General features: G+C 47.5%; 1 protein-coding gene and 1 pseudogene across 1 annotated transcript; both read right to left on the reverse strand.

Moving 5' to 3' along the window:
* Positions 1-34,221: 34,221 nt before the first annotated feature.
* LOC125344951 lies at positions 34,222-34,728 on the reverse strand (annotated as a pseudogene).
* A 10,171-nt stretch (positions 34,729-44,899) lies between these two features.
* Positions 44,900-60,606, reverse strand: LOC125344953 (low molecular weight phosphotyrosine protein phosphatase-like). The gene is made up of 2 exons (XM_048337232.1): positions 60,346-60,606; positions 44,900-45,145 (listed from the first exon to the last, which is right to left on the reverse strand). The coding sequence occupies exons 1-2, from the start codon at positions 60,604-60,606 to the stop codon at positions 44,900-44,902; spliced, it is 507 nt and encodes a 168-aa protein (XP_048193189.1).
* Positions 60,607-68,015: the final 7,409 nt, after the last annotated feature.

The raw sequence follows: 68,015 nt of genomic DNA on the forward strand, positions 1-68,015 counted from the left end.
TAATGCCCCTGTTGCTGAGTGTTGGTGGGCCTTGGCCTCCTGAGGTGGTCACTTGCACACTGTACAGAAGCCCTTATGTTGATGGAGCAGGGGCCCTTCATTAATCCTCAGTTCTGTGGGGAAGGGTCCCTACCCTTCATCCTGACACCCAGCCTCTTTCCTCCATTTCCCCCCTTCTGGTTTTTCCCCAGGCCTCTCTGAGAAGGGTGTGGATACACATCCTGTTCTATGCTCCCCTTTTAAAGGCCCAACCACAGCTCTGTGGACACAGGTGAGATGCCATGACCAGGTCGAACAGCCTTTTCATACATCTTACTAAGTCACATTCCAAACCGAGTTTACAAGGGATGTCTTGGCTCTCCTTCCAAAGTGTAGATGACCAAGCGCTGGGTCCTGCTGACACAGCATCATCAGGGTAGAGGCTCGCCAGATTCTTAAAGTTATACCTCTTAATTGTCTTAATTTTCCCACTGCCCCTGAGATTGCGAGCTGAGTTCAGGGATGGCAGACAGACTGAAACGACCCCCTGGCATTAGCCATGGCCTATGAAGGGCCCTGCTTCCTACAAAACCATATTGGGTGACCTTGATGGAGGCACCCATGGTCTGGAAAGTGTGTAGACAGAACAGAACATTTTATGTGTTATTTCCCTAGGGTTGTGAGCTATGGAGATCTTCTTTCACAGCTCTGAAGTCCAACAGATGGAAAAAGGTCCAACAGTGAAAGCAAGGTGTATTATAGGCCACATTCCCTTGACAGGTACAAGAGCATGGTGTGTTCCAGGTCTTGTTCTGGTTTCTAAATCTGTGAGGGAATAGTGTAGTTTGTAGAGTAACTCCCCTGTGTGCATTTCTGTGACTGAGTTTCCATCTTTTTTTTCCCCAGTCTTATGCTTTCCACTCAGAGCCTGAGTACTGTCCCTGGCTTCTTTTTGCTCAAGACTAGCACTCTGCCAGTTGATCCACAGTGTCACTTCTGGCCGTTTTCTATATATGTGGTGGTGAGGAATTGAACTCAGGGCTTCATGTACATGAGGCAAGCACTCTTGCCACTAGGCCATACTCCCAGCCCCAGTTTCCACCTCCTAAGGGGCACAATAATAGTGGTTTAGAGTGGATGTGAGGGAACAGAAGACACTGTACACAAGAGAGCACAAAAAAGGTGACTTAGGGATGACCCTAACAACACTTGCCAAGAGCCCATTTCTGTATATGATCACATTCATAGGTACTGGAGAACTTCCTCATATAAATTTAGGGGACAAACCCATTACAATGCCACTGCTGGTGGTCCCTACCTCTCATTCCGTAGGCAGATCCCTGCTGACCCTGAGTCCTGGACTTTGGGTGATACAGTGATGTAATCCAGTGAGTGCTGGGGACATTAAGGTTTGTAGCAGGATCAGACAGAGCCTAGTCTGTCTCTGGGCACTGAGACATTGGGATATTTCCTTGGGGCTTCAAGTTCCCCTGTGACCTGGTCAGAAAGTAGTAGAAGCTACAGGCTCCCTAAGGCCAAAGCCTTTCCTAGCTGAGGTAGGCATTGCTCTTGTGATCTGCAGAGACCACAGAGTTTCCTGGTGAACCTCAGTGGCCAGATCCCGGTCAGTGGGAGCAAGGCATGCCCAGAATAGGTCTTTAGCATCCAGAGTGGGAGAGGTATGGGCAGAAGAGAGGAGTAGGCATCCCCTTTTGTAACCAAGAGTAAAACACCAGTGTGGATCCACTAACAGGGCCCAGCCTCTATTGAGGCTCCTGATGCTTCACATAGAATCTGTGCCACTTCAGGGCCAGACACATGTGTCACACACACACACCCCTCCCTCCCAGTTCTATAGTGCACCCACCCACCCCGTGTGGCCTGGGCTTATGTTCACAGGACTGTTAGATGCCCTGAGTAGTTCTTGGGGTTCTGACCCTGGGTGGGAATCTGAGTGTTAAGCACTTACAGGCTATGCAATTACAGGATCAGGGATCACTTCACCTGGACTTCATCTTCCCTTCTACACATGGGATTAAACACATATAGCAGGTTGTTGTTAGGTTCTTATTTTTTTGAGCAGGACACTTGCCCATGGTTGGTGCTGAGAGAACACTGATTTCCCTTTATCGAGAGATGACAACCATCAGAAACCATTCTGAAGTTGGTATCACTGTAGGTCAGGGACACTGAGCACTGTAATCACAGTTATCTGAGGAGGCATCATGGAGAAGGTGACAAGGACCTGGTATGAAAAGATGGTCACTGGGTTTATGTTAGGAGCTTAGTTAACAAGGTCTCTGTGACACAAAAAGCAGACTCCTGTTGGCCGTGCTCCAGGTAGCACTGGGCTGTGGAGGGACTTGTAAGCTATGCTGAGGAGGCACCATGGTGTCACCCGGAAAATGACTTACTAACTTCCAGGAGTTATCCTGTGTTAGCCAGTGCTCTGTTTCAGACACGACCCCCACGTAGGCAGCCACACACCTGTGACCTCCTTTGCTCCCATGATGCAGGATGCAGAAGGAGATGTGGCAACACGCATTTTAGCCACAAAGGATGTCACGTGGTCTGACTATTTACTCGTTTCTTGGAAAAAGGTTATGAATGATCCTACTCAGTTAAAATGTCTCTTTTGACCTTAGTCTTTTTTTTTTTTTTTTTTTTTTTTGCCAGTCCTGGGCCTTGGACTCAGGGCCTGAGCACTGTCCCTGGCTTCTTCCCGCTCAAGGCTAGCACTCTGCCACTTGAGCCACAGCGCCGCTTCTGGCCGTTTTCTATATATGTGGTGCTGGGGAATTGAACCCAGGGCCTCATGTATACGAGGCAAGCACTCTTGCCACTAGGCCATATCCCCAGTCCCTTGACCTTAGTCTTAAAAAGACCCCATCTCTTAGGTGAGAAACGGGGCTCTGTTTCTCCAACAGATTTTCCTTATTTTCTGGCTGAAGTATAAGCTCTCCATCACTGCATAACCAGCTCTTGTTGTAGTTATTGGTTCCATAATTTGTAGAGGGAGAAAGAATCTCATTTTTGTCAGATGTGAGTAACAATGGGTATCCTAAGAGTATTCTGGGAACTCAATCTTTTAAAAGATTGAAGTAAAGTTCACATGATACAGAAGGACTTGAACGGTTTAGTGATGCACACTGCGCATGTTGTGTGTCTATTTGTCTTAGATACGTTGCTTGTTTCCATCGAAGTGCTGTTGTGCATATGCTGCTAAACATTTATTTTTACACATTTCTGTGTGAATGTTTTCACTTGTGTCATGTAGGAATAGAATTGCTGGATCTTATGGAAATTCAAGTGTTAGCTTTTGTTTCACATGTGCCAAACTGTTTTCTGCAACTGCTGCACAATTTCACATTTCTATGAACAGTGTCCACCTCTTTATTTTTTCTCACCAATACTTGATAATTTTTATGTTTTTTTTTTGTTTCTGAAATGATGTCTTGTGGTTTTGATTTTTATTTCCGTCATGGGTAATGATGTTGAACAAGTTTTTCTTTTGTTTTTTTGGGTGGAGGGTTTTACTGTGTGGCCTTGATCTCAGGATCTTCAAGGCACACCAGATGGCTGTAACCCACCAACAGAGCATGGAGCAACTTGATTGTGGCATCCTGCTCACCTGTGGTGTTGCTAGTGTATATGAAGGCATGTGTGAAGCCACTGGTGTTGGAGGGTGACTGAGTCTGTGCAGAGAGGCTTGCCATGTACATCCCAGGAGACATGGAGTTGCAGGCTCACAGTATCTGGCTGTAAGGAGATGCCATCCATCTGGAGCACACCTGCACAAGGGCATCTATAAGTGTCTAGCCTCTACCAGTACCCACTGAGCACTGAAGCTTCAGAGGCTAACCAGAAGAGGTCAGGAAAGGTCACTTGATGTTTGGGCTGGACAAAGCTGAAGCCTGGAGATTAGTAGGTGCTATGGTGGGTGATAGAAAACCCACTAGCTGTCAAAGAAAAGTCCGATAATTTGAACTACTTCAAAGGAAATCAGCCGAAACCTCCTAAGATTTCCAAGAAAAGCTGCTAAATTCTCCAGAGACAAAGCACCCAAGATAGGCTGGCAAACTCTCCAGAGACAAAGCATCTGTTAATTCCTAGATATAGAGGTTCAATAAGTCTGTAATAAACCACTGAATAACCTCAGAGATACACAGTCTAAAGATGTGAACAAGGAAAGAAATGTAACTAATTGTTGAAGCTCCATAGTTTATTCTAGGTATTAGTAAGGAAAGTGCACAGTAGTTCTGAGTTCATCTACCATTTCTACATTGTAAACTACATTTTAGGGTTGCCTATTGAATCCTTGCCACTCACATGTGCTAGCCAAGTCTTCTTGAATGACTTATTTACATTTAGTTCCTTTCCACATTCTCTGTCTAAAATTTGGGAAGCCATTGTAGAGTTAAAACATATCTTATGCTGTGACCCATTCGTTCTACCTTTACATACTCAGTGACTCCATCAGTGTTTAAATGAGAGAATATCAGTAGGAACCTGTGGAAATTGTCCATACAGAGTCAGAGTGGGGCTCTCTGGCGCTGTCCCAAGTGCTAGGGCGCTTTCTGCTGTTTACTTGGGAAATAACAGTTGGATGGAAGCTTTTTCTGAAGATAGCGCTTGTTGTCTATGAATTCCTGGCCGTTGTTTTCCATGATGTTTGCTTGTTTCCCTGTTTTAAGTTTTTGAAAGAAATATTGGTTGATGAAGTCAGAAGATTGAATGTTTTAATTTAAATTTATCCTTCACCAACTAAATTGCTCTAAAGGTCTAACACAGACCCATGTGATAACAAAGCTATTTCTCCATTCTACCTGGAAAACGGAATAACCAAAAACATGAATTAAAAACCCAGCCTGGTTATTCTTGTTCTGTTTTGCTCTTTGGTCTGGCCTGTCCTCCTCCCTATTCTCACTCCCCTTGCCCCCTCATCTGCCAAGCCTGGTGTGTCAGTAATCCGGGATGCATGGAAGTGGCTATGTGATGTCCCTAGCCGCCATCCCTAACAAGTGTCCGCCGAAGCTCCAGGCCTGCTTGTGCCACTGTGTGGGACAGTTCTAGGGGCAGGAGAGATCTTGAAGGCTTGTGGACTGGCTTGTACCAGGCCCTGGGTTGGAGCAAAGGCCTTCTGATAGGCAGGGAGGGCAGCAGGTCAGCAAGTGGGATATCAGAGAGAGGCTGGGCAAAAGCCAGATGTGGCTTGTGTGTGGAGATGGCTGGACCCAGGTGCACAGAGCTCACCGAGAGTAAACTCTGGAAGACAAGCAGAGCTAAGCCTAGCCTCCTGGCAGGTGGGGCCCAGGGCATGGGTGTGGGGTGTTTGTGAAAGTGTTTGGAGAAGCACAGCCTGCCTCTCCTATTTGCTCGTTTTTGCCCTTCCTGAAGTGGCTTAGGGAAGGCTAGGCCTTAAACCAGGCCTTGGGAGCCTTTAGCTTGTGCTTTCAGTTTTGGCAGGCCCCCCAATGGTTGTGGCTGGCTGTGAAAGTGGGTGGGGGAGTGGGGCCTGAGGTGCAGGGGTGGGGCTTGTGGGTCATCACTGCTGGAGAGGGGAGGTGTGAGGGCAAGGAAGTGAGAGATGCCTGGGCGGCACTTGTGGGTCCTCAGTGTAAGAGAGGCGGGCAAAAGCCAGGAAGTTGGAGGTGCAGGGGCGGGGCTTATGGGGTATCAAAGTTGAGAGGGGAGGGCCAACGGGGAGGAAGTGAGAGGTCAAGGGTCGTGGCTTGGGCGCTGGACAGGTTTAGGTCAGTTTGTCCTGGAACAAACAGACCTGCCACAAGGCTAGGAAGAGCTCCTTTCTCTGAGGGTCCTCTAGTTGTGTTTGGGCCTACAGAGCTGGTCAGGCTCATTGTGGTTTGGTGGTGAGTTGGACTTCCGTACACCGTCCCATCAGGCAGCAGCCGCTTTTCTATGTGGGGAAGCCTGGAGAACCGCGCATGCTTGTGGAGAATGCCGGACCCAGGTGCACTGAGCTGACTTTGAGGCAACTCCGAGCTTCCTGGCAGGTGTAGCCCAGGTCATGGGTGTGGGGTGCTTGTGAATGTGTGTGGAGAAGCATGGCCTGCCTCTCGTGTTTGCTCCTTTGGGCCCTTCCTCAAGTGGCTTTGGTGAGGCTACGCCTCAAACCAGGCCTCCAGAGCCGGCTTCCAGTCAGTGCGGAGCATTTAGCGGGCTTTCAGTCTTGGCTGACCCAGGCCATGGTTGTGGGGTGTTTGTGAAAGTGTGTGCAGGAGCGCGGCCTGCCTCTCCTGTTTGCTTCAGTGATGCTAGGCCTCAAACCAGTCTTCTGGAGCTGGCTCCCAGTCAGTGCAGAACTTTAGTCAGTGCTTTCAGTCCTGGCAGGCCCATGGCATGGGTGTTGGTTTTTATCGCCTGTCTGCCTGCCTCTCTGTGTTGGTTTGTGTCCTTCCTGAAGTTGCTTTGGTGAGGCCAGTTCCCAAACCAGGCCTCCGGAGCTTGCTTTCAGCTGGCACTTTCAGTCTAGGCAGGCCCAGGGCATGGATACAGGTGAGGAACAGTGAGGAGAAACATGGCCTGCTTCTCCTGAAGTGGCTTGGGTGAGGTTAGTCCCCAAACCATGCCTCCGGAGCCTGCTCCAGTCATTCATTGTCAAGCTTTTAGCTGGCACTTTCAGTCTATGCAGGCCCAGAACATGGGTGTGGGGTGTTTGTGGTTGTGTGTGGAGAAGTGCGGCCTTTGTTCATTTGTGCCCTTCTTGTAGTGGCTTCAGGGTGGCTAAGCCCTGAAGTCAGGAGGTCAGGTCTTGCCGGTGCCATCTTGGCCACACACATGTTGAATTGTTGGGTCTGGCATCTCTTCTTCATGGTGGAGGGAGGGAATTCTGACCCCCAGGGGATGGTTGTGCCTGAATTCCTGGAGACAGGTGTGAGCACTTTCCTTATAAGTGACTGAACCTGTCTGTCTAGTGCTTGGGAATAGGAGCTTCCTATTACCCTGCCCTTTGACTTTACCTTATTTAGGCCCAGACAAGCACCTGTGCCATTACACCATGCTACACATCTCTGTGTTTGCATCCGTTATCCTGTCTCCTGGCTTATCTCTGGTCAACATGGTGTCCCAAATCAGCTCTTGGAGCTCAATTGGTTTGTTAGTATAGTTTTGTTTTTTCTTTCTTCTCTGGCCTGTATTTGGGGGCAGCGGGCCTTTGTAACAATTGCCTGCCTATAGACTATTAGCATTCTAATAAAGACTCCAAGATTGGATCCTTCAAAATGTGGTTTTTCTGATAATTTACATTATAACATGCCCAAACCAGGCTTCTGGATCCAGCTCCCAGTCACTGCAGAGACTTTAGATGGTGCTTTCTGTCTAGGCAGGCACAGGCATGGGTGTGGGGGTATTTGTGAAAGTGTGTGGAGAAGTTCGACCTGCCTCTCTCGTTTATCGCACATTTTACTTGACATATCAACGTATTTTTGTCTAGTTTTTGGAGCATGCTTTGCCAGCCAGGCAAGCACCTTTATACTGAGTCATGTCCCCTGGTGGTCTCAGTGGGCCATCACTTCCCCTAGGCCTGGCCTGAGATCTGTCTCATTAGGAGCTGGAGGGAGGTAGCAGAAGGCAGGAGCAGAAAGTGTGGTCTAAATGGCTTTTTCCTGTTTTTCCTCCCATCAGTCCCGGCTCTGATCCCCCTCAACAGAGGAGAGGCCTAAGTGCTGAGGATTGGAATGGTAGGTGTCCAGTCCAATGTAGGATGGGCTCCGTGGACCCCAACAAATCTTGGTTAGGAGAACATAGGCCCCAATCCAGGTCTTGCAGAGGGCGCGGAGTTTAGGGTGGAGGGGATGTGTGGAAAATGTTTTTTCCTTATGCCTGTAATCCTGTGTACTCAGGAGGCCAAAATCTGTTGATTGCAGTATGAATCCAGCCCTGGTAGCAAAGTCCATGAGGCTCTATATCACCAATCAACAACAAAAAAACCTCTAGTGGAAGCAGAGCTGTGTCTCAAGTTGTAGAGGGCTCATGCCTGAGTTCAAGCCCCAGGACCAGCACAAAAAGATATTTGGGGGTGGGAATGTGGCTTAGTGGTAGGGTGCTCGCCTAGCATTCATCAAACCCTCTGTTGGATTCCTCAGCAGCACAAACAGAAAAAGCAGCAAGTGTTGATGTGGCTCAAGTGGTAGAGTACTTCCTTTGAGCAAAAGAAGCTCAGGGACAGTGCCTAGAGCATGAGTTCAAGCTCTAGGATTGGCAAAAAAAATATTTTCATTTTTATCATATAGGTCTTTCTTACACACATTTATTTTAAAACTTTTATTTATTTAAATGTTTTTCTTTGCTGGATGTGAGGTGTGAACTGTGTGCCTGAGTTCTGTCCTCAAGGTCTTCGGCTGAAGACTAGTGCTCTATCACCTGAGTCACAGCGCCACTTCTGGTTTTCTGGTTGGTCATTGGAGATAACAGTCTTAGAACTTTCCTGCCTGAGCTGGCTTTGAACCTGGATCCTCTCGTCTCTGCCTCCTGAGTAGCTAGGATGACAGGAGTGAGCCACATTTTATTAGGCATACAAAAGTATTTCACTTTCTTTTTTGTGAGTTCCAGTGGTATTGTGTTCCATGACCTTCCACAAGCTAGGCAAGTACCTCAGCTCTTAGCCCTGGTTCTTTTTATGCCGCCTTTGATCTTCATGATTTCCAGCCTTTGTAGGCATTTTGAAGAGAAAATGCACAGAGTGTCAGAATAAAAACTGTAGAGCCTGGAAGCTTGGAATCATGAATAGAGGTTCTGGCTCGATAGCCCAAGGTAGAACAGTGTGGATGGCCCCCATTAGAACCTGCTCTGGAGAACTTATGCCTTGCCCAGGCCCCTGGCCTCTCTTCAAGTCTACATCAAGTTTTCATTTATACTTTCATATCCATCCTGGGGCCTGGAGAATGAGGTGAAGGCATGTGTGAGGAAGGGCAGCCTATTTTGTCCTGCTTTGTAACAACTTCAGTGACCCTAGGCCCCTGCCGAAGCCTCTGAGTCTTTGCTATGCATTCAGTTTTGCTTTTGGTCTTGTCCTGCTGTGATTGTGGGTTAGGGGCTGAGGAGCTGTGTGGGAAACATTTTATTTTTATTACATAGCTCTTAAACACAATTTGTTCCACATTGAAAGGCATTTAATTTTCTTTTTGATGAATTTAAAATTTATTGTGTTTCAAGGCCTCCTACAAGCTAGGCAAGCAACTCAACACTGAACCTCATCCCTTTACCCAATCAGTTCCCTTAAGACTGCTTTTACTAAAGTTTTCTAGTAAGGAGCTTCTGTGTGACTTTTTGTTTTGTTTTTCCTCTGTCGCCTATATAGCATCGCACTTTTCTGCGGAGTAGGTCCAGCATGCCCCTCCTTTGTTGCCTGTTGATTTCTTCTGACTGTAAGTACTTTGAGGGCAAAATTTTTTAGTATCAGAAGAAAACATGGCATACATACACTTGTAATTTTGAGTTTAGTATCTGTTAGTATGGCCCAATGTAGAAAAGTGGCTTGAATGACACCCCCTCCCCTGAAGGAGTGACACCCATTCAAAAACATTCTGAAGTTGTCATCACTGTAGGTCAAGGTTCTAAGACCCTCTAATCATTGAATCACAATCATATGAGGAGGCATCAGGGATAAGGTGACAAGGACCTGGTATGAAAAGATGGCCAGTGGGTTTAATTTAGGAGCTCAGCAATCACTGTGGCTGGTACTGAAGCACCCAGACCCTTGCTGGGTAGTACTGGGCAATTAAGGGAATTGAACACTATGCTGAAGTAGTGCCATGGTGTCACCAGGCAAATGGCCTCTCAGACCCTGGGAGCTATGCCTTATGCTCATTAGTGCTGTGTTTCAGATAGGAACTCCACCTAAGTAGCCACACAGATACTTGGGGCCTCAATTGGTGTTATGAGAAAGGATGCAGAATGAGACTTGGCAAAACACACATTTTCACCATAAAGGATGCCATGTGGACTGTCTGTTTACTCCTGGTACTTGAACTCCACCTGGGAGCTGTCCCTCAGCTTCTTTTTGCTTAATGTTAGCATTCTACCACTTATTTTTTGCTTTTTCTGATAAAGTGTCATTTTTGTAGTAACATTTTAAAGTTAAAATGTATGTACAGACATATTTCTAAGTGTACATCAACTTCATTTTGACTGAATGATCTCTTTTAAAAGTACAGAAATTTGGGGCTGGGGATATGGCCTAGTGGCAAGAGTGCTTGCCTCATATACATGAGGCCCTGGGTTCGATTCCCCAGCACCACATATACAGAAAATGGCCAGAAGTGGCGCTAGCACTCTGCCACTTGAGCCACAGCGCCACTTCTGGCCTTTTTTTTTTTTTTTTTTTTTATATATATATGTGGTGCTGAGGAATCCAACCCAGGGCTTCATGTATACGAGGCGAGCACTTTACCACTAGGCCACATTCCCAGCCCTTTTTCTATAATTTTCTATAGTCGAAGGCCATTGGTCTCTTTAATGCAATTGCCAAAAATTTGTGGATAACTTACAAGGCATTAGTTTTACAAGGAAAGCATGAAAGTTTTGGAAAAATAATTTTAAAAGTAAGCCATGACAGAGCTGGTTCCCTGAGGAGGGAGGGGCTTTTAATCCTAGCTACTCAGGAGACTGGGATCTTAGGATTGTGGTTTAAAGCCAGCCCCAGCAGGAAAGCCAGTGAGAATCTTAGCTCCAATTAATCACCTAAAAGGTGGGGAGGGAGCTGTGGCTCAAGTGGTAGAGTGCTAGCCTTGAGCAGAGAAGCTCAGAGACAGTGCCTAGGACCTGAGTATAAGCCTCAGGAGTGACATACAACACACACACACACAGTACAGGAACTTTCTGGGCAGTTTTGGTGCTCAACAAATTGACAATGAAACTAAAAAGTTTCTGCGTAGCAAAAGACATAGTTACCAAGCTAAAAAGGCAGCCTACAGCATGGGAGATCTTTACCTTTTCATAAGAGCCTAATAACCAGAATACACAAGGAGCTAGATCCTCTATAAATTACCCAAGAATAATGGGAAAAAGGGGTAGAGACTTATCAGAAGAAAAAGTAAGAATGGCTTCTTAACACATGAGAAAATGTTCAACATCCCTATTCAGTAATGCAAAACAATGCAATGCCTAAACAAAAAGACTTGTGTGTACTGTTAAAAAGAAATCAGTTAGTGTACTCTTTACCTGACTTATGCAAATGGAACCCCTCTACACATCACTTTTATAATAACTATAAAAATACAGTTTCCATTGGTGCACATACAGGAGCAGTTATTTGTAGCTTTTCATTGTAATACTAAGTATCCTCTCAGTGTAAGCATTCTTTTGTTCTGGTTTATTCAGATAGGTTTGTGTTTTGGTTTTGAAACCTTGTACTGCTCATCAAGTTGGAATATTTTTGACATTAGACATTTAAAACATAAAAAATATGAATAAATTGTTTCAGCAGGGTCTTGATAATTTAAAGGAAAGATCCTTCCCAGCTTTACCACTGTTGATCTGTGAATGAATTTCTAGTACTGTTTCTTGGAATTTTCCTGAAACAGAATCTCTCTGTGCAAGGGGATTGTCCTTGGGAATGTAGTTGTGTGCCTGGTTATATGTTATTTTATGTGGTAGCAGCTGTCTTGAAGGGTCTGGAGTTGGGTAAACAACTGTAAAACGAAACAAAACAAAAACAACTGTTTGAAGGCCAAGCCTTCCTATAGTTGGAAGAGCAATGCCTGACTGACACTTTGCTTTCTCAGCTGGCACTGATCATGGAAAGAGACTTGGCTCTCCATGGGGATTCTTATTTCTTTCTCTTTTACAAACCCATCTTCTTCACCTCAGGTATTAATATTTGTTTTCACCTGTTTTGCATAAAAGGTAGGATGAGGTACTGTGGGGTAATCAAGGCTCAGTTCACAGCTGTAAGGCCCTCCCCCGGAGGGCTACAGTACTGTTAGATGCCCCACCTGACTGTCTCCGCCCGGTTACCTAGGTGACCCGCACACCTGGGGGCGGTGGTCTCCCCGCCCCCCAGGTCACATCCGGGTCCCACCTCCCCATCCCCGCCCTACGGAAGGCCTCGCCCGGGGGCCGCTTGCTCTCAGTCCCGCCGCGTGCTCCGTGAGCGTGGCCGCTGGTCAGGGAACGAGCTCTCCTCTTCGGCCTGAGACCGCGTGGCATCCTCCTTTCCTGGCTCCCTGCTGTACACACCTATTAGGTAACGAATGCACCGTGATGGAAGGCGGAGGTTCTCATCCTCCTTAGAGGGTTCTTGAACTTTAGGGCGGTTAGTGTCGGGGCGCTGGAGTGAACTTGGAGCAGTTTCACCGAGGCTCTGAACTCCAGGTGAGAAGTCCACACGGAGCCGCCGCGGCTTCTCCCGCGGAGTCCACAGGTGTTTACCCGCAGCCTCTCCCGCCTGGTTTCTTCCTTGTGACCGACCCGCATTTGCACTGTGGGCGCCGCCGGGTGGGGCGCGGGAACCCGGGTCTGGAAGGGGCGACCCCCGCCCCCATCGACACCCTGACTCGGGGAGATCTGCTCTCCCCTCGCCGTGCTCCCAGCGACCCCGTGCCGCCGGCACGGACCTGTGGGTCGGCACGTGCCGCACCAAGTCCGGGTCCTCCCGGTTCTGGGGCGCAGGCTCTGGGGTGCTGGCCCTGTCCGCCCGAAACGCCCGCTCGGGGACCGGGGGGGGGGGGGGGCGCCGGGCCGAGGGCGCACCGACCCGGGACTGGAGGCCTCCCGGCGCCGGGCGCCGCCCCTTCCTGCCCAGGGCCCGGCAGGTGCGCGCGCCCCTTCCAGCCCGCCGGACGCTCCGGGAGCCGAGCCCAGGGCTGGCGCTGCCCCGAGCCGCGCTCCTCAGCCTCCAGTGCTCCTCCGCCTCCAGCGCTGGCTGCAGCTCTTCTTCCTTCTGTCCGCACAGCAGGCGGCCCTGGCCTGGCGCGGGGGTCCTGGCGCCACCCGGAAGGCAGCGCCGCTGAACCACGTGCGGGCCGGGGAGGAGCGGAGGCGCCCGAAGGACTCCCGGCCCTCGGTGTGCTCGGAAAACGGAGAATGAGACGGAAAGGGGGCGAACTGGACGTCTGCTTTTGGTGAGTCAACACGCTGCCCAAACCACATGCTGTTGAAAATGAACTTTGGCAAGATAGGCGATATTTGGGTTACGCTTCCGGCAGAGGGCTCAGTGTTAATGGTAGGATTAAAGTTTGACATGGTAACCATACATACCCTAAGCCACTCAGGAATCCTATGCCTTACTTGAAACTTTTCATTAACTAAACCCACTCAATAACTGTATGTTTTTTGTTCTTTCCTCCCTCTCTGGCCTGTTTCCCGACAGTGTGGAGGGTCTGTGTGGGCTGCAGGCCTTTGTAACAGCTGGCTGCCTGCAGACTGCTAATGCTCTGATAAACACTCCAAGATTCCGTCCTTCAGTATGTGGCTTCTCAGATAATTTACACTTATCTAACAGTATGACTGGGTTTAGGGGTCGGTTGTTGATGTCAATAAGGATTGGTGGTTGTAGGGCTACTCAGAGTGGGCGTTAGCATAAAGATTTAGTTATGGCTTGGAAATACATTAGGCAGGTGTTGGGTTTTCGATTAACTTTACAAAGCAGGTTAGTTTTAGGGACTAAGGGTTAGGCTCACTATTACAGAAAGGTAGAAATGATGGTTGAGAAATGGGTCAGGCTTAGGGAGTGGGTTAGGGAAGGGGATAGGAAATGTCATAGACAAAGGATGAGGTTAGGGAGCCTGTTAGGGAAGATTTTAGGATCAGGGTTGAAGTGTTGAGGGTTAGGGAGTGGGTGAGAATTAACTTTGTGGAATGAGTTTGAGTTATGAGATGTGTTATGGAGTGGTTTACAAAACAAGTTATGGAACAGGTAAGGATTAAGAATGTGTTAAGGAAGGGGCTAGGGTGAGAGTTAGGCAATGTGTTCAATATGAATGTGTTAGGTACACAATTGTATGGATTTTGGTTAGTGAATGGCCACAATTGTATGGATTTTGGTTTGTGAATGGCTTAGTGTGAGGCATAAGGTTGGTGAGTAGCTTAAGGTGTGGGTTTGGGTTGGAGCACATTAGGGTGTGAGTAGTGGCTAGAGTTAGTGTGCGCAGTGGGGATCCATGTTAGGGTAGGGGTAGGATTAAGGTTGGGTTGAAGCTGTATTACAATTAGGGTACATGTGAGTGTAGGGTTATGGTTACGGTTGGCACATGTGTTTTGGTATGGGGTAGGAGATAGGGTAGGGGTTAGAGTCTGAGTGGCCTCAACATCCTCCCCAGCGTCTTGGTTTAGTAGCCCTGCTCTTTCCCATGCCCTCCTTTCTGTTGTCCTAGTGTTTGTCTTCCCCATGTATTTGTCTTCACCTTTTGTCTCCCACTTACTATGCAAAAAAGTCCATTTCCTCTCACCTGAAGGCCTGCATTTGAGGACTTTTGTGTAAGCATACAATTTAAAGCTTAAGACAAGGGTCCTAGCTTTGGACAAAGCCCATCTGTACTCTCAGAAATACCTTGGAAGAACCTAGATAGGTGAGGATGAAACTGTGAGGATAGGTTGTGGTTTCCCCTGGACTGTGTCATCCTGTTGAAAGGCCCTGTACTCTTCCCTATGGTAATATGGCACCTGGGTGACCCAGGCCCTTGGGTGGTCTGGTTCTCTATGGTTCACCTCTCAGGAGCAGTACAGTGATGGAGGGTTCGGTCTGTGGAGAACATGTGGTGGAGTTGCTGGTACCCCAAGGTACCAGTTTCCTTTTTTGTGGTGTTATGCCCAGATTTCGGGTCCCCAAAGACCACCAAGGAGCCAATTCCGATGCAAATGCAAGTCAAAGCAAGTTGGAGCCTGGACTGTAAACCGCCACCGACACAGCGCATCTGCATTGAGACCCGCCGACCCTCAGATAAGCAGAGTTTTTATTGTGATTACTACAGGGGCAGGGTATTTCCAACATGGCAGATACTTTATTGGATAGCATTTAGCAAGCAAGTCTTGTCCTATTTCTATTGGCTATCTACCCTTTCAGTTATCTATTTTGGCTTTGATAATGGGAACTGGCCTTGATATCAGGAACTGACATCAGGTGGTCACATAGCAGTGATGCAGGGGGTTAAGCATGGGGTAGAGGAAGTCACAAATAGGTTATGCAAGCCGTTTACAGAAACAGAATTCTGTGGTCAGGCTGTCCTAGTACCAACTTTATTTTAACAATTGCTATCGTGTTTTCCCATTACCACTAAGCAAGCTTGAGTGGGCTAAAACAATCCAGTACTCAATCATAAGTAAACTAACCCAACAGTTACCATGGCATTTCTACTACTATTATGGTTATTTCTATAGTCTACTACTATGATCATTTTTTACTGTCTTTTACCATGGTTGCTACCTAGGTACAGAGGGGAACAAGAGCTCCCTATATTTTTAAATGTCAACTACAAAAAACTAGTCTCATGGGTGGGGGTCCAGCCCTCTAGCATGGAGTCATCACCAGAGTTTAGAAGCTGTTATAATTTTAACACTAAAACTTATATTTAGTCATTCAGGTTCTCATATTAGCCCTTACAGTGGCAGGACCTCATGTGCCTCCATAGAAGTATCCTGACTGTTTCCTGTCCCGTGTGTATACTGGGATAGGTATCCACTTTCTGTTGCTGCTTAGAAGGCCAAGGGCAGTTTTTCATCTGAGGTCTTCCATGTCTTTGGTACCTGTAAACGTTTGCACCCAGCTACAGACTACTGAGCTAGGGCTGGGGAGCAGAGAGGGACTTGAAGGGACTCCAGTTCCTTGACTGAGACCAGGCTGATATCTTGTGAGGGATATAGAGTCTTGTGGGTATTGGTGACACTTCAGCAGTGGATTTGGACATGGAAAGAGCTTCCTAGAGAAGAGCAGGCTGCTGTTGTCATAGTGGGTCCCAGAATGCTGCCTGAATCCTTACCTGCACCCTGTCATCTGCTTCAGGCCTGGGCAGGGGCTGATAGAGCCTCTCTACAGCCTGCCAGGAACTCCTGGCCAGGAACCTGGTAGGCCGTCACACTGCTTACCTATAGCCAGTGCACCCCTGGCAGTCCTCGGGCCTGGATGAAGAGGAAGGCACTGGGCTTGCCCACCCAGGGGTTCCTTAGCTCCGAGGATGATGTGTTGGCAGCAGAGAGCAGGTATGGGTGGCAGGGAGGTGGGAAGCTTTCTGTCTGCCTGCCCCAGGAGGACTGGATCCTTTCTGCCACCAGGCTGGCTCCTCCAGAGTCAGAGGGAGGCAGCAGTGACTACTGCACTTTAGGCTGCTGTGGTGAGTTCCATCTGTCTTTGTTCCACATGGAGAAACCCAGGCCCATTCCAGGCCTGTGGTCTTTCCTATATCCAACAGAGCCCAGATACCCAGCAAAGGGCTACTTGTAAGGAAGCTGCCCACAGTCAGAGGTGCAGACTGCTTGAGGACTCAAACCACATTTTGCTCTCTCCCATTCTGGGCAGACAGCAGGGTCTCTCTGACCTGGCCAGCTGCTTCATGTCCACATTGAAGAAAGTGAATTAATGCCCCTGTTGCTGAGTGTTGGTGGGCCTTTGCCTCCTGAGAAGGTCACTTGCACACTGTACAGAAGCCCTTCATCAATCCTCAGTTCTGTGGGGAAAGGTCCCTACCCTTAACATCCTGATACCCAGCCTCTTTCCTCCCTTTCCCCCTTCTGGTTTTGCCCCAAGCCTCTCTGAGAAGGGTGTAGATACACATCCTGTTCTATGCTTCCCCCTTTAAAGGCCCAGCCTGGGCTCGGTGGACACAGGTGAGATGCCATGACCAAGTGGAACAGCCTTTTCATGCATCTTCCTAAGTCATATTTCAAACTGAGTTTACAAGGGATGTCTTGGCTCTTCCAAAGTGTAGATGACCAAGCTCTGTGTCCAGCTGATGCAGCATCATCAGGGTAGAGGCCCACCAGATTCAGAAAGTTATACCTCTTACTTGTCTTAATTTTCCACTGCCCTTAAGATTGAGAGCTGAGGCCAGGGATGGCAGATAGACTGAAACGACCCCCTGGCAGTAGCCATGGCCTGTGAAGGGCCCTGATTCCTATAAAACCGTATTGGGTGACCTTGAGGGAGGCACTCATGGTCTGGAGAGAGTGTAGACAAAACATTTATGTGTTATTTCCCTAGGGTTGCTATGACAAGGCACTGTACACTGTGAGCTATGGAGATCTTCTTTCACAGCTCTGAAGTCCAACAGGTGGAACAAGGTCCAACAGTGAAAGCAAGGTGTATTATAGGCCACATTCCCTTGAGAGGTGCAAGGGCATGGTGTGTTCCAGGTCTTGTCCTGGTTTCTAAACCTGTGAGGGAATAGCGTAGTTTGTAGAGTAACTCCCCTGTGTGCATTTCTGTGACTGGGTTTCCACCTTTTTTTTTTTTTTTTCCCCTAGTCTTATGCCTTGAACTCAGAGCCTGAGCACTGTCCCTGGCTTCTTTTTGCTCAAGGCTAGCACTCTGCTAGTTGATCCACAGTGTCACTTCTGGCCGTATTCTATATATGTGGTGCTGAGGATTCGAACTCAGTGTTTCATGTATATGAGGCAAACACTCTTGCTACTAGGCCATACTCCCAGCCCGAGTTTCCACCTTTTAAGGGGCACTAAGGTTTGGAGCAGCATCAGACAGAGCCTAGTCTGTCTCTGGGCACTGAGACATTGGGATACCTCCTTGGGGCTTCAAGTGGGAAACTTGACCTGTGATCTAAGCAGAAAGTAGTTGCAGCTACAGGCTCCCTAAGGCCTCAAGCCTTTCCTAGCTGATGTAGGAATTGCTCTTGTGATCTGCAGAGATGACAGAGTTTCCTGGTGAACCTTGGTGGCTAGATCCTGGTCAGTAGGAGCAAGGCATGCCCTGAATAGGTCTTTAGCATACAGAGTGGGAGAGGTATCGTCAGAAGAGAGGAACTGGCACCCTCATGTGTAACCAAGTGTAAGACACCAGTGTGGATCCACTTTCAGGGCCCAGCCTATGGGAGACTCAGGCTAGTGAGGCTCCCGATGGTTCACATAGAATCTGTGCCACTTCAGGGCCAGACACACGTGACCCCCCACAGCTGGAGTGCCCCCACCCACCCCTGTGGCCTGGGCTTATGTTCAGTGGACTGTTAGATGCCCTGAGTGGTTCTTTGTTTTTTTTTTTTTTTTTTTTTTTTTTTTTGGTTTTTTTTTTTTGGCCAGTCCTGGGCCTTGGACTCAGGGCCTGAGCACTGTCCCTGGCTTCTTGCCGCTCAAGGCTAGCACTCTGCCACTTAAGCCACAGCGCCGCTTCTGGCCGTTTTCTGTATATGTGGTGCTGGGGAATTGAACCTAGGGCCTCGTGTATCCGAGGCAGGCATTCTTGCCTCTAGGCTATATCCCCAGCCCCTGAGTGGTTCTTAGTGTTCTTACCCTGGGTGGGAATCTGAGTGTTAAGCACTAAGAGGCTATGCAATTACAGGATCAGGGGTCAGTTCACCTGGACTTCATCTTCCCTTCTACACATGGGATTAAACACACATAGTGGGTTGTTGTGAGGCTTTCATTATTTTGAGCAGGACACTTGCCCATGGTTGGTGCTGAGATAACACTGATTGCCATTGATTGAGAGATGACAACCATCAGAAACCATTCTGAAGTTGGCATTACTGTAGGTCAGGGATACTGAGCACTGTAATCACAGTCATCTGAGGAGGCATCAGGGAGAAGGTGACAAGGACCTGGTATGAAAAGATGGTCACTGGGTTTATGTTAGGAGCTGAGTAAACAAGGTGTCTGGGACACAAAAATGCAGACTCTGCCTGGCCATGCTGCAGGTAGCACTGGGCTGTGGAGGGACTTGGAAGCTATGCTGAGGAGGAACCATGGTGTCATCAGGCAAATGACTTCTTAACTTCCAGGAGTTATCATGTGTTAGCCAGTGCTCTGTTTCAGACAACATCCCCACCTAGGCAGCCACACAGACACCTGTGGCCTCCTTTGCTCCCATGAGGCAGGATGCAGAAGGATATGTGGCAACACACATTTTAGCCATAAAGGATGCCATGTGGACTGGCTGTTTACTCATTTCCTGAAAAAAAGTTATGAATGATCCTACTCAGTTAAAATGTCTCTTTTGACCTTAGTCTTAAAAGGACCCCATTTCTTAGATGAGAAATGGGGGCTCTGTTTCTACCACAGATTTTTCCTATTTTCTGGCTAAAGTATAAATTCTCCATCTCTTGGTTTGTTATTGGTTCCATAATTTGTAGAGGGAGAAAGAATCTCATTTGTGTCAGATATGAGTAACAATGGGAAGCGAATTCACCCTAAGAGTATTCTGGGAACGCAATCTTTTCAAAGATGGAAGTAAAGTTCACATGATACAGAAGGACTTGAACACTTCAGTGATGCACACTGCCCATGTTGTGTGTCTATTTGTCCTAGATACTTGGCTTGTTTCCATCGAATTGCTGTTGTGCATAATGCTGCTACACATTTATCTATTCACACATTACTGTGTGAATGTTTTCACTTGTGTCAGTATTTGAAGGAATAGAATTGTTGGATCCTATGGAAATTCAATTGTTAGCTTTTGTTTCACATGTGCCAAACTTTTCCGCAGCTGCTGCACAATTTCGAATTTCTATGAACAATGTCCACTTCTTTATTTTTTGTTACCAAGATTTGATCATTTTTACATGTTTTTTCTGTTTCTGAAGTGTTGTCTTGTGGTTTTGATTTTATTTCCCTCATGTGTAATGAGGGTAATGGATGTTGAACAAGTTCTTTCTTTTGGATTTTGGGGGAAGGGTTTCACTGTGTGGCCTTTAACTCAGGATCTTCAAGGCACACCAGATGGCTGCAACCAACCACCAGAGCATGGGGCAACTTGATTGTGGGGTCCTGCTCACCTGTGGGGTTGCTAGGGGATATGAAGGCATGTGTGAAGCCACTGATGTTGGAGGGCAACTGACTCTGTGCAGAGAGGTTCGCCATGTGCATCACAGGAGACATGGAGGTGCAGGCTCACAGTATCTGGCTCTAAGGAGATGCTGTCCATCTGGAGCACACCTGCACAAGGGCATCCATGAGCATCTAGCCTCTACCGGTATCTACTGAGCACTGAAGCTTCAGAGGCTAAACAGAAGATGTCAGGAAAGGTCACTGTGATGTTTGGGTTGGACAAAGCTGAAGCCTGGAGATGAGTAGGTGCTATGGTGGGTGACAGAATATCCACTAGCCATCAAAGTCCCATTAGTTGAACTGCTTTAAAGGAAATCAGTACAAACCTCCTAAGATTTCCAAGACAAGCTGCCAAAATCTCCAAAGCACCCAAGATAGGCTGCCAAACTCTCCAGAGACAAAGCACCCGTTAATTCCTAAGAATGGAGATTCAATAAATTTATGATAAACCACTGAATGACCTGAGAGACACAATCCAAAGATGTGAACAAGGAAAGAAATGTAACTGATTGTTGAATCTCCATAGTGTATTTTAGGCATTACTGTGGAAACTGTACAGTAGTTCTGTTTTCATCTACCATTTCTACATTCTAAACCACATTTTAGGGTTGGCTATTGAATCCCGGCCACTCACGTGCTAGCCAAGTCTTCTTGAATGACTTTTATATTTTGTTAATTTCCACATTCTCGGTGCAAAATTTGGGAAGCCATTGTAGAATTAAAACATATGCTGTGATCCATTCGTTCTGCCTTTTGGTATTTCCCCAATAGTTGGACTCTGCCCTGTGCTCAGTGACTCCCTCAGTGCTTCAATGAGAAGGCACCCAGGAGAATGTCAGTTGGAACCTGTGCAAATTGTCCATACAGAGTCAGAGTGGGGCTCTCTGTGGCTGTCCCAAGTGCTAGGGCGCCCTCTGCTGTTCACTTGGGAAATGACAGGTGTGACATGTGTGGAACAGTTTTTTTTTTTTTTTTTTCTCTCTTAATTCTCTGTGTGGGTGCTGTTGATAGGGATTGAATTATGACTTGGGTGCTGTTCTTTAGCTTTTCCACTTAAGATTGTGCTGCACTGCTTGTGGTAATGAGAAGGCACCCAACAGAAGATATCAGTAGGAACCCTTGGAAATTGTCCATACTGAGTCAGTGGGGCTCTATGGCACTGTCCCAAGTGCTAGGACACCCTCTGCTGTTTACTTGGGAAATGACAGGTGTGACGTGAACGTGTGAAACTGTTTTCTTTTTTAATTCTGTGTGTGTGTGTGTGTGTGTGCTGTTAACAGGGATTCAATTTAGGACTTGGTTGCTCTTTAGCTTTTCTACTTAAGATTGTGCTGCACTGCTTGAGCCACAGCTCGTCTTCTGGCTTCGTTTTGTCTAAGTGTGTGTGTGTGTTGTGTGTGTGTGTATTTGTTATTTTGTCTCTGTTTTCCAGCACGAATTTCATCTTTAAAGATCTCCTTACTCTGTTCCTAGAGTATTATTTGGGCAAGCAGGGATGAGGTCAGAGTGAGGGAAGGAAGAAGGTGGGGAGGGAGAGGGAGAGTCCAGGTTTTTCATTCATTTTTGTAGTTTATGAGGGAGCATGAAGCTACAAATAAACTAATCTTGGATGGAAGCTTTTTGTGAAGATGGCACTTGTTGCCTATGAATTCCTGGCCGTTGTTTTCCGTGGCTGTTTGCCTGTCTCCCTGTTTTAAATTTTTGAAAGAAATACTGGTTGATGAAGTCAGGAGGAGATTGAATGTTTTAATTTAAATTCATCCTTCACCAAGTAGATTGCTGTAAAGGACTGACAGAGACCCATGTGATAACAAAGGTATTTCCCCCTTCTACCTGGAAAACGGAAAAATGAATAAACATCAATAAAAACCCAGCCTGCTTATTCTTGTTTTGATTTGCTCTCTGGTCTTGTCTGTCCTCTCTGTTCTCCCTCCCCTGGCCCCCTTATCTGCCAAGTCTGATTGTGACAGTAATCTGGGATGAATGGAAGTGGCCATGTGATGCCCCTAGCCGCTGTCCCTAGCTGGTGTCCCCTTAAGCCTGCTTGTGCCAGTGGGTTCGATACTTCTAGGTGCAGGAGAGACCCTGAAGGCTTGTGGAGTGTCCTGCACCAGGCCCTGGGTTGGAGCAAAGGCCTTCTGCTAGTCAGGCAGGGCAGCAGGTTCGCAGGTGGGGCGTCAGGAAGCTAGAGGTTGAGGGGTGAGGCTTATGGGGATTCAGAGCACAAGAGAGGTGGGGCAAGAGCCAGGAAGCTAGAGGTGCTGGGCTGGAGCTTATGGTGCATCACAGCTGGAGAGGGGGAGGGGCAAGGGCAAGGAAGCTAGAGGTGCAGGGGTGGGCCTTATGGGGCTTTACAGCACAAGAGGTGCAGAGAAAGCAGGAGGAAGTGAGAAGTCAAGGGGCGTGGCCTTGGCACTGGACTGGTATAGGTCGGTTCTGCCTGGGACTGGCTGTCCTGCCACTAGCCCCCATCTTTGGGTTTGGGCCTTCAAGCTGGTCAGGCTCACTGTGATTTGGTGGTGGATCTGGGCCTCTGTACACCCATCCCATCAGGCACCATCTGCTTGTCTGTGTGGGGAAGCCTGGAGGAATGCTGACCCTGCCCAGATGCGGCTTGTGTGTGGAGAAGGCTGGACCCAGGTGCACCAAGCTGACTTTGAGGCAACTCCAGAAGACAAGCAGAGCTAAGCGGTGTTTCCTGGCAGGTGGGGCTCAGGGCATGGGTGTGGGGTGGCTGTGAAAGTGTGTGGAGAAGCGCGGCCTGCCTCTCCCGTTTGCTTGTTTGTGCCCTTCCTGATGTGGCTTTGGTGAGGCTAGGCCTCAAACTAGGCCTCTGGAGCTGGCTTCGAATCAGTGCAGAGCTTTTATCTGGTGCTGTTAGTCTTGGCAGGCCCAGGCCACGGTTGTTGGGTGGGTGTGAGAGCATGTGGAGAATTGCGGCCTGCCCCTCCTGTTTGCTTGTTTGTGTCCTTCCTGAAGTGGCTTAGGTGGTGTGGCTAGGTCTCAAACCACGCCTCCAAAGCCGCTTCCAGTCAGTGAAGAGCTGTTAGCTGGTGCTTTCAGTCTTGGCAGGCCCAGGCCATGGTTGTGGGGTGGCTTATGGTGTTGAGCTTATGAGGTGTCACAGCAGGAGACAGGTGGGGCAAAAGCAAGGAAAGTAGAGGTCAAGGGGTGCTGCTTATTGGGCTTCAATGCAGGAGAGAGGAGGGGCAAGGCCCAGGAAGTGATAGGTACAGGGGCGGGGCATATTGGGCATCACAGCATGATAGGGGTGGGGAAACCAGGAGGAAGTGAGAGGTCAAGGGGCGTGGCCCTGGCACTACGTCCATTCTGCCTGGGACAAGCTAGTCACTCAGCTCCTTTCTGTGAGGTCCCATCTTTGGGTTTTGGCCTACAAAGCTGGTCAGGCTCAGCGTGGTTTGGTGGTGGGTCTGGGCTTCCGTATACCCATCCCATCAGGCAGCAGCCACTTTTCTGCGTGGGGAAGCCTAGAGGAATGCTGACCATGCACAGATGTGGCCTGTTTGTGGAGAAGGCTGGACCCAGGTGCACAGTGCTGGCCTTGAGGCAACTCTGGAAGACAAGTAGAGCTAAGCCGAGCCTCCTGCCAGGTGGGGCCCAGGGCATGGGTGTGGGGTGCTTGTGAAAGTGTGTGTAGGAACGAGGCCCGCCTCTTGTGTTTGCTCCTTTGGGCCCTTCCTGAAGTGGCTTTGGTGAGGCTAGGTCTCAAATCAGGCCTCCAGAGCTGGCTTCCAGTTAGTGCAGAGCTTTTATCTGGTGCTTTCAGTCTCGGCAGGCCCGGGCCACACTTGTTGGGTGGCTGTGAAAGTGCGTGGATGAGTGGGGCCTGAGATGCAGGGGTGGGGCTTTGTGGCATCACAGCATGAGAGAGGCGGGGCAAGAGTCTTGAAGCTATAGGTAAAGGGGCCAGGCTCATGGGGTATCACAGCATGGGAAAGGAGGGGGCAAGGGGGTGGAAGTGAGAGCTGCAGGGGTGGGGCTTATGCGGCATCAACATGAAAGAGGTGGGTCAAGAGACAGGAAGTGAGAGGTGAAGGAGCAGGGCTTATGGGTCATCACAGAACAAGAGTGGAGGGGCAAGAGGAGGAAGTGAGAGGTCAAGGGGTGTGGCTTGGGCGCTGGACTGGTTTAGGTTGGTTCTGCCAGGAACAAGCAGATTTGCCACAAGGCTAGGAAGCAGCTCCTTTCTCTGAGGGTCCTCTAGTTGTATTCGGGCTTACAAAGCTGGTCAGGCTCACTGTGGTTTGTTGGTGGGCCTGGGCTTCTGTATACTCATCCCATCAGGCAGCAGCTGCTTGTCTGTGTGGGGCAGCCTGGAGGAACGCTAACCGTGGGCACATGCAGCTTGTTTGTGGAGAAGGCTGGACCCAGGTGCACCGAGCTCACCTTGAGGCAACTCCAGAAGACATGCAGAGCTAAGCCGAGCTTCCTGTCAGGTGGGGCCCCGGGCATGGGTGTGGGGTGCTTGTGAATGTGTGTGGAGTAGCATGGCCTGCCTCTCCTGTTTGCTCCTTTGGACACTTCATGAAGTGGCTTTGGTGAGGCTAATGCCTCAAAAAAGTCCTCCAGAGCCGGCTTCCAGTCAGTGCTGAGCATTTAGTGGGCTTTCAGTTTTGGCAGGCCCAGGCCATGGTTGTGGGGTGTTTGTGAAAGTGTGTGGAGGAGCGCGGCCTGCCTCTCCTGTTTGCTCATTTGTGTCCTTGAAGTGGGCTTTGGTGAGGCTAGGCCTCAAACCAGTCTTCCGGAGCTGGCTCCCAGTCAGTGCAGAGCTTGTAGCCGGTGCTTTCAGTCTTGGCAGGCCCATGGCATGGGTGTGGGTTTTTATTGCCTGCCTGCCTGCCTGCCTGCCTGCCTCTCTGCCTCTCTGTGTTGGTTTATGTCCTTCCTGAAGTGGCTTTGGTGAGGCCAGTCCCCAAACCAGGCTTCTGAAGATGGCTTTTAGTTGGCACTTTCAGTCTAGGCTTGTCCAGGGCATGGATACAGGTGAGGGATAGTGTGGAGAAATACGGTCTGCTTCTCCTAAAGTGGCTTGGGCGAAGCAGTTCCCCAAACCAGGCCTCCAGAGCCAGCTCCCAGTCATTGTCAAGCTTTTAGCTGTCACTTTCAGTCTATGCAGGCCCAGAACATGGGTGTGGGGTGTTTGTGATTGTGTGTGAAGAAGTGCAGTCTTCCTCTCTTGTTTGTTCATTTGTGCTCTTCCTGTAGTGGCTTCAGGGTGCCTAAGCCCTGAAGTAAGGAGGTCAGGTCTCTTCGGTGCCATCTTGGCCACATGTTGAATTGTAGGGTCTGGCATCTCTTCTTCATGGTGGATGGAGGGAGGGAATTCTGACCCCCAGGTGATGGTTGTGCCTGAATTCCTGGAGACAGGTGTGAGCGCTTGCCTTGTAGGTTACTGAACCTGTCAGTCCAGTGTTTGTGACTAGCAGCTTCCTATTACCCTGTCCCCTGACTTTACCATATTTAGGCCCAGACAAGCACTGGTGCCATTACACCATGCCACACATCTCCGTGTTTGCATCCTGTGTCCTGTCTCTTGGCTTATCTCTGGTCAACATGGTGTCCCAAATCAGCTCTTGGAGCTGCATTGGTTTGTTAGTATAGTTTTAGATTTTTCTTTCCTCTGTCCTGTTTCCTAATAGTGATAAATATATTTGCGGCAGCAGAAGGCCATTGTAACAATTGGCTGCCTATAGATTACTAGCATTCTAATAAAGACTCCAAGATTGGATCCTTCAAAATGTGGTTTCTCTGATAATTTACATTACAACAGTCCCAAACCAGGCTTCTGGATCCAGCTTCCAGTCACTGCAGAGACTTTAGATGGTGATTCCAGTCTAGGCAGGCTCAGGGTATGGTTGTGGGAGTATTTGTGAAAGTGTGTGGTGAAGTTCAGCCTGCCTCTCTTGTTTATTGCACATTTTAGTTGGCATACCAGGGTATTTTGTCTACTTTGTGGAGCATTCCTTGCCAGCCAGGCAAGCACCTTTATACTGAGTCGTGTCCCGTGGTGGTCTCAGTGGGCCATCACTGCCCCCAGGCCTGGCGTGAGATCTGTCTCATTAGGAGCTGGATGGAGGTAGCAGAAGGCAGGAGCAGAAAGTGTAGTCTAAATGGCCTTTTCCTGTTTTTCCTTCCATCAGGCATGGTTCTCATCCCACTAAACAGAGGAGAGGCCTAAGTGTTGAGCGTTGCAATGGTAGGTGTTGGATCCAGGTGTCCAGTCCAATGTAGCCTGCCGGGCCAGCCGGCAGGGGAACAGAAATCCTGACTGAGGGGCGGCAGGGATACGGAAAAAGAAAAATAAGGCAAGAGAAAAAAAGACAAGAGACAAAGATGGGGTACGGGAGGTCTGCAGCCATGAGGTTGAACCTCAAGACAGTTTATTCTTAACTTCCAGCTTATATGCAGTTTTGGAACCAGGGAATAGCATAGGGTTGTTAAAATTCCAGAACACAAAGAGGCTTTGAAGTTTACAACATTTGATTACAGTAAACACAAGGTAACAAAGCAATTCCTGACAGTGGCTGTGGACGTTGCCTTTAGCATATCCTGGCGGTAACAGCACAGCCAGAGGTGAAAATGAACCTAGGTGCAAGTTTGGCTCACGACATCTTGGCGACATCAGCACAGCCAGAGGTCAGGATGAGCTTAGCTGCTAGCTCGGCTCCCGACAATGTAGGATGGCCTCAGTGGAACCCAACAAATCTTGGTTAGGAGAACATAGACCCCAATCTAGGTCTTGCATAGGGCACAGAGTTTAGGGTGGAGGGAATGTGTGGAAAATGTTTTTTCCAGATGCCTGTAATCCTATGTACTCAGGAGGCCAAAATCTGTTGATTGCAGTTCGAATCCAGCCTGGTAGGAAAGTTCATGAGGCTCTTTATCATCATCATCATCAACAACAACAACAACAACAACAATCCTCTAGTAGAAGCAGAGCTGTGTCTCAATTGGTGGAGTGCTCATGCCTGAGTTCAAGCTCCAGGACCAGCACAAAAAGAGTTTTTGGGGTGGAAATGTGGGTTAGGGGTAAGGTGCTCCCCTAGCATTCATGAAACCCTGTGTTTGTTTCCTGAGCACCACATACACAGAAAAAGCAGGAAGTGGTGCTGTGGCTCAAGTGGTAGAATACTACCCTTGAGCTAAAGAAGCTCAGGGACAGTGCCTAGACCCTGAGTTCAAGCTCCAGGATTGGCAAAAAAAGATTTTCATTTTTATCATATAGGTCTTACACACATTTATTTTTAAACTTTTATTTATTTAAAATTTTTTCTTTGTCGAATGTGGGGCGTGAACTCTGTGCCTGGGTTCTGTCCTCAAGGTCTTCAGCTGAAGACTAGTGCTCTACCACCTGAGCCACAGCGCCACTTCTGGTTTTTTGGTGGGTCATTGGAGATAACAGCCTTATGAACTTTCCTGCCTGAGCTGGCTTTGAACCTGGATCCTCTGGTCTCAGCCTCCTGAGTAGCTAGGATGACAGGAGTGAGCCACATTTTATTAGGCATGCAAAAGTATTTCACTTTCTTTTTTGTGAGTTCCAGTGGTATTGTGTTCCAGGGCCTTCCACAAGCTAGGTAAGTACCTCAGCTCTTAGCCCTGGTTGTTTTTATGCTGCCTTTGGTTTCCATAATTTCCAGCCTTTGTAGGCATTTTGAAGGGAACATGCACAGAGTGCACAGAGTGTCAGAATAAAATGTGTAAAGCCTGGAAGCTTGGAATCCTGAATAGAGGTTCTGGCTCTATAGCTCAAGGTAGGACATAGTGGATGGCTCCCATTAGAACCTGCTTTGGTGAACTCATGCCTTGCCCAGGCCCCTGGTCTCTGTTCAAGTCTGTGTCAAGTTTTCATTTATACTTTCATGTCCATCCTGGGGCCTGGGTCTTGGGTCGGATTGGGTGGCAGGGAGGGTGGTGGGGTTGTGTTAGGGGTCAGGGCACTGCTGGCATGTTGCTGATGCACATGCCTCCTCCCCGCACGTGCCACCCATGACGTCACCAGCCCCTTCCGTCACACACACGCGGGAACACTGAACTCGCGCGGGTGGCAGCGAGCACTGGCTCGGGTGGAGCGCGGCCTCGCACGCACGCAGGAGCTCTGGGTCCCGTCCTTACCTTCCTGTGCATGCAAGTGCACTGTAGGCCAGAGAAGAGCTGCGGCTCCGCGGTGGGGCGGGGCCGGGACAGTGAAGGCCTAGTTTGAGCGCCAGGCCCGGCCCGAGGGCGAGGCCCCGCGGGGTGAGCACAGGCCCCAAGCATGCGGCCCTGAGGGCAATGGCGATGGTGATGTCGTGGACAAGTGCATTTGCACTGGTCAAGGGTCCAAAGTCCTAACCCCAGATGGGGATCCCTGCCCTGACAGTGTCTCAGCCTTGCCCCACAGTGGCCGCACAGCCCCGCCCCACTCGTCTTCCTGGCCTCGCCCCTGTTGACATCACGGCCCCTCCTCATGCCATTGCCATGGCCCCGCCCCTCATGGCGTCACAGCCCCGCCCTATGCCTTCTCTGGGTGTTTGGGGGGTGGCAGGGGTGGCGGGCCTGCAGAGCATGGGAGGAGGCCCCACCTCACGTGGAGGAGACCGGAACCTCCGCCTCCACCGTGGGAGGGCGGGACTTCCGGGAAAGGGAGCAGAGGCCCGGGAAAGCCACAGCCTGGAGAGCCTCTTGCTGCTGAGCTGCCACAGGAGCGATCTGCAGGCCCGCGGGCGGGAGGAGAGGGAGTCCCCGGGCCTGAGGACAGAGGACAGGAGGTGAGCCGGGGCCTGTGGAGAATGGAGGCCGGGCCGCCGAGCTGTGGGCGGGAGGAGAGCCGGGGTCTGCGTAGCCGAGGCCCACCGAGAGCAGCCTGGGAGCACTGCGCCTGCCGACCTTGAGGCGACTCCAGGAGATGAGCTGAGCGCAGCCAAGGAAGCGGAACCTCCTGTCAGGTGTGGCCCGGGGCGTGGGGTAAGTGTGACAGTGTGTTGGGGAGCGCGGCCTGCCTCCCTGCTTGCTTGTGCCCTTCCTGTGGTGGCTTCAGGGTGCCCAAGCCCCGCAGGAAGGAGGTCAGGTCTGGCCGGCGCCATCTTGGTCACAGACAAGTTGAAATTTAGGGCCTAGCATCTAGTCTTAATGGTGGTGGGAGGGAAGTCTGACCCCCAGGTGATGGTTGTGCCTGAGTTTCTGGAGACAGGTGTGAGCACTTTACTTATAGGTGACTGAACCTGTCAGTTCAGGGCTTAGGAATAGCAGCTTCCTATTACCCTGCCCCCTGACTTTACCTTATTTAGGAAGGTAGAGTTGCAGGGCTTATTTGGGCATCACAGTATGAGAGGGGAGGGGTAAAGTGGAGGAGGTCAAGGAGCTATGCTTATGGGGGCATCCCAGCATGAGAGAGAGAGACAGGGAAAGACCCAGGAAGGTAGAGGTGCTTATGGGGCATCACAGCAAAAAAGGGAAGGGGCAAGGAAGAGGAAGATAGAAGTCAAGGGGTGTGGCCTGAGCACTGAACTGGTTTAGGTCACTTCTGGGGGGAACAAACAGGCCTGCCAGAAGCTCCTTCCACTGGGAGTCCCATCGTTGGCTTTGGGTGTACAAAGCTGGTCTTGCTTCCTGTGATCGGTGGTTGTGCTTGGCTTCCGTACACCCATCCCATTTGGCACCAGCAACTTTTCTGTGTTGGGAAGCCTGGAGGAATGCTGACCGTGTGTAGAAGAAGGCCAGACCCAGGTGCACTGGGCTGATCTTGAAGCAACTATGGAAGACAAGCAGAGCTAGCCAAGCTTCCTGCCAGGTGTGGCCCTGGGCATGATGGTGGGGTGTTTGTGAAAGTGTGTGGAGAAGCGTGGCCTGTCTCTCATGTTTGCTTGTTTGTGGCTCTGGTAAGGCTAATCCTCAAACTAGGCCTCTGGATCCAGCTTCCAATTAGTGCCCAGCCTTTAGCTGGGGCTTTCAGTCTTGGCAGGCCCAGGCCATGGTTGTTGGGTGTCTGTGAAAGTGTGTGGAGAAGTGCGGTCTGCCTCTCGTGTTTGCTCGTTTGGGCCCTCCCTGAAGTGGCCTCGGTGAGCCTAAGGCCTCAAACCAGGCCTCCAGATCCGGCTTCCAGTCAGTGCTGAGCATTTAGCTGGCTTTCAGTCTTGGCAGGCCCAGACATGTTTGTGAAAGTGTGTGGAGGAGCGAGGCCTGCCACCCTGTTGGCTTCAGTGAGTCTAGGCCTCAAACCAGTCTTCTGGAGCTGGCTCCCAGTCAGTGTAGAGCTTCTAGCCAGTGCTATCAGTCTTGGCAGTCCCATGGCATGGGTGTTGGTTTTTATTGCATGCCTGACCCTCTGTGTTTGTGTCCTTCCTGAAGTGGCTTTGGTGAGGCCAGTCCCCAAACCAGGCTTCTGGAGGTGGCTTTTAGCTGGCAATTTCACTCTATGCAGGCCCAGGGCATGGATACAGGTGAGGGACACTGTGGAGAAATAAGGCCTGCTTCTCCTGAAGTGGCTTGGGTGAGGCCAGTTCCCAAACCAGGCCTCTGGAGCCATCTCCCAGCCATTGTCAAGCTTTTAGCTGGCACTTTCAGTCTATGCAGGCCCAGAACATGGGTGTGGCGTGTTTGTGGTTGTGTGTGGAGAAGTGTGGCTTTCCTCTCTTGTTTGTTCATTTGTGCCCTTCTTGTAGTGGCTTCAGGGTCCCTAAGCCCTGAAGTAAGGAGGTCAGGTCTGGCTGGCGCCATCTTGGCCACACACATGTTGAATTGTAGGGTATGGCATCTCTTCTTCATGGTGGATGGAGGGAGGGAATTCTGACCCCCAGGTGATGGTTGTGCCTGAATTCCTGGAGACAGGTGTGAGCACTTCCCTTGCAGGTTACTGAACCTGTCAGTCCAATGCTTGGTATTAGGAGCTTCCTATTACCCTGTCCCCTGACTTTACCTTATTTAGGCCCAGACAAGCACTGGTGCCCTTATACCATGCCACACATCTCCGTCTTTGCATCCTGTGTCCTGTCTCTTGGCTTATCTCTGGTCAACATGGTGTCCCAAATCAGCTCTTGGAGCTGAATTGGTTTGTTAGTTTAGTTTTTGTTTTTTCTTTCCTCTCTGGCCTGTTTCCTAACAGTGATAAGTATATTTGGGGGCAGCTGGCCCTTGTAACCATTGGCTGCCTATAGACTGCTAGCATTCTTATAAAGACTCCAATATTTGATCCTTCAAAATGTGGTTTTTCTGATAATTTATGTTATAACAGTCCCAAACCAGGTTTCTGGATCCAGCTCCCAGTCACTGCAGAGACTTTAGATGGTGATTCCAGTCTAGGCAGGTGCAGGGCATGGTTGTGGGGGTATTTGTGGAAGTGTGTGGTGAAGTTCAGCCTGCCTCTCTTGTTTATTACACATTTTACTTGGCATACCAAGGTATTTTGTCTAGTTTTTGGAGCATGCTTTGCCAGCCAGCAAGCACCTATATACTGAGTCGTGTCCCGTGGTGGTCTCAGTGGGCCATCACTGCCCCCAGGCCTGGCGTGAGATCCGTCTCATTAGGAGCTGGATGGAGGTAGCAGAAGGCAGGAGCAGAAAGTGTGGTCTAAATGGCTTTTTCTTGTTTTTCCTTCTATCAGCCATGGCTCTGATCCCACTCAACAGAGGAGAGGCCTCAGTGCTGAGGATTGGAATGGTAGGTGTTGGATCCAGGTGTCCAGTCCAATGTAGGATGGCCTCAGTGGACCCCAAGAAATCTTGGTTTGGAGAACATAGACCATAACCCAGGTCTTGCATAGGGCACAGAGGTTAGGGTGGAGGGGATGTGTTGAAAATGTTTTTTCCACATGCCTGTAATCCTATGTACTCAGGAGGCCAAAATCTGTTGATTGTAGTTCGAATCCAGCCTGGTAGGAAAGTTCATGAGGCTCTTTTTTTTTTTTTTTTTTTTTCATGAGGTTCTTTATCACCAATCAACAACAACAAAAAACGTTTAGTAGAAGCAGAGCTGTGGCTCAAGTGGTAGAGTGCCCATACAAGCCCCAAAAGCCCCAAAAGATTTCATGGGGCTGGGAATGTGGCTTAGTGGTAGGGTGTTCTAGCAGTCATGAAACCCTGTGTTTTATTCTTCCGTACCACATACACAGAAAAAGTAGGAAGTAGGGCTGTGGGTCTAGTGGTAAGAGTATTAGCCTTCAGCAAAAGCTCAGGAACAGTGCCCAGACCCTGAGTTCAAGCTCCATGACTGGCAAAAACAGCTATAACAACAACAAAAAAGATTTTCATTTTATCATCATATTTACAGTTCTTACACACATTTATTTTTTATTTAAAATATTTTTTTTTTTTGCTGGCTGTGGGGCTTGAACTCTCGGCCTGGTGCTGTCCTTTAGCTCCTCAGCAGAACGCTAGTGCTCTACCAATTGAGCCACAGCGCCACTTCTGGTTTTCTAGTGGGTCACTGGAGATAAGTGTTATGAACTTTCTTGCCTGAGCTGGTTTTGAACCTGGATCCTCTTGTCTCAGCCTCCTGAGTAGCTAGGATGACAGGAGTGAGCCATATTTTATTAGGTATACAAAAGTATTTCACTGTTTCGTGAGTTCCAGTGGTACTGTGTTCCAGGGCCTTCCACAAGTTAGGCAAGTACCTCATCTCTTAGCCCTGGTTATTTTTATGCCGCCTTTGGTTTTCATGATTTCCAGCCTTTTTAGGCATTTTGAAGAGAAAATGCACAGAGTGTCAGAATAAAATGTGTAGAGCCTGGAAGCTTGGAATCCTGAATAGAGGTTCTGGCTCTATAGCCCAAGGTAGAACACTGTGGATGGCCCCGATTATAACCTGCTCTGGAGAACTCATGCCTTGCCCAGGCCCCTGGCCTCTGTTCCTTTCATGTCCATCCTGGGGCCTGGGTTAGGGGTCGGGGTTGGATTGGGTCATGGCGGTTGGATTGGGTCGGGGTGAGGTTTGCGGGGTTGGGGTCAGGGGTCAGGGCGCTGCTGATGCACATGCCTCCCTGCAGGTGCCACCCATGATGTCACCAGCCTGTGCTTATGCCTCAGTTCAAGCCCCTGACCAGCACAGAAAGATTTTTTGGGGTGGGAATGTGGGTTAATGGTAGGATGTCCCCCTAGCATTCATGAAACCCTGCGTTTGATTCCTCAGTACCATATACACAGAAAAAGCAGGAACTGGTGCTGTGGCTCAAGTGTTAGAGTAGTACCCTTGAGCAAAAGAAGCTCAGGGACAGTGCCTAGACCCTGACTTCAAGCTCCAGGATTGGCAAAAAAATTTTTCATTTTTTTATCATATATGTCTTACACACATTTATTTATTTTTTATCCTACATAACTCCATAGTTGTTTATTATGAAAATAATATTTTCTGAAATATCCTTATAATTTGAGGTGAGCTAATTGATGGTACACCAAAGGTGTTTCCCTGGAAGTTACTAAATGCTGATGAAAGAATAGTTACAAACATATCATTACTGCACACCAACCTAATGGCACTCTGCAATTTTTAAAACTTCATGGCTGGTCAATTTTGGTTGGACACTTGAGTTGCATGTGTATAGAAAACATTCTCTCCACTGACTGAAGGTTACTTGCATACAAGTGTACTTCCAATATAGAATTCAATTCTTAAAGTCAAAGTGGCTCAAATTGGAATAAATAAGCTGACCCCCTTTAAATAAACTAAATACAAAGCAACAAGTAGTGAGAATACTAAAGATTTATTCCACCAGTCTGCCTCTTATTTTGTGTTTGTTTTTTTTTTTTTTTTTTTTTTTTTGTAATTTGAGGCATGTTATAGCCCAGGCTGGCCTTGAACTTATGATCCTCCTGCCTCATCCTCCCTAGTCCTGGATTTACAGTCACCACCATTCCTTGCTTCTATCTTAAACATACAAGTGTGCTCTATGCGTAAACTGAGTTAAAACATTTCTGGGAGCAGAGGAGCTGCTATCAGTAGAGCTGTTGTGACTCTATAAGAGCCCAGGTCAGCAAGGTACAAAGTAAGCAGGTTTACTGGGCAGTGCTAGTCATGCAACATGCCAAGTACACCACACTGTCCAGGTCTTCTTGAGCTCAGGTCATTATTACTTCACAGGGTTGTATTTTGTTCTTCCCTGTTTCCTTGTTCCAGTGTTTTATAATCAGGAGAAAATGAGAAGTCATTTAACTTCTTGGTTAAATAAAACTAATTTGTCACCTACAATTATGTTTAAGAGTAAGTCAGCTGAAGAAACAACAGGGGCTGGGGCTAAGGAAAGCTTCTACACTTATGCACAGGACTAATGGGTGAGTTGTTGGCTTGGCTGTGGGCAGTGCTAACACTCTAGTGGGCCTTCTCTAGGAAGGCCTTGCAACACCGGAGGGACTGCTGATAGACCAGCTCGAAGTCGGAGTCGTTTCCATAATAGGGATCTTCAATCTTGAGTTGTTTTTGTGGATCATAGCTCCCAAGTAGTTCAATTTTAGCTTTGCAGTTTTTAACTTGATTACTTATTGTTTTCAAATCTCTCTGATTGCTTTCATCCATAGACAGCATGTATTCGAATGTAGCAAAGTCGTCTTTGGTGACCTGTCTTGCCTTATGTGCTGTGCTAATGTCATGATTTGTTAGGCAGCTCATAGCTCTTGGATCTGTGGCACGACCCACGTTCTAGTCAGAAACAACACCGCTATCAGTGGTCCAATCATCTGAAACATTTTGGTCAACTACATGTTTTCTGAAAACTGCTTCTGTGATGGGTGACCAGCAAATGTTACCTAGATACACAAATAGTACGGATTTGGGACTCTGTACCGCTATCTGCCTGGGTGGTCGCTGGCGCCTGCACATTTATTTTTAATTTTTATTTATTTAAAATTTTTTTCTTTGCCAAATGTGGATTGTGAACTCTGTGCCTGGGTTCTGTCCTCAAGGTCTTCAGCTGAAGACTTGTCTGAGCCACAGCACCACTTCTGTTTTCTAGTGGGTCATTGGAAATAACAGTCTTATTAACTTTCCTGCCTGAGCTGGCTTTGAACCTGGATCCTCTGGTCTCAGCCTCCTGAGTAGCTAGGATGACAGGAGTGAGCCACATTTTGTTAGGCATGCAAAAGTATTTAACTTTCTTTTTAGTGATTTCCAGTGGTATTGTGTTCCAGGGCCTTCCACAAGCTAGGCAAGTGCCTCAGCTCTTAGCCCTGGGCCGCCTGTGGTTTCCATGATTTCCAGCCTTTGTAGGCATTTTGAAGACAAAATGCACTGAGTGCACAGAGTGTCAGAATAAAATGTGTAGAGCCTGGAAGCTTGGAATTCTGAGTAGAGGTTCTGGCTCTATAGCTCAAGGTAGGACATAGTGGATGGCTCCCATTAGAACCTGCTTTGGTGAACTCATGCCTTGCCCAGGCCCCTGGCCTCTGTTCAAGTCTGTGTCAAGTTTTCATTTATACTTTCATATCCATCCTGGGGCCTCGAGAAGGAGATGAAGGCATGTGTGAGTAAGGGCAGCTTATCTTTTACTGCTTGGTAGGTTGGTGCTGATCAGAACAACTTTAGTGACCCTAGGCCTCTGCCCAAGCCTCTGAGTCTTTGCTATACATTAAGTTCTGCTTTTGGTCATGTCTTGCTCTGTGATTGTGGGTTAGGGGATGAGGGGCTGTGTGGAAAATATTTTTATTACATAGGTCTTACACACATTTTGTTCAGCATACCAAGGCATTTAAAAATTTTTTTTGGTGAATTTGAAATTTATTGTGTTTCAGGGCTTCCCACGACCTAGGCAAGCAACTCAACACTGAACCTCACCCCTTTAATATAACCCAGTCATTTCCTTAAGACTGGTTTTATTCAAGTTTTCTAGTAAGGAACTTCTGTGTGACTTTGTTTTGTTCTTCCCCTGTCACCTGTATAGGATCCTGCTTCCCTGGGGAGTAGTTCCAGCATGGCCATCCTTTGGTGCCTGTTGATTTCTTCTGACTGTAAGTACTTTGATGGTAAAATGTGTCTAGTATCTGAAGAAAACATGGAGAACATACACTTGGAATTTTGAGTGTAGTATCTGGAAGTATGGCCCAATGCAGAAAAGTGGCTTGAATGACATCCCCTCCCTTGAAGAAGTGACACCCATTCAAAAAACATTGTGAAGTTGGTATCACTGTAGGTCAACGTTCTAAGACCCTCTAATCATTGAATCACAATCATATGAGGAGGCATCAGGGAGAAGGTGACAAGGACCTGATATGAAAGATGGCCACTGGGTTTAACTTAGTAGCTCAGCAATCAGTGTCGCTGGGACTGAAGCACCCAGACCCTGGCTGTCCATGCTGCAAGGTAGTACTGGGCGATGGAGGGATTTGAAAACTATGCCGAAGTAGTGCCATGGTGTCACCAGGCAAATGGCCTCTCAAACCCTGGGAGCTATCCCTTATGCTCATTTGTGCGCAGTTTCAGACACGAATTCCACCTAAGTAGCCACACAGATACTTGGGGCCTCAATTGCTTCTATGAGGCAGGATGCAGAATGAGACTTGGCAAAACATACATTTTAGCCATAAAGGATGCTATGTGGACTGGATGTTTACTCCTGGTACTTGAACTTGGCCTGGGAGCTGTCCCTGAGCTTCTTTTTGATTCATGGTAGCACTGTACCACTTTAACCACAGCACCATTTCCCGGCTTTTCTGTTTATGTGGTACTGAGGAGTCGAACTCAAGGCTTCATGCATGCTAGGCAAGCACTCTACCACTAAGCCACATTCTCAGCCCCAGTCTTTGGTTTTGAGATGACACTTTAGGCACATCTGAGGATCAGACGCTGTCACCATTGAAGCAACAGAAGCATGGGCCTCCCTTGATTAACACGAGGGTTGTCTGAGGGTAGAATGGGGTGTCCCAGGCATGCACTGAGCACTGTAGACTCAGGCTGGAATGGCCACCATGATGCTTGGGCTGGATAAGACTGAACCCTGGAGATTAGTAGGTGTTATCAGGGGTGACAGAAAATCCACAAGTCTTTAACAGAAAGTCTTGATAAATTGAAATCCTTTAAAGGAAATCAGTATCAACCTCCTCAGAATCCAAATCTAAGCTGCAAAAATTAATTCCTAAGTCCAGAGTGTCAATAAATCAAGAATAGAGCCAGGCACCAGTAATCCTTGCTACTCAGGAGGCCGAGATCTGAGGATTATGGCTCAAAGCCAGCCCAGGCAGGAATGTCCTTGAGTCCCTTATCTCCAATTAAATGCCAGAAAACCAGAAGTGGCACTGTCTCAAGGACAGCCCGCTATGGACAACAACAAAACAACAGACCAAAGAATAACCTGAGAGACACATGGTCCATACCTGTGAACAGGGAAGGAGATGCAAGTAACTGTTGAATCTCCATAAATTGTATGTCATTTATTTGTCAACAGTGGCACACGTTGACTGTTTATTCTTTTTCTGATTTATATGTTCAAATCCCTTGTGTTGATGTTGATTCTTAGGGACATTTTTAGTGGTTCATTATTTCTAGGATTGGCTTTATTTTAGTAAGTGTTGGAATGTTACCATGCAGAATACAGTTGATGTTGGATTCTTCTAGACCAGCCGCTTTTATGAATTAGTATGCTGAAGAAAACAGTGGCTCTCTCCTCTCCTCTTTCCCTCTCTTCTCTCCTCCCCTTCTGTTTTTTCTTTCTCCAGACGTTGTATTGCTGCAATAGACCAGGCCGGTCTCTAACTTGTAGTCTTCGGCCTCAGCTTCCCAACTGTTGGGGTTAACTGCATTTTCCACCCTAACAGCATCAAAAACAGATATCTTATGCTGTGACCCATTTGTTCTACCTTTAAGTATTTCTCCAATAGTTGGACTCTGCCCTATGCTCAATGACTCCCTCAGTGCTTCAGTGAGAAGGCACCCAAGAGAATATCAGTAGGAACCTATGGAAATTGTCCATACATAGTCAGAGTTGGGCTCTGTGGTGCTGTCCCAAGTGCTAGGGCGCCCTCTGCTGTTTACTTGGGAAATGACAGGTGTGACATGTATGTGTGGAAGTGTTTTTTTCCTTAGTTGTGTGTGTGTGTGTTTGTGTGTGCGCGCTGTTAATAGGGATTGAATTTAGGACTTGGGTGCTGTTCTTTCGCTTTTCTACTGAAGATTGTGCTGCACTGCTTGAGTTTCAGCCCATATTCTTTCTTCATTTTGTCTAAGTGTGTGTGTGTGTGTGTGTGTGTGTGTGTGTGTGTGTGTGTCTGTGTGTGATTTTGTCTCTGTGTTTTCCAGCATGAATTTCATCTTTAAAGATCTCTTTACTCTGTTTCTATAGTATTATTCAGGCAAGCAGGGATGAGGTCAGAGTGAGGGAAGCAAGAAGGCAGGGAGGGAGAGGGAGAGTACAGGTTTTTAATTCGTTTTTGTAGTTTATGAGGGATCATGAAGCTACAAATAAACTAATCTTGGATTGAAGCTTTTTGTGAAGATAGCACTTGTTGCCTATGAATTCCTGGCCATTGTTTTCCATGGCTGTTTGCCTGCTTCCCCGCTTTAAATTTTTGAAGGAAATACTGGTTGATGAAGTCAGGAGAAGTTTGAATGTTTTAATTTAAATTCATCCTTCACCAATTAGATTTCTGTAAAGGTCTAACAGAGACCCATGTGATAACAAAGGTATTTCCCCCTTCTACCTGGAAAACGGAATAATAAGTAAACATCAATAAAACCCCAGCCTGTTTATTCTTGTTTTGTTTTGATCTCTGGTCTTGTCTGTCCTTCTCTCTGTTCTCCCTCCCCTGGCCCCCTTATCTGCCAAGTCTGATTGTGACAGTAATCTGGGATAAATGGAAGTGGCCATGTGATGCCCCTAGCCGCTGTCCCTAGCAGGTGTCCCCTTAAGCCTGCTTGTGCCAGTTGGTTGATAGTTCTAGGTGCAGGAGAGACCCTGAAGGCTTGTGCACCAGGCCCTGGGTTGGAGCAAAGGCCTTCTGCTAGGCAGGCAGGGCAGCAGGTCCGCAGGTGGGGCCTCAGGAAGCTAGAGGTGCAGGGTCGAGGCTTATGGGGTGTCAGAGCACAAGAGAGGCATTGCAAGAGCCAGGAAGCTAGAGGTGCAGGGCTGGAGCTTATGGCCATCACAGCTAGAGAGGGGAGGGGCAAGGGCAAGGAAGCTAGAGGTGCAGGGGCAGGACTTATGGGGCCTTACAGCACAAGAGGGGCAGAGAAAGCAGGAGGAAGTGAGAAGTAAGGGCCGTGGCCCTGGCAGTGGACTGGTTTATTTTGGTTCTGCCTGGGACTAGTAGTCCTGCCAGTAGCCCCCATCTTTGGGTTTGGGGCTACAACCTGTCAGGCTCACTGTGGTTTGGTGGTGGGTCTGGGCCTCTGTACTCCTGTCCTATCAGACACCATACCCTTGTTTGTGTGGGGAAACCTGGAGGAACACGGACCATTGGCAGATGCGGCTTGTGTGTGGCGAAGGCCTGACCCAGGTGCACCAAGCTGACTTTGAGGCAACTCTGGAAGACAAGTAGAGCTTTGTGGCAGTGGGGCTCAGGGCATGGGTGTGGGGAGCTGAGAAAGTGTGTGGATAAGTATGGCCTGCTTCTCCCGCTTGCTTGTTTGTCCCCTTCCTGATGTGGCTTTGGTGAGGCTATGCCTAAAACCAGGCCTCTGGACCCGGCCTTGAGTCAGTGCCGAGCTTTTAGTTGGTGCTTTTAGTCTTGGCAGGCCCAGGCCACGGTTGTTGGGTGGGTGTGAGAGTGTGTGGAGAATCGTGGCCTGCCCCTCCTGTTTACTTGTTTGTGTCCTTCCTGAAGTGGCTTGGGTGAGGCTAGGCATCAAACCAGGCCTCCGGACCCAGCTTGCAGTCAGTGTCTGCCTATCCTTTATCTGGTGGTTTCAGTCTTGGCAGGCCCAGGCTGTGGTTGTGTGGTGTTTGTGAAAGTGTGTAGAGGATCGCGGCCTGCCTCTCCTGTTTGCTTGTTTGTGCCCTTCCTGAAGTGGCTTTGGTGAGGCTAGGCCTCAAACCAGGCCTCTGGAGCCGGCTTCAAGTCAGTGCAGAGATTTTAGCTGGTGCTTTTAGTCTTGGCAGGCCCAGGCCACGGTTGTGGGGTGGGTGTGAAAGTGTGAGGAGGAGTTCAGCCTCTCCTTCCTGTTTGCTTGTTTGTGCCCTTGCTGAAGTGGCTTTGGTTGAGGCTAGGCCTCAAAGCAGGCCTCCGGAGCTGGCTTCTTCAGTGCCGATCCTTTTAGCTGTGGTTTTCAGTCTTGGCAGGACCAGGCAATGGTTGAGGCTGGCTGTGAAAGTGGGTAGAGGAGTGCCTGAGGTGCAGGGGTGAGGCTTGTGGGTCATCACTGCAGGAGAGGGGAGGGGTGAGGGCAAGGAAATGAGAAGTGAAAGGACTGGGCTTATGGGGCAACATGGAAGGAGAAGGGAGGGGCAAGTGGAGGAAGTGAGAGGTCAAGGGGTGTGGCTTGGGCGCTGGATTAGTTTAGGTCCCTTCTGCCTGGAACAAATAGACATGCCAGGAGGCTAGGAAGAGCTCCTTTCTCTGCGGGTCCTCTAGTTGGGTCAGGCCTACAAAGCTGGTCAGGCTCACTGTGGTTTGCTGATGGGTTGGCCTTCGTACACCTGTCCTATCAGGCATCAGCCGCTTTTCTGTGTGGGGAAGCCTGGAGGACTGCGTGTGCAGATGCTGCTTGTGTGTGGAAAAGGCTGGACCCAGGTCCACCAAGGCAACTCCAGAAGGCAAGCAGAAGTAAGTAAGCCAAGAAGCTTCCTGGCAGGTGGGGTCCACGGCATGGGTATGGGGTTCTTTTGAATGTGTGTGGAGAAGCATGGCCTGCCTCTCCTGTTTGCTCCTTTGGGCCCTTCCTCAAGTGGCTTTGGTAAGGCTACACCTCAAACCAGGCCTCCAGAGCCGGATTCCAGTCAGTGCCGAGCATTTAGCTGGCTTTCAGTCTTGGCAGGCCCAGGCTATGGTTGTGGGGTGCTTGTGAAAGTGTGTGGAGGAGCTTCGGTGAGGCTATGCCTCAAACCAGTCTTCTGGATATTGCTCCCAGTCAGTGCAGAGCTTTTAGCCAGTGCTTTCAGTCCTGGCAGGTCCATGGCATGGGTGTTGGTTTTTATTGCCTTCCTGCCTGCCTCTCTGTGTTGGTTTGTGTCCTTCCTGAAGTGGCTTTGGTGAGGCCAGTCCCCAAACCAGGCTTCTGGAGCTGGCTTTTAGCTGGCATTTTCAGTCTAGGCAGGCCCAGGGCATGGATACAGGTGAGGGACAGTGTGGAGAAATACAGTTTGCTTCTCCTAAAGTGGTTTGGTGAGGCCAGTCCCCAAATCAGGCCTCTGAAGCTGGCTCTAGTCATTGTCGAGCTTTTAGCTTTTACTTTCAGGCCCAGAACATGGGTGTGGGGTGTGATTTTGTGTGGAGAAGTGTGGCCTTCCTCTCTTGTTTGTTCATTTGTGCCCTTCCTACAGTGGCTTCAGGGTGGCTAAGCCCTCAATTAAGGAGGTCAGGTCTTGCTGGCGCCATCTTGGCCACACACATGTTGAATTGTAGGGTATGGCATCTCTTCTTCATGTTAGAGGGAATTCTGACCCCCAGGTGATGGTTGTGCCTGAATTCCTGGAGACAGGGGTGAGCACTTCCCTTATAGGTTACTGAACCTGTCAGTGCAGTGCTTGGGAATAGGAGCTTCCTATTACCCTGTCCCCTGACTTTACCTTATTTAGGCCCAGACAAGCACAGGTGCCATTACACCATACCACACATCTCCGTGTTTGCATCCTGTTTGTCTCCTGGCTTATCTCTGGTCAATATGGTGTCCCAAATCAGCTCTTGGAGCTCAGTTGGTTTGTTAGTATAGTTTTTGTTTTTTCTTTCTTCTCTGGCCTGTTTCCTAACAGTGATAAATATATTTGGGGGCAGCAGTCCTTTGTAACAATTGGCTGCCCATAGACTGCTAGCATTCTTATAAAGACTCCAAGATTTGATTCTTCAAAATGTAGTTTCTCTGATAATTTACATTATAACATGCCCAAACCAGGCTTCTGGATTCACCTCCCAGTCACTGCAGAGACTTTAGATGGTGCTTTCAGTCTGAGCAGGCTCAGGGCATGGTTGTGGGAGTATTTGTGAAAGTGTGTGGAGAAGGTCAGCCTGCCTGTCTTGTTTATTCCACATTTTACTTGGCATACCGAAGTATTTTGTCTAGTTTTTGGAGCATGCCTCGCCAGCCAGGCAAGCACCTTTATACTGAGTCGTGTCCCATCACTGCCCCCAGGCCTGGTGTGAGATCTGTCCCATTAGGAGCTGGATGGAGGTAGCAGAAGGCAGGAGCAGAAAGTGTGGTCTAAATGGCCTTTTCCTGTTTTTCCTTCCATCAGCCATGCTCTGATCCCACTCAACAGAGGAGAGGCCTAAGTGTTGAGGATTGGAATGGTAGGTGTTGGATCTAGGTGTCCAGTCCAATGTAGGATGGCCTCAGTGGACCCCAACAAATCTTGGTTAGGAGAATATACACCTCAATCTAGGTCTTGCATAGGGCACAGAGGTTAGGGTGGAGGGGATGTGTTGAAAATGTTTTTTCCACATGCCTGTAATCCTATGTACTCAGGAGGCCAAAATCTGTTGATTGTAGTTCGAATCCAGCCTGGTAGGAAAGTTCATGAGGCTCTTTTTTTTTTTTTTTTTTTTCATGAGGTTCTTTATCACCAATCAACAACAACAAAAAACGTTTAGTAGAAGCAGAGCTGTGGCTCAAGTGGTAGAGTGCCCATACAAGCCCCAAAAGCCCCAAAAGATTTCATGGGGCTGGGAATGTGGCTTAGTGGTAGGGTGTTCTAGCAGTCATGAAACCCTGTGTTTTATTCTTCCGTACCACATACACAGAAAAAGTAGGAAGTAGGGCTGTGGGTCTAGTGGTAAGAGTATTAGCCTTCAGCAAAAGCTCAGGAACAGTGCCCAGACCCTGAGTTCAAGCTCCATGACTGGCAAAAACAGCTATAACAACAACAAAAAAGATTTTCATTTTATCATCATATTTACAGTTCTTACACACATTTATTTTTTATTTAAAATATTTTTTTTTTTTGCTGGCTGTGGGGCTTGAACTCTCGGCCTGGTGCTGTCCTTTAGCTCCTCAGCAGAACGCTAGTGCTCTACCAATTGAGCCACAGCGCCACTTCTGGTTTTCTAGTGGGTCACTGGAGATAAGTGTTATGAACTTTCTTGCCTGAGCTGGTTTTGAACCTGGATCCTCTTGTCTCAGCCTCCTGAGTAGCTAGGATGACAGGAGTGAGCCATATTTTATTAGGTATACAAAAGTATTTCACTGTTTCGTGAGTTCCAGTGGTACTGTGTTCCAGGGCCTTCCACAAGTTAGGCAAGTACCTCATCTCTTAGCCCTGGTTATTTTTATGCCGCCTTTGGTTTTCATGATTTCCAGCCTTTTTAGGCATTTTGAAGAGAAAATGCACAGAGTGTCAGAATAAAATGTGTAGAGCCTGGAAGCTTGGAATCCTGAATAGAGGTTCTGGCTCTATAGCCCAAGGTAGAACACTGTGGATGGCCCCGATTATAACCTGCTCTGGAGAACTCATGCCTTGCCCAGGCCCCTGGCCTCTGTTCCTTTCATGTCCATCCTGGGGCCTGGGTTAGGGGTCGGGGTTGGATTGGGTCATGGCGGTTGGATTGGGTCGGGGTGAGGTTTGCGGGGTTGGGGTCAGGGGTCAGGGCGCTGCTGATGCACATGCCTCCCTGCAGGTGCCACCCATGATGTCACCAGCCTGTGCTTATGCCTCAGTTCAAGCCCCTGACCAGCACAGAAAGATTTTTTGGGGTGGGAATGTGGGTTAATGGTAGGATGTCCCCCTAGCATTCATGAAACCCTGCGTTTGATTCCTCAGTACCATATACACAGAAAAAGCAGGAACTGGTGCTGTGGCTCAAGTGTTAGAGTAGTACCCTTGAGCAAAAGAAGCTCAGGGACAGTGCCTAGACCCTGACTTCAAGCTCCAGGATTGGCAAAAAAATTTTTCATTTTTTTATCATATTTGTCTTACACACATTTATTTATTTTTTATCCTACATAACTCCATAGTTGTTTATTTTGAAAATAATATTTTCTGAAATATCCTTATAATTTGAGGTGAGCTAATTGATGGTACACCAAAGGTACCTGTTTGCCTGGAAGTTACTAAATGCTGATGAAAGAATAGTTACAAACATATCATTACTGCACACCAACCTAATGGCACTCTGCAATTTTTAAAACTTCATGGCTGGTCAATTTTGATTGGACACTAGAGTTGCATGTGTATGGAAAACATTCTCTCCACTGACTGAAGGTTACTTGCATACAAGTGTACTTCCAATATAGAATTCAATTCTTAAAGTCAAAGTGGCTCAAATTGGAACAAATAAGCTGACCCCCGTGAAATAAACTAAATACAAAGCAACAAGTAATAAGAATACTAAAGATTTATTCCACCAGTCTTCCTCTTATTTTGTGTTTTTTTGTAATTTGAGACATGTTATAGCCCAGGCTGGCCTTGAACTTATGATCCTCCTGCCTCATCCTCCCTAGTGCTGGATTCACAGTCACCACCATTCCTTGCTTCTATCTTAAACATACAAGTGTGCTCTACGAGTAAACTGAGTTAAAACATTTCTGAGAGCAGAGGAGCTGCTATCAGTAGAGCTATTGTGACTCTATAGGAGCCCAGGTCAGCAAGGTACAAGGTAAGCAGGTGTACTGGGCAGTGCTAGTCATGCAACATGCCAAGTAGACCACACTGTCCAGGTCTTCTTGAGCTCAGGTCATTATTACTTCACAGGGTTGTATTTTGTTCTTCCCTGTTTCCTTGTTCCACTGTTTGGTAATCAGGAGAAAATGAGAAGTCATTTAACTTCTTGGTTAAATAAAACTAATTTGTCACCTACAATTATGTTTAAGAGTAAGTCAGCTGAAGAAACAACAGGGGCTGGGGCTAAGGAAAGCTTCTACACTTAGGCACAGGACTAGTGGGTGAGTTGTTGGCTTGGCTGTGGGCAGTGCTAACCTAGTGGGCCTTCTCTAGGAAGGCCTTGCAACACCGGAGGGACTGCTGATAGACCAGCTCAAAGTCGGAGTTGTTTCCATAATAGGGATCTTCAATCATGAGTTGTTTTTGTGGATCATAGCTCCCAAGTAGTTCAATTTTAGCTTTGCAGTTTTTAACTTGATTACTTATTCTTTTCAAATATCTCATATTGCTTTCATCCATAGACAGCATGTATTCGAATGTAGCAAAGTCGTCTTTGGTGACCTGTCTTGCCTTATGGGCTGTGGTAATGTCATGAAATCTTCGGCAGCTCATAGCTCTTGGATCTGGGGCACGACCCACGTTCTAGTCGGAAACAACACCGCTGTCAATGGCCCAATTATCTGAAACATTTTGGTCAGCTACATGTTTTCTGAAAACTGCTTCTGTGATGGGTGACTGGCAAATGTTACGTAGACACACAAATAGTACGGATTTGGGACGCTGTACCGCTATCTGCCTGGGTGGTCGCTGGCGCCTGCACATTTATATTTATTTTTATTTTTTTTATTTTTTATTTTTTGCCAGTCCTGGGGCTTGGACTCAGGGCCTGAGCACTGTCCCTGGCTTCTTTTTGCTCAAGGCTAGCACTCTGCCACTTGAGCCACAGCGCCACTTCTTGCCATTTTCTGTATATGTGGTGCTGGGGAATCGAACCCAGGGCCTCATGTATATGAGGCAGGCACTCTTGCCACTAGGCCATATCCCCAGCCCTGCACATTTATTTTTAAACTTTTATTTATTTAAAATTTTTTTCTTTGCCGAATGTGGGTTGTGAACTCTGTGCCTGGGTTCTGTCCTCAAGGTCTTCAGCTGAAGACTAGTCTGAGCCACAGCACCACTTCTGTTTTCTAGTGGGTCATTGGAGATAACAGTCTTATTAACTTTCCTGCCTGAGCTGGCTTTGAACCTGGATCCTCTGGTCTCAGCCTCCTGAGTAGCTAGGATGACAGGAGTGAGCCACATTTTATTAGGCATGTAAAAGTATTTCACTTTCTTTTTTGTGAGTTCCAGTGGTATTGTGTTCCAGGGCCTTCCACAAGCTAGGCAAGTACCTCAGCTCTTAGCCCTGGTTGTTTTTTGCCGCCTTTGGTTTCCATGATTTCCAGCCTTTGTAGGCATTTTGAAGAGAAAATGCACTGAGTGCACAGAGTGTCAGAATAAAATGTGTAGAGCCTGGAAGCTTGGAATTCTGAATCGAGGTTCTGGGTCTATAGCTCAAGGTAGGACATAGTGGATGGCTCCCATTAAAACCTGGTCTGGTGAACTCATGCCTTGCCCAGGCCCCTGGCCTCTGTTCAAGTCTGCATAAAGTTTTCATTTATACTTTCATATCCATCCTGGGGCCTGGAGAAGGAGGTGAAGGCATGTGTGAGTAAGGGCAGCTTATCTTTTACTGCTTGGTAGGTTGGTGCTGATCAGAACAACTTTAGTGACCCTAGGCCTCTGCCCAAGCCTCTGAGTCTTTGCTATGCATTCAGTTCTGCTTTTGGTCATGTCCTGCTCTGTGATTGTGGGTTAGGGGATGAGGGGCTGTGTGGAAAATATTTTTATTACATAGGTCTTACACACATTTTGTTCAGCATACCAAGGCATTTAAATTTTTTTTTTTGGTGAATTTGAAATTTATTGTGTTTCAGGGCTTCCCACGACCTAGCCAAGCAACTCAACACTGAACCTCACCCCTTTAATATAACCCAGTCATTTCCTTAAGACTGGTTTTATTCAAGTTTTCTAGTAAGGAGCTTCTGTGTGACTTTGTTTTGTTCTTCCCCTGTCACCTGTATAGGATCCCGCTTCCCTGGGGAGTAGTTCCAGCATGGCCATCCTTTGGTTCCTGTTGATTTCTTCTGACTGTAATTACTTTGATGGTAAAATGTGTCTAGTAGCTGAAGAAAACATGGAGAACATATACTTGGAATTTTGAGTGTAGTATCTGGAAGTATGGCCCAATGTAGAAAAGTGGCTTGAATGACATCCCCTCCCCTGAAGAAGTGACAGCCATTAAAAAACATTCTGAAGTTGGTGTCACTGTAGGTCAACGTTCTAAGACCCTCTAATCATTGAATCACAATCATATGAGGAGGCATCAGGGAGAAGGTGACAAGGACCTGGTATGCAAAGATGGCCACTGGGTTTAATTTAGTAGCTCAGCAATCAGTGTCACTGGGACTGAAGCACCCAGACCCTGGCTGTCCGTGCTGCAAGGTAGTACTGGGCGATGGAGGGATTTGAAAACTATGCTGAAGTAGTGCCATGGTGTCACCAGGCAAATGGCCTCTCAAACCCTGGGAGCTATCCCTTATGCTCATTTGTGCACAGTTTCAGACATGAATTCCACCTAAGTAGCCACACAGATACTTGGGGCCTCTATTGCTGCTATGAGGCAGGATGCAGAATGAGACTTGGCAAAACACACATTTTAGCCATAAAGCATGCCATGTGGACTGGCTGTTTACTCCTGGTACTTGAACTTGGCCTGAGAGCTGTCCCTGAGCTTCTTTTTGCTTAATGCCAGCACTCTACCACTTTAATGACAGCACCATTTCCGGGCTTTTCTGTTTATGTGGTACTGAGGAGCCGAACTCAAGGCTTCATGCGTGCTAGGCAAGCACTCTACCACTAAGCCACATTCTCAGCCCAAGTCCGGGGTTTTGAGATGACACTTTAGGCACATCTGAGGATCAGACGCTGTCGCCTTTGAAGCAACAGAAGCATGGGCCTCCCTTGATCAACACGAGGGTTGTCTGATGGTAGAGAGTGGGGTGTCCCAGGCATGCACTGAGCACTGTAGACTCAGGCTGGAAAGGCCACCATGATGCTTGGGCTGGATAAGACTGAACCCTGGAGATTAGTAGGTGTTATCAGGGGTGACAGAAAATCCACAAGTCTTTAACAGAAAGTCTTGATAAATTGAAATCTTTTAAAGGAAATCAGTATCAACCTCCTAAGAATCCAAATCTAAGCTGCAAAAATTAATTCCTAAGAGTGTCAATAAATCAAGAATAGAGCCAGGCACCAGTGGCTCACACCAGTAATCCTTGCTACTCAGGAGGCTGAGATCTGAGGATCATGGCTCAAAGCCAGCGCAGGCAGGAATGTCCTTGATTCCCTTATCTCCAATTAAATGCCAGAAAACCAGAAGTGGCACTGGCTCAAGGACAGCCCACGACGGACAACAGCAAAAGAACAGACCACTGAATAACCTGAGAGACACATGGTCCAAACATGTGAACATGGAAGGAGATGCAACTAACTGTTGAATCTCCATAAATTGTATGTCATTGATTGTTCAACAGTGGCCCACATTGACTGTTTGTTCTTTTTCTGATTCATATGTTCAAATCCCTTGTGTTGATGGTGATTCTTAGGGACATTTTTAGTGGTTCATTATTTCTAGGATTGGCTTTATTTTAGTAAGTGTTGGAATGTTACCATGCAGAATACAGTTGATGTTGCATTTTTCTAGACCAGCCGCTTTTATGAATTAGTATGCTGAAGAAAACAGTGGCTTTCTCCTCTCCCCTTTCCCTCTCTTTTCTCCTCCCCTTCTCATTTTTCTTTCTCCAGACGTTGTATTGCTGCAATAGACCAGGCCGGTCTCGAACTTGTAGTCTTCGGCCTCAGCTTCCCAACTGTTGGGGTTAACTGCATTTTCCACCCTACCCGGCTCAAAAACAGATATCTTATGCTGTGACCCATTCGTTCTACCTTTAGGTATTTCTCTAATAGTTGGACTCTGCCCTATGCTCAATGACTCCCTCAGTGCTTCAGTGAGAAGGCACCCAAGACAATATCAGTAGGAACCTGTGGAAATTGTCCGTACATAGTCAGAGTTGGGCTCTGTGGTGCTGTCCCAAGTGCTAGGGCGCCCTCTGCTGTTTACTTGGGAAATGACAGGTGTGACATGTATGTGTGTGGAACAGTGTTTTTTTCCTTAGTTGTGTGTGTGTGTGCGCGCGTGTGCGCGCTGTTAATAGGGATTGAATTTAGGACTTGGGTGCTGTTCTTTAGCTTTTCTACTAAAGATTGTGCTGCACTGTTTGAGTTTCAGCCCATATTCTGGCTTCATTTTGTCGTGTGTGTGTGTGTGTGTGTGTGTGTGTGTGTGTTATTTTGTCTCTGTGTTTTCCAGCATGAATTTCATCTTTAAAGATCTCTTTACTCTGTTTCTAGAGTATTATTTGGGCAAGCAGGGATGAGGTCAGAGTGAGGGAAGGAAGAAGGCAGGGAGGGAGAGGGAGAGTACAGGTTTTTAATTCGTTTTTGTAGTTTATGAGGGAGCATGAAGCTACAAATAAACTAATGTTGGATGGTAGCTTTTTGTGAAGATAGCACTTGTTGCCTATGAATTCTTGGCCATTGTTTTCCATGGCTGTTTGCCTGCATCCCACTTTAAATTTTTGAAGGAAATACTGGTTGATGAAGTCAGGAGAAGTTTGAATGTTTTAATTTAAATTCATCCTTCACCAAGTAGATTGCTGTAAAGGTCTAACAGACCCATGTCTCTGGAAAACAGAATAATATGTAAACATCAATAAAAACCCAGCCTGTTTATTCTTGTTTTGTTTTGCTCTCTGGTCTTGTCTGTCCTTCTCTCTGTTCTCCCTCCCCTGGCCCCCTTATCTGCCAAGTCTGATTGTGACAGTAATCTGGGATGAATGGAAATTACCATGTGATGCCCCTAGCCGCTGTCCCTAGCAGGTGTCCCCTTAAGCCTGCTTGTGCCAGTGGGTTGATAGTTCTAGGTGCAGGAGAGACCCTGAAGGCTTGTGGAGTGTCCTGCACCAGGCCCTGGGTTGGAGCAAAGGCCTTCTGCTAGGCAGGCAGGGCAGCAGGTGGGGCCTCAGGAAGCTAGAGGTGCAGGGTCAAGGCTTATGGGGTGTCAGAGCACAAGAGAGGCATGGCAAGAGCCAGGAAGCTAGAGGTGCTGGGCTGGAGCTTATGGCCATCACAGCTAGAGAGGGGAGGGGCAAGGGCAAGGAAGCTAGAGGTGCAGGGGCAGGACTTATGGGGCCTTACAGCACAAGAGGGGCAGAGAAAGCAGGAGGAAGTGAGAAGTAAGGGCCGTGGCCCTGGAAGTGGACTGGTTTATTTCGGTTCTGCCTGGGACTAGTAGTCCTGCCAGTAGCCCCCATCTTTGGGTTTGGGGCTATAAAGCTGTCAGGCTCACTGTGGTTTGGTGGTGGGTCTGGGCCTATGTACACCTGTCCTATCAGACACCATACCCTTGTTTGTGTGGGGAAACCTGGAGGAACACTGACCATTCACAGATGCGGCTTGTGTGTGGCGAAGGCCTGACCTAGGTGCACCAAGCTGACTTTGAGGCAACTCTGGAATACAAGTAGAGCTATGTGGCAGTGGGGCTCAGGGCATGGGTGTGGGGAGCTGTGAAAGTGTGTGGAGAAGCATGGCCTGCCTCTCCCGCTTGCTTGTTTGTGCCCTTCCTGATGTGGCTTTGGTGAGGCTATGCCTAAAACCAGGCCTCTGGAGCCGGCCTTGAGTCAGTCCCGAGCTTTTAGTTGGTGCTTTTAGTCTTGGCAGGCCCAGGCCATGGTTGTTGGGTGGGTGTGAGAGTGTGTGGAGAATCGTGGCCTGCCCCTCCTGTTTACTTGTTTGTGCCCTTCCTGAAGTGGCTTCGGTGAGGCTAGGCATCAAACCAGGCCTCCGGAGCCAGCTTGCAGTCAGTGTCTGCCTATCCTTTATCTGGTGGTTTCAGTCTTGGGAGGCCCAGGCTGTGGTTGTGTGGTGTTTGTGAAATTGTGTAGAGGAGCGCATCCTGCCTCTCCTGATTGCTCATTTGTGCCCTTCCTGAAGTGGCTTAGGTGAGGCTAGGCCTCAAACCAGGCCTCTGGAGCCGGCTTCGAGTCAGTGCAGAGATTTTAGCTGGTGCTTTTAGTCTTGGCAGGCCCAGGCCACGGTTGTGGGGTGGGTGTGAAAGTGTGAGGAGGAGTGCGGCCTCTCCTTCCTGTTTGCTTGTTTGTGCCCTTCCTGAAGTGGCTTTGGTTGAGGCTAGGCCTCAAAGCAGGCCTCTGGAGCTGGCTTCTTCAGTGCCCATCCTTTTAGCTGTGGTTTTCTGTCTTGGCAGGCCCAGGCAATGGTTGAGGCTGGCTGTGAAAGTGGGTAGAGGAGTTGTGCCTGAGGTGCAGGGGTGAGGCTTGTGGGTCATCACTGCAGGAGAGGGGAGGGGTGAGGGCAAGGAAATGAGAAGTGAAAGGACTGGGCTTATGGGGCAACATGGAAGGAGAAGGGAGAGGCAAGGGGAGGAAGTGAGAGGTCAAGGGGTGTGGCTTGGGTGCTGGATTGGTTTAGGTCCCTTCTGCCTGGAACAAACAGACATGCCAGGAGGCTAGGAAGAGCTCCTTTCTCTGCGGGTCCTCTAGTTGGGTCAGGCCTACAAAGCTGGTCAGGCTCACTGTGGTTTGCTGATGGGTTGGCCTTCGTACACCTGTCCTATCAGGCATCAGCCGCTTTTCTGTGTGGGGAAGCCTGGAGGACTGCGTGTGCAGATGCTGCTTGTGTGTGGAAAAGGCTGGACCCAGGTCCACCAAGGCAGCTCCAGAAGACAAGCAGAGCTAAGTAAGCCGAGCTTCCTGGCAGGTTGGGCCCACGGCATGGGTATGGGGTGCTTGTGAATGTGTGTGGAGAAGCATGGCCTGCCTCTCCTGTTTGCTCCTTTGTGCCCTTCCTCAAGTGGCTTTGGTAAGGCTACGCCTCAAACCAGGCCTCCAGAGCCGGATTCCAGTCAGTGCCGAGCATTTAGCTGGCTTTCAGTCTTGGCAGGCCCAGGCTATGGTTGTGGGGTGCTTGTAAAAGTGTGTGGAGGAGCGCGGCCTGCCTCCCTGTTGGCTTCGGTGAGGCTAGGCCTCAAACCAGTCTTCTGGATATTGCTCCCAGTCAGTGCAGAGCTTTTAGCCAGAGCTTTCAGTCCTGGCAGGCCCATGGCGTGGGTGTTGGTTTTTATTGCCTGCCTGCCTGCCTCTCTGTTTGTGTCCTTCCTGAAGTGGCTTTGGTGGGGCCAGTCCCCAAACCAGGCTTCTGGAGCTGGCTTTTAGCTGGCACTTTCAGTCTAGGCAGGCCCAGGGCATGGATACAGGTGAGGGACAGTGTGGAGAAATAGTTTGCTTCTCCTAAAGTGGTTTGGGTGAGGCCAGTCCCCAAATCAGGCCTCTGAAGCTGGCTCTAGTCATTGTCGAGCTTTTAGCTTGCACTTTGAGGCCCAGAACATGGGTGTGGGGTGTGATTGTGTGTGAAGTGTGGCCTTCCTCTCTTGTTTGTTCATTTGTGCCCTTCCTACAGTGGCTTCAGGGTGGCTAAGCTCTCAATTAAGGGGGTCATGTCTGGCTGGCGCCATCTTGGCCACACACATGTTGAATTGTAGGGTCTGGCATCTCTTCTTCATGTTAGAGGGAGGGAATTCTGACCCCCAGGTGATGGTTGTGCCTGAATTCCTGGAGACAAGGGTGAGCACTTCCCTTATAGGTTACTGAACCTGTCAGTCCAGTGCTTGGGAATAGGAGCTTCCTATTACCCTGTCCCCTGACTTTACCTTATTTAGGCCCAGACAGGCACTGGTGCTATTACACCATACCACACATCTCCGTGTTGAATCCTGTGTCCTGTCTCCTGGCTTATCTCTGGTCAATATGGTGTCCCAAATCTGCTCTTGGAGCTCAGTTGTTTTGTTAGTATAGTTTTTGTTTTTTCTTTCCTCTCTGGCCTGTTTCCTAACAGTGATAAATATATTTGTGGGCAGCAGGCCTTTGTAACTATTGGCTGCCCATAGACTGCTAGCATTCTTATAAAGACTCCAAGATTTGATCCTTCAAAATGTGGTTTCTCTGATAATTTACATTATAACATGCCTGAACCAGGCTTCTGGATCCAACTCCCAGTCACTGCAGAGACTTTAGATGGTGATTCCAGTCTAGGCAGGCTCAGGGCATGTTTGTGTGAGTATTTGTGAAAGTGTGTGGAGAAGGTCAGCCTGCCTCTCTTGTTTATTCTACATTTTACTTGGCATACCAAGGTATTTTGTCTAGTTTTTGGATCATGCTTTGCCAGCCAGGCAAGCACATTTATATTGAGTCGTGTCCCCTGGTGGTCTCAGTGGACCATCACTGCCCCCATGCCTGGCGTGAGATCTGTCCCATTAGGAGCTGGATGGAGGTAGCAGAAGACAGGAGCAGAAAGTGTGTTCTAAATGGCCTTTTCCTGTTTTTCCTTCCATCAGCCATGGCTCTGATCCCACTGAACAGAGGAGAGGCCTAAGTGCTGAGGATTGGAATGGTAGGTGTTGCATCTAGGTGTCCAGTCCAATGTAGGATGGGCTCAGTGGACCTCAACAAATCTTGGTTATTAGAACATCAACCCCAAGACCCCCAGGTCTTGCATAGGGCACAGAGGTTAGGGTGGAGGGGATGTGTGGAAAATGTTTTTTCCAGATGCCTGTAATCCTATGTACTCAGGAGGCCAAGCTTTCTTGATTGCAGTTCGAAACCAGCCCTGGTAGGAAAGTCCATGAGGTTCTTTACCACCAATAACAACAACAAACCTCTAGTAGAAGCAGAGCTGTGTCTCAGTGGTAGAGTGCTCATGCCTGAGTTCAAGCCCCTGCCCAGCACAAAAAGATTTTTTTGGGGTGGGAATGTGGCTTAGTGGTAGGGTGCTCCCCTAGCATTCATGAAACCCTCTGTTTGATTCCTTAGTACCACATACACAGAAAAAGCAGGAAGTGGTGTTGTGGCTCAAGTGGTAGAGTACTACCCTTGAGCAAACGAAGCTCAGGGACAGTGCCTAGACCCTGACTTCAAGCTCCAGGATTGACAAGAAAAAGATTTTCATTTTTATCATATAAGTCTTACACACATCTATCTATCTATTTATTTATTTATTTTTTGGACCAGTCCTGGGCCTTGGACTCAGGGCCTGAGCACTGTCCCTGGCTTCTTCTTGCTCAAGGCTAGCACTCTGCCACTTGAGCCACAGCGCCACTTCTGGCCATTTTCTGTATATGTGGTGCTGGGGAATCGAACCTAGGGCCTCATGTATACGAGGCAAGCACTCTTGCCACTAGGCCATATCCCCAGCCCCACACACATTTATTTTTAAACTTTTATTTATTTAAAATTTTTTTCTTTGCCGGATGTGGGGCCTGAAATTTGTGCCTGGGTTCTGTCCTTGAGGTCTTCAGTTGAAGACTCGTGCTCTACCACCTGAGCCACAGCGCCAATTCTGGTTTTCTAGTGTGGCATTGGAGATAACAGCCTTATGAACTTTCCTGCCTGAGCTGGCTTTGAACCTGGATCCTCTTGTCTCAGCCTCCTGAGTAGCTAGCATGACAGGAGTGAGCCACATTTTATTAGGCACACAAAAGTATTTAATTTTCTTTTTAGTGATTTCCAGTGGTATTGTGTTCCAGGGCCTTGCACAAGCTAGGCAAGTACCACAGCTCTTAGCCCTGGTTGTTTTTATGCCGCCTTTGGTTTTCATGATTTCTAGCGTTTGTAGGCATTTTGGAGAGAAAATGCACAGAGTTTCTGGGTAAAATGTGTAGAGCCTGGAAGCTTGGAATCATGAATAGAGGTTCTGGCTCTATAGCTCAAGGTAGAACAGTGTGGATGGACCCCATTAGAACCTTCTCTGGAGAACTCATGCCTTACCCAGGCCCCTGGCCTCTTCGTTTCATGTCCTTCCTGGGACCTGGGTCAGGGGTCAGGGTTGGATTGGGTTGCGGCGAGGGTGGCGGGGTTGTCTTAGGGGTCAGGGCACTGCTAGCACGTCGCTGATATACAGGCCTCCCGCACATGCCACCCATGGCGTCACCATCCCCTTCCATCACGCGCGAGCACTGGCTCCAGGTGGATTGGTGCCTTGCATGTGGGAGCCCTGAGTCCCATCCTCCCATCCCCATACAAGCATGCACACTGTAAGGCCAGAGAAGAGCTGCGGCTCAGCGGTGGGGTGGGGACAGTGAAGGCCTGGTCTGAACGCCAGGCCTGGTGTGAGGGCAAGGCCCCACGGGGTAAGGGCCCAGCCCGAACTGGTGGCCCTGAGGGCAATGGCTTTGGCTATGTCGAGGACAAGTGCATTTACACAGGTCAAGGGTCGACAGTCCTAGCCCCAAATGTGGAGATCCTCACCCCTGACCGTGTCTGGGCCCCGCCCCACAGTGCCCACACAGCCCCGCCCCTGGTGGCTTTGTGGCCCCTTCCCATGCCATCGCCACGGCCCCGCCCCTGGTGGTGTCACAGCCCTGCCCTATGCCTTCCACAAGGCCCCGGCCCTCTGCAGAGCCTGGGAAGAGGCCCCGCCCCATGTTGAGAGGACCAGAACCTCTGGCTCCACCCTGGGAGGGCGGGACTTCCGGGAAAGGAAGCCGAGGTGCCAGAAAGCCACAGCCAGGAGTGACTTGTGCAGGTGAGCTGCCACAGGCGTGATCCACAGGCCCGCAGGCAGGAGGAGAGCGGTGCCCCGGGCCTGAGGAAGGAGGACAGGAAGTGAGTAGGGACCTGAGGACGGAGGAGGCCTGAGCCCCTGGCCTGTGGAGAATGGAGGCCAGGCGGCCTAGCTGTTGGTGGAAGGAGAGCCAAGGTCTGAGGAGCCCAGGTCCGCGGAGAGCAGCCTGGGAGCACTGCGCCTGCTGACCTGGCAGCGACTCAGGGAGACCATCTGAGCACAGCCAAAGAAGAGGAGCCTCCTGTCAGGCCCAAACCAGGCTTCTGGCTCCAGCTCCCAGTCACTGCAGAGACTTTAGATGGTGCTTTCAGTCTAGGCAGGCACAGGGCATGGTTGTGGGGGTATTTGTGAAAGTGTGTGGAGAAGTTCAGCCTGCCTCTCTTGTTTATTCCACATTTTACTTGGCGTACCAAGGTATTTTGTCTAGTTTTTGTAGCATGCCTTGCCAGCCAGGCAAGCACCTTTATACTGAGTCGTGTCCCGTGGTGGTCTCAGTGGACCATCACTGCCTCCAGGCCTGGCCTGAGATGTCCCATTAGGAGCTGGATGGAGGTAGCAGAAGACAGGAGCGGAAAGTGTGGTCTAAATGGCCTTTTCCTGTTTTTCCTTCTATCAGCCATGGCTCTGATCCCACTGAACAGAGGAGAGGCCTAAGTGCTGAGGATTGGAATGGTAGGTGTTGGATGTAGGTGTCCAGTCCAATGTAGCAAGGCCCCGTGGGGTGAGCACCCGGCCCTAACACGCGGCCCTGAGGGCAATGGTTTTGGGGATGGTGAGGACAAGTGTATTTGCACAGGTCAAGGGTCGACAGTCCTAGCCCCAAATGTGGAGATCCTCACCCCTGACAGTGTCTGTGCCCCGCCCCACAGTGCCCACACAGCCCCGCCCCAATGCAGAGCTTGGGAGAGGCCCCGCCCCACGTGTAGGGGACCTGAACCTCTGCCTCTACCCTGCTAGAGCGGGACTTCTGGGAAAGGGACCTGAGGCTCAGGAACGCCGCAGCCTCGAGAGCCTAGTGCTGCATGCTGGACTCGCAGACCTGCGGGCTAGAGGAGAGCAGGGCCGGGCTTGAGGACGGAGGACAAGAGGAGAGCAGGGGCCTGCGTACAGAGGAGGCCAGAGCTCCAGGCCTGTGGACAATGGAGGCTGGTCAGCCGAGCTGTGGGTGGGAGGAGAGCCGAAGTCAGCAGAGCCAAGGCCCATGGACAGCGGCCTGGAGCACCTCCTGCCGACCTTGAGGCGACTCTGGGAGACTATCCAAGCGCAGCCAACTAAGCAGAGCATCCTGTCAGGTGCGGCCCGGGGCATGGGCATGGGGTGGGTGTGACAGTGTGTGTTGAGGAGCATGGCCCGCCTCCCTGCTTGCTTGCTTGTGCTCTTCTTGTGGTGGCTTCAGGGTGCCCAAGCCCTGCAGGAGGGAAGTCAGGTCTGACCGGCGCCATCTTGGTCACACACGTGTAATTATAGGGTCTGGCATCTTGTCTTCATAGTAGAGGGAGGGAATTCTGACCTCCAGGTGATGGTTGTGCCTTAATTCCTGGAGACAGGGGTGAGCACTTCCCTTATAGGTGACTGAACCTGTCAGTCCAGGGCTTGGGAATAGGAGCTTCCTATTACCCTGTCCCCTGACTTTACCTTATTTAGGCCCAGACAAGCACAGGTGCCATTACACCATACCACACATCTCCGTGTTTGCATCCTGTGTTGTCTCCTGGCTTATCTCTGGTCAATATGGTGTCCCAAATCAGCGCTTGGAGCTCAGTTGGTTTGTTAGTATAGTTTTTGTTTTTTCTTTCTTCTCTGGCCTGTTTCCTAACAGTGTTTAATATATTTGGGGGCAGCAGGCCTTTGTAACAATTGGCTGCCTATAGACTGCTAGCATTTTAATAGACTGCAAGATTGGATCCTTCAAAATGTGGTTTCTCTGATCATTTATATTATAACAGGCCCAAACCAGGCTTCTAGATCCAGCTCCCAGTCACTGCAGAGACTTTAGATGGTGTTTTAAGTCTGGGCAGGCTCAGGACATGGTTGTGGGGGTATTTGTGAAAGTGTGTGGAGAAGTTCAGTCTGCCTGTCTTGTTTATTCCACATTGTACTTGGCATACCAAGGTATTTTGTCTAGTTTTTGGAGCATGCCTCACCAGCCAGGCAACCACCTTTATACTGACTCGTGTCCCATCACTGCCCCCAGGCCTGGCCTGAGACTTGTCCCATTAGGAAGTGGAGGGAGGTAGCAGAAGGCAGGAGCAGAAAGTGTGGTCTAAATGGCCTTTTCCTGTTTTTCCTTCCATCAGCCATGCTCTGATCCCACTGAACAGAGGAGAGGCCTAAGTGTTGAGCATTGCAATGGTAGGTGTTGGATCTAGGTGTCCAGTCCAATGTAGGATGGGCTCAGTGGACCCCAACAAATCTTGGTTAGGAGAATATACACCTCAATCTAGGTCTTGCATAGGACACAGAGGTTAGGGTGGAGGGGATGTGTGGAAAATGTTTTTTCCAGATGCCTGTAATCCTATGTACTCAGGAGGCCAAGATCTGTTGATTGCAGTAGGAAAGTCCACGAGGCTCCTTATCACCAATCAACAACAACAAAAAATCTCTAGTAGAAGCAGAGCTGTGTCTCAAGTGGTAGAGTGCTCATGCCTGAGTTCAAGCCCCAGGACCAGCTCAAAAAGATTTTTGGGGGTGGGAATGTGGCTTAGTGGTAGGGTGCTCACCTAGCATTCATGAAACCCTACGTTTGATTCCTCAGTACCACATACACAGAAAAAGCAGGAAGTGGTGTTGTGGCTCAAGTGGTAGAGTACTACCCTTGAGCAAAAGAAGCTCAGGGACAGTGCCTAGACCCTTATTTCAAGCTGTAGGATTTTCAAAAAAAAGATTTTCATTTTTATCATATAGGTCTTACACACGTTTATTTATTTTTTATCTTATATAACTCCATAGTGGTTTATTTTGTAAATAGTATTTTCTGAAATATCCTTATAATTTGAGGTGAGCTAATTGATGGTATACCAGTATTACCTGTTTGTCTGGAATTTCTAAATGCTGCTGAAAGAATAGTTACTAACACATTATTATAGCACACAAACCTAATGGCACCCTGTAAATTTTTTTTAAGAAAATGACTCTTTCATTATTATTTTAGAAAGGCTACCATATCCATATACTAATATATCTTCAACTTTAAGGTAAATAGTTTAAAAAATATAAAAATGTAAGTACGCTGAAGAGTAACTGCTATTAAACAGTTCTGAACAGGCAGAAAATGTATACTTTCCTTTTATAGAAAATGTTAAATCTCTAATAGCAGCATTTTATATAAAAGCTGTCTTTGAAAACCCAGATTTTTGTATACACAAAACATTTTTTTTTCTTTTCCCTGTACAATATAACAATGTTTACACTGGAGAAAAGGTTTCTTCACAATATTTTTCCCATCACAGGTGGCAGTCAGCTCGAGTGTTATCAGTGGGCCCTGAGCTCAAGCTTCTCAGCACAGCCTTCAGTCCAACATCATGGCATTGATGACATTCAGATCTTTCATGTATGGATAGGCCACCAAGATCTGGTCGATTTTCCGCCTCTGCTTGGAGTCAGGGAAGATCTTTAGCAGGGCCTCCCTCAGCTCTCTGGTTTCAGCAGAAGATCTCTGTGCTTGCATGGGCAGGTTGTGCTGCACAGTGGGAAGGTTTGGTAGGAGGGGGAAGTGAGACTGCTGAGAGAGCCAGGGGCTAGAAGAGGCTCCCTGAATCTGGGGCAGAGGTTGGTGACTGCACCCTGCAATTTTTAAAACTTCATGACTGGTCAAATTTGGTTGGACACTTGAGTTGATGTGTATGAAAAACATTCTCTCTACTGACGGAAGGTAACCTGCATACAAGTGCACTTTCAATATAGAATTCAATTCTTTTTTTGGCCAGTCCTGGGCCTTGGACTCAGGGCCTGAGTACTGTTCCTGGCTTCCTTTTGCTCAAGGCTAGCACTCTGCCACTTGAGCCACAGCGCCACTTCTGGCCGTTTTCTGTATATGTGGTACTGGGGAATCGAACCCAGAGCCTCATGTATACAAGGCAAGCTCTCTTGCCACTAGGCCATATCCCCAGCCCCTAGAATTCTATTCTTAAAGGTAAAGTGGCTTAAATTGGAGCAAATAATCTGACTCCCATGAAATAAACTAAATACAAAGCAACAAGTAGTAAGAATATTAAAGATTTATTCCACCCGTCTTCCTCTTATTTTGTGTTTTTATTTTGTATTTTGAGGCATGTTATAACCCAGGCTGGCCTTCTGCTTCAGCCTCCCTAGTGCTGGATTTACAGGCACCACCATTCCTTGCTTCTATCTGAAACATACAAGTGTGCTCCATGAGTAAACTGAGTTAAAACGTTTCTGAGAGCGGAGGAGCTGCTATCAGTAGAGCTATTGTGACTCTATAAGAGCCCAGGTCAGCAAGGTACAAGGTAAGCAGTAGCACTGGGCAGTGCTAGGCATTCAACATGCCAGGTAGACCATACTGTCCAGGTCTTCCTGAGCTCAGGTCATTATTACTTCACAGGGTTGTATTTTGTTCTTCCCTATTTCCTTGTTCCACTGTTTGGTAATCAGGGGAAAATGAGAAGTCATTTAACTTCTTGGTTAAATAAAACTAATTTGTCACCAGACTTATGTTTAAGAGTAAGTCAGCTGAAGAAACAACCGTGGCTGGGGCTAAGGAAAGCTTCTACACTTAGGCACAGGACTAGTGGGTGAGTTGTTGGCTTGGCTGTGGGCATTGCTAACCTAGTGGGCCTTCTCTAGGAAGGCCTTGCAACACCGGAGGCACTGCTGATAGACCAGCTCGAAGTCGGAGTCGTTTCCATAATAGGGATCTTCAATCATGAGTTGTTTTTGTGGATCATAGCTCCCAAGTAGTTCAATTTTAGCTTTGCAGTTTTTAACTTGATTACTTCGTCTTTGGTGACCTGTCTTGCCTTATGGGCTGTGCTAATGTCATGATTTGTTAGGCAGCTCATAGCTCTTGGATCTTGGGCACGACCCACGTTCCAGTCGGAAACAGCACTGCTGCCAATGGCCCAATTATCTGTAACATTTTGGTCTGCTACAAGTTTTCTGAAAACTGCTTCTACGATGGGTGACTGGCAAATGTTACATAGACACACGAATATTACGGATTTTGGACTCTGTTCTGCTATTTTCCTGTGTGGTCGCTGGCTCCTACACATGTATTTTTAAACTTTAATTTATTTAAAATTTTTTTTCTTTGCCGAATGTGGGGTATGAATTCTGTGCCTGGGTTCTGTCCTTGAGGTCTTCGGTTGAAGTCTAGTGCTCTACCACCTGAGCCACAGCACCACTTCTGGTTTTCTAGTGGGTCGTTGGAGATACAGTTTTATGAACTTTCCTGCCTGAGCTGGCTTTGAACCTGGATCCTCTGGTCTCAGCCTCCTGAGTAGCTAGCATGACAGGAGTGAGCCACATTTTATTAGGCCTACAAAACTCTTTCACTTTCTTTTTAGTGATTTCCAGTGGTATTGTGTTCCAGGGCCTTCCACAAGCTAGGCAAGTACCTCAGCTCTTAGCCCTGGTTGTTTTTATGCTGCCTTTGTAGGCATTTCGGAGAGAAAATGCACAGGGTGTCAGAATAAAATGTGTAGAGCCTGGAAGCTTGGAATCCTGAATAGAGGTGCTGGCTCTATAGCCCTAGGTAGAACAGTGTGGATGGACCCCATTAGAACCTGCTCTGGAAAAATCATGCCTTGCCCAGGCCCCTGGCCTATGTTCAAGTCTGCATAAAGTTTTCATTTATACTTTCATATCCATCCTGGGGCCTGGAGAAGGAGGTGAAGGCATTTGTGAGGAAGGGCAGCTTATCTTTAATCCTTCATATGTTGGTGCTGATCAGAACAATTTCAGTGACCCTAGGCCCCTGCCCAAGCCTCTGACTCTTTGCTATGTATTCATTTCTGCTTTTGGTCATGTCCTGCTCTGTGATTGTGAGTTAGGGGCTGAGGGGCTGTGTGGAAAATATGTTATTTTTATTACATAGGTTTTACACACATTTTGTTTAGCATAGCAAAGCATATAAGTTTCTTTTTGGTGAATGTAAAATTTATTGTTTCAGGGCCTCCCACAACCTAGGCAAGCAACTCAACACTGAACCTCACCCCTTTAATATAACCCAGTCAGTTCCTTTATACTGTTTTTTTCAAGTTTTCTAGTAAGGACCTCCTGTGTGACTTTCTGTTTTGTTCTTCCCTTGTCGCCTATATAGGATCCTGCTTCCCTGGGGAGTAGTTCCAGCATGCCCATCCTTTGTTGCCTGTTGACTTCTTCTGCTTGTAAGTACTTTGAGGGCAAAATGTGTCTAGTATCAGCAGAAAACATGGAGTACATACACTTGGAATTTTGAGTGCAGTATCTGGAAGTATGGCCCAATGTAGAAAAGTAGCTTGAATGACATCCCCTCCCCTGAAGAAGTGACACCCATTCAAAAACATTCTGAAGTTGGCATCACTGTCCGTCAAAGTTCTAAGACCCTCTAATCATTGAATCACAATCATATGAGGAGGCATCAGGGAGAAGGTGACAAGGATCTGGTATGAAAACATGGCCACTGGGTTTAGTTTACGAGCTGAGCAACCAGTGTGGCTGGGACTGAAGCAACCAGACCCTGGCTGGCCCTGCTCCAAGGTAATACTGGGCGATGGAGGGACTTGAAAGTGCCATGGTGTCAACAGGCAAATGGCCTCTCAGACCCTGACAGCTATTCCTTATGCTCATTAGTGTGCAGTTCCAGACAGGGACTCCATCTAAGTAGCCACACAGATGCTTGGGCCCTCAATTGCTGCTATGAGGCAGGATGCAGAATGAGACTTGGCAAAACACACATTTTAGCCATAAAGCATGCCTGGCATGCCTGGCAAGCCTGCCATAAAGCAGGGCTGGCTGTTTACTCCTGGTACTTGAACTCTGGGCCTGGGAGCTGTCCCTGAGCTTCTTTTTGCTTAATGCTAGCACTCTACCACTTTAACGACAGCACCATTTCCGGGCTTTTCTGTTTATGTGGTACTGAGGAGTCGAACTCAAGGCTTTATGCATGCTAGGCAAGCACTCTACCACTAATCCACATTCTCAGCCCCAGTCTTGGGTTTTGAGATGACACTTTAGGCACATCTGAGGATCAGACGTCGCCGTTGAAGCAACAGAAGCATGGGCCTCACTTGATCAACACTAGGGTTGTTTGATGGTAGAGAGTGGGGTGTCCCAGGCATGCACTGAGCATTGTAGACTCAGGCTGGAAAGGCCACCATGATGCTTGGGCTGGATAAAGCTGAAGCCCGGAGATTAGTAGGTGCTATCATGGGTGACAGAAAATCTACAAGCCATTAAAAGAAAAGTTTGATAAATTGAAATCCTTTAAAGAAAATCAGTACAAACCTCCTAAGATTCCAAACGTAAGCTGCAAAACTCGTCAGACAAAGCACCCATTAATTCCTAAGTACAGAGTGTCAATAAATCAAGAATAGAGCCAGGCACCAGTGGCTCACACCAATGATCTTTGCTACTCAGGAGGCTGAGATCTGAGGATCATGGCTCAAAGCCAGTGCAGGCAGGAATGTCCTTGAGTCCCTTATCTCCAATTAAATGCCAGAAAACCAGAAGTGGCACTGGCTCAAGGACAGCCCACGACGGACAACAGCAAAAGAACAGACCACTGAATAACCTGAGAGACACATGGTCCAAACATGTGAACATGGAAGGAGATGCGACTAACTGTTGAATCTCCATAAATTGTATGTCATTGATTGTTCAACAGTGGCACAAATGACTGTTAATTCTTTTTCAGATTCATATGTGCAAATCCCCTGTATTGATGGTGATTCTTAGGGACGTTTTTGGTGTTTCATTATTTCTAGGATTGGCTTTATTTGACTAAGTGTTGGATTGTTAACATGCAAAATACAGTTGATGTTGGATTCTTCTAGACCAGCAGCTTTTACGAATTAGTACACTGAAGAAAACTGCACTTGTGCCACCTAGTGTCTCATTTAAGTGCCTCTCTCCTCTCCTATTTCCCTCTCTTCTCTCCTCCCCTCCCCTCCTCTTTTTTCTTTTTCCAGACATTGTATTGCTGCATTAGACCAGGGGGGTCTCAAATTTGTCTTCTTGCCTCAGCCTCCCAACTGTTGTGGTTACCTGCATTTACCACCCTACCAGTCTCAATATTATCTTTCCCCTCCCCTCCTCCCTTCCTCCTCCCCCTCCATCCTCTCTCCTCCTCTTCCCCTCCTCTTTTCTGTCTTTTCTCTGTCCCCTAGATGTTGTATTTCTACATTAGACCAAGCTTATTTTGAACTCTCAATCTTCCTTCCTCATCCTACCAACTGTGGGGCTTACCTGAATTTGCTACCCTACCTGGCTCAATTTTATGATCTAAAATTTCCTGAAAAAGGACTCTTCTAGGGGCAGGGAATATGGTCTAGTGGCAAGAGTGATTGCCTCTTATACATGAAGCCCTGGGTTCGATTCCTCAGCCCGAAATATATAGAAAGGGTCAGAGGTGGTGCTGTGGCTCAAGTGGCAAAGGGTTAGCCTTGAGCAAAAAGAACCCAGAGACAGTGCTCTGGCCCTGAGTCCAAGCCCCAATACTGCCCTCCCCCCCAAGGAACTCCTTTAGTTCTGTTTGAATAACAGACTTACCTGTAGAATAAAATAGAATGGGTTTTCGTTCCCCTTTTCATTTGAAAACATTATTCTCCCTCTTCTCTTCTCCTTATCTCTCCTCTGTGTCCTTGCCTCCTTTTCCTCCTCCGCCTTCTCCTCTCCTCCTCTCCATTGATAACATGAGAACATACCTTAATTTTTCTTCACTTAATGCCAATCATTCTTACAATTCCACCAAGTCCTATTCTTGGCCCTACAATTATAGTTTAAACTCTAGTTTACATTATAGTTTAAACAAAACAATTGACTGTGAATCTAGAAACAAAGAATTATAGTTCTTTTAATTACCCGAAAAGGTGAAGAGGAGCTCCTAACTCCTCCACCCATACATAAAAGTATGGCTTTTTAATTAACTTTTTAAGGATAATGGTAATCCAGTGGCCTTAGGAGCCAAAAATTTGGTGCAAATCCAAGGTAAAGTAACCTATAATGCTTATCCTATCTTTTATATTCATAATAGCTATTCTTCTAAAACCCCTAACAAAAGTTTTAATGGGTCAACCAACAGTAACGTATCCTGATCAAATGACTGAATCTATAAAATGAGCCTTCATTATTAGTCTGATTCCACTATTCCTTTTCATCAATATAAAAAAAGAGACAGTCATCTCTATCACTGAATAACTATTCACTCCACAGAATTATACATAAGCTATAAGCTTTAAGTTAGATCTTTATGCTGTTAATATTTTTTTATCTATAGCCTTATTCCTCACTTGGTCCATCATAGAATTTTCTACATGCTATATACATTCAGATCCAAACCTAAACTGATTTATGACCTACCTCCTTATATTTCTCATCACTATGATCATCCTAGTCACAGCTAATAATATGTTCCAACTCTTTAGTGATGGGAGGGTGTAGGAATTATATCCTTTCTATGAACCGGATGATGGTATTGTCGAGCAGATGCTAACACTGCAGCTTTACAAGGTATTATCTATAACCACATTGGACACATTGGCTTTATTTTATCTATAGCATGATTTTATAATACCTGTAATTCATGAGAACTTCAACAACTTTTTTTTAATAAGTAATGAAACTGCCTTACCCTTACTGGGTTTAATTGTAGCAGCTACTGGTATATCCGCTCAATTTGGCTTACACCCATGGCTTCCATCTGCCATAGAAGGTCCTACACCTGTATCTGGTCTACTATACTCTAGTACTATAGTTGAAGCAGGAATCTTTCTGTTAATTCATTTTTATCCCTTTGTAGCTAATCTCCCAAATATTATATCACTAATGCTATGTATTGGGGCCATTGCAACCTTATTCACAGCAATCTGTGCCCTGACCCAAAACGATATTAGAAAAATTATTGCATTCTCTACCTTAAGCCAACTAGGTTTGATAATAGTAACTCTAGGCATTAATCAGCCTTATTTATCATTTCTTCACATCTGTACACATGCATTCTTCAAAGCTATGTTACTTATATGTTCTGGCTCAATTATCCACAACTTAAACGATGAACAATACATTCGAAAAATAGGAGGAATCGCCCCATGTCTACCATTTACAACATCTGCTCTAATTGTATGTAGCCTAGCTTTAACTGGCACACCCTTCCTTACAGGATTTTACTCAAAAGGCCTAATCAATGAAGCAATAAATCTGTCATATACTAATTCTTGGGCCCTAATCACCCTAATTGCAACATCTTTTACAGCTATCTACAGCTCACAAATTATTTTCTTCATTTTAAAAGGACATCCACAATTTTTACCAATTAATTCCATCAATTAAAATAATCCAAGCCTAATTAATCCGATCAAACGCCTTCTAATAGGAAGCATCTTCACTGGTTTCCTATTTTCCAACTGTATTAATCCTATCAACACCCAAACTGTAACTATGCCTTATAATCAAATTATCAGCTCTAACAGTAACTATCATAGGGTTTATTACTGCAATAGAACCCTGCCGAGTCAGCCGGCAGTGAACGGGAATCCTGACTGAGGGCGGCGAGGATTAAGGAAAAGGAAAAATAGAAGACAAGAGAAAAAAGATAAGAGGCAAAGATGGGGCACGGGAGGTCTGCATCTCGAGATTGAAACTCAAGACTGCAGCCATGTTTATTCTTAACTTCCAGCTTATATGCAGTTTGAAAACCAGGAAACAGCAGCATAGGCTTAAAATTCCAGAACACAAAAAGGCTTGGAGTTAGCAATACCCGATGATAGCTAAGACTGGATGAGGTTGGTTAACATAAGAATGGACTCATGGCAGACACAGTAAAACATTTCTGATTTTCCATTAAGCCATGTCCTTGCGTGTCTTTGAAAACACAGCCAGAGGTCAGGAAGAATTTAGCTGCTAGCTCAGCTCCTGACATAGAACTAAACATTATATCATCTTATTTAAAATTAAATCCAAAATCATATTCATTCAACTTCTCTAACCAGCTAGGAATTTTTCCAACCATCATACATAGACTCCTTCCTAATATAGGTCTCACATTTAGTCAAAAATTAGCAACATCAACTATAGACTATACATGAAATGAAAAAATTATACCTAAAACCCTAGCTACCATTAATACATTTTCTAGCTCCGTGTCATATCATAAAGGCCTATTAAATGTATTCATCATTCATCTTATCCACCCTACTTCTACTAGTTATTATTAGCTAAATGCCATGAGTAATTTCAATAATAAGATAAACAGCTATAGAGTTCAATCACCAACTACTGTAATTCAACTCCCATAACTGTACTTAGCCGCCACCCCAAGTGAATCTTCCCGAACTAGTAATACATTGTCTTCACCAAATGCTAAAATATTATCTCAATTATATAATCCACCTACACCTAACCCTCAAAATGCAGAACAGTAATTACTAAAATGACTTCTAGTGTGATTCCTAATAATAGTAAAAATCAGTCTCATAAATTTGAGCCTCAAGTTTCAGGATATTCATCACTTGATATAGCACTTGTATAACCAAATACTACTAACATCCCTCATAAATAAATAAAAAAATACAATCATACCAATATAAGAGCTATCATTTGGAATTATTAAGATCACACCCAACAGCCCCACTAACAATCAATCCTACACCCGCGAAAATAGGTGAAGCTTTTATAGCCGCCCCAACAAAACCTAAAACTATTAAGATTAAAGTTAAATAAAGTAAATTTGTCATGATTTTCACATGCACTTAAACCATGACCAATGACATGAAAAATCGTTGTTAATTGAACTATAAAAACACTTTATAATGACAATCATATCAAAGTCTCATCCTCTCATAAAATAGTAAACCATGCTTTCATTGACCTTCCAACTCCAACATCTCAGGATGATGAAACTTAGGATCCCTTTTTGGAGTATGCTTAATTATCCAAATTTCTACTGGCCTATTCTTATCTATGCACTACACATTTGATACACTCACAACATTTTCTTCAGTCGCGCATATTTGCTGAGATGTTAACTATAGTTGATTATTCCGATGTATATACTCTAACGGAGCATCATAATTCTTCATTTGTCTTTATCTGCACATTGCACGAGGTATTTATTAGGGCTCATACCTCTACAAAGAAACCTGACATATCGGAATTATTCTATTTCTAGTAATTGCTACAGCCTTTATAGGATATGTACTTCCATGAGGACAGATTTCATTTTGAGGAGCCACTGTAATTACCAATGTATTATCTGCAATTCCTTATATTGGCTCAGACCTAGCAAGAGTGAATTTGAGGGGGGTTTCCAGTTGATAAAGCTACTTTAACTCATTTCTTCGCATTCCATTTCATTCTACCATTTATTATTGCAGCAATGTCCATAGTTCATCTTTTATTTCTTCACGAAACAGGATCTAATAATCCACTAGGCATCCTGTCTGATTTAGATAAAATTCTATTCCATCCTTACTACTCGTTCAAA

The sequence above is a fragment of the Perognathus longimembris genome, unplaced genomic scaffold (genome assembly GCF_023159225.1).
Source record: "Perognathus longimembris pacificus isolate PPM17 unplaced genomic scaffold, ASM2315922v1 HiC_scaffold_4809, whole genome shotgun sequence".
Classification (NCBI taxonomy): Eukaryota; Metazoa; Chordata; class Mammalia; order Rodentia; family Heteromyidae; genus Perognathus; species Perognathus longimembris.

Excerpts from the sequence above, each read along its gene's own strand:
- LOC125344953 (XM_048337232.1), bottom strand. The coding sequence starts at position 60,606 with ATGTGTAGGAGCCAGCGACCACACAGGAAAATAGCAGAACAGAGTCCA. Across the intron at positions 45,146-60,345 it reads CAGCCCATAAGGCAAGACAG|GTCACCAAAGACGACTTTGC; the intron begins GTCACCAAAGAC and ends AAGGCAAGACAG.